The sequence below is a fragment of the Pleuronectes platessa genome, chromosome 24, assembly GCF_947347685.1.
Source record: "Pleuronectes platessa chromosome 24, fPlePla1.1, whole genome shotgun sequence".
Lineage (NCBI taxonomy): Eukaryota > Metazoa > Chordata > Actinopteri > Pleuronectiformes > Pleuronectidae > Pleuronectes > Pleuronectes platessa.
Window position 1 is genome coordinate 8,785,708 of NC_070649.1, and position 61,910 is coordinate 8,847,617.

The 61,910-nt window shown below is 41.5% G+C and overlaps 2 protein-coding genes across 2 annotated transcripts; one reads left to right on the forward strand and one right to left on the reverse strand.

Annotated features, from left to right (window-relative positions):
- Nucleotides 1–13,239: 13,239 nt before the first annotated feature.
- sts (steroid sulfatase (microsomal), isozyme S) lies at nucleotides 13,240–25,024 on the forward strand. The gene is made up of 10 exons (XM_053417449.1): nucleotides 13,240–13,364; nucleotides 15,074–15,255; nucleotides 16,742–16,863; nucleotides 17,384–17,506; nucleotides 18,239–18,650; nucleotides 18,855–18,991; nucleotides 20,273–20,392; nucleotides 22,727–22,886; nucleotides 23,320–23,441; nucleotides 24,447–25,024. The coding sequence occupies exons 2-10, from the start codon at nucleotides 15,092–15,094 to the stop codon at nucleotides 24,791–24,793; spliced, it is 1,707 nt and encodes a 568-aa protein (XP_053273424.1). The 5' UTR covers nucleotides 13,240–13,364; nucleotides 15,074–15,091; the 3' UTR covers nucleotides 24,794–25,024.
- Nucleotides 25,025–28,223: 3,199 nt separating this feature from the next.
- On the reverse strand, nucleotides 28,224–36,906 carry pnpla4 (patatin-like phospholipase domain containing 4). Its single transcript, XM_053417450.1, has 7 exons — nucleotides 36,708–36,906; nucleotides 34,332–34,520; nucleotides 34,112–34,206; nucleotides 33,178–33,313; nucleotides 32,746–32,811; nucleotides 29,823–29,975; nucleotides 28,224–28,620 (listed from the first exon to the last, which is right to left on the reverse strand). Exons 2-7 carry the CDS (start codon nucleotides 34,509–34,511, stop codon nucleotides 28,489–28,491), a joined length of 762 nt encoding a protein of 253 aa, XP_053273425.1. The 5' UTR covers nucleotides 34,512–34,520; nucleotides 36,708–36,906; the 3' UTR covers nucleotides 28,224–28,488.
- Between the last annotated feature and the right edge of the window lie 25,004 nt (nucleotides 36,907–61,910).

Here is a 61,910-nt window from a genome sequence, read left to right on the forward strand (position 1 = left end):
GCGCTAACAAACTAGCCCCTGTTTGTGAATAATTTACAGCACTTAGCATTCGAATTCTTCCCTTTCTCCGGGCAATGGATTGTCCATATTGTGGACCCGAATTTGTTGGACGTATTAGACGTTGTTGTGTCTCCTGTGGCAGGAGTGTCCATCTCTTTTAGGTGTCCTCTGGAAACACTTCCGTTGTCGTTTTCTGCATTGCCAGCTCGTTTCTGGAATGTGTTGTGCGCAAAGTGTTGTTTTGTGTTGTCATTTTGATGAAGATGTTTTCTTACTTTGATTGTGTTTTGTCCACTTGCATGTGTTTTCTTACGTTGCAGTGTGCTGGGCTCTCAGGGCCACCGTATAAAGTATTATGCAGACATGACGCATTTTTCGCTTCTGCAAATATTTCACCATAAAAATCTTTTTACAAAAAAATGAATGGATTCCGTCAATAGAAGCGCTTTGAGATGTGACCAGGAAATGTTGCAAATATTTATGTTGTTGACATTTATTCAATAGATAAACCTTGACATGATTGAAATATCATTTTCTCTGTCTATTCTGCTGAAAACCACTGGTGCGTGTAACAGAGTATGATGGTTGCTTACATGAAAGGGAGATCAATGGTGTTTGTGTAAGAGTGTACTGGGGTGTGTGGGTGTGAGATCATGATACTGTGTGTGAGAAGTATGAATCATATCTCATTGGGCCTGTCACAGTGTGAAGCAAGATGGCAGACTGCAGATGTTTGCACCTCTTCAGTAAAGTTTGTTGGGTTTCATAACAGTTTAAGGCCCCATCGGCCAAAAACGTGGAATTAATTTGATACATTTTCAGGATAGAAAGTGTAGCATGCTTGTATTGAAGCAAATTTGAAATATTGGCAAATTACTGCCTGTTTGATATTGATAGTCCAATTACTTACTATTGTATAGTGGGTTATATGTGTTGCATAAATGTCCTTGTTTGAGATTCAGTCAGTCAATCTGAGCACCCTGGATGCAATATGGAGTAAAGCTTTAACAGCAAGGATTGGTCGGCAGTGAGATCCTAGTCTCCCCCATTCTGCGGGCCGAAGTGCTCTTAGGCAATAGAGTGAAAGGGTGAATGGCAAAACTGTACGGGAAAGCATAAAGAGTGGTCATCAGGAACAGAAAAGTAAAACAGTTGGTAATTGCAGGCTAGGTAAACAGTCAAGCAGGGATGTGCACAGACATTTTGGGGGGAAGGGGCTCAAGTGATAAAAAGGGCACCTCTCATAATTATCAAAAGTGTTACACCCAAAAGTTTAATTATAATACCGTCACACTCACACAATTGTTAAATACTCAATAGTAGTATAATGAATAGTTATTAGATGAGGAGCCCACAATGAAAATTATGCAGTTTAAGGCTTTGTGTAATGGTGCATTTGGTGATTTTGGTCTGATTTTATTCCATGTTTTCTTTCCCTCTAACGGAAAGAAAACTTCCAAAAATACACATTTAGATGGTGGTTGTTTTACCCTCTCTCTGTTTGCTACAATCGCACAAGTTAAGTATATAAGCTTTATCACCACTCAGCTCCACACGAGAGAAGAAACATCAGTACAACCTGAACATGACCGTGACGACTGTGTGCACCTTCACTAGCCTCAAGATCCAAACACGATTCAGCAGTCAACGATTGGAATGCACAACAATGCATCTCGATACATTTCAACGTATCACATCCACATTTTCCAATATTACTGCACATGGCTGCCTTTTCATCCGTTAATAAAGAACCTTAATCACTTTGTGCCCGTACGTCTTGCCACTGGTGAAATACACAATAGAGTTCAAGTTGGTGAGAGATGAAGTCGGCGCCTCTCTGTCTGGGTTAGGTATGAAAGTCGCTAAGCGTAGACACCACGATGCACTGTTGGTCGGCCCTTTATCTATAACCTGACCTTGGGTACTGCTTGGAAAGAGACGGGAGTATCTGTGGAATTAGACAGGCCCTATTCTCCTGTACAGATATAGTGTAATATACAATACACACTATATATAGTGGCGTAGGGAGTAATGTGTGAGGATATTCAAAAATTCCTCAACATGGCAGGTTTCAAAAATGTGATTCTTGGGGGTGGGAAAAAAATATTTGAATGTCTAGAATTACAATAGGGTGTTAGCAGCTGTAAATGCTTGGTGCTAAAATATTAAAACGTATTTCTCCAAAGGAAAGAAAGACAAAAGATCCGGACATTTCCTCTCCATATGTGAGCGTTACAAGTAGTGAGCGCAGTTCTTAAAGAGAAAGTGTAAAATAGAAACGGCTCATATGAAGCCCAAGTTTAGTTATTGATTGGATTTGTAAGGAGAGCCTGGAGCTTTAGCTGTAGTGGAATGTAACGTCATATGGGCACGGAACAAAGGCAAGATGAGAATGTGTTCCAGGGCTAATAACGATACAAAAGCCCCGCTGTCTTCTTCTCCCAATTCAGAGATGGATTTTCAGCTTTATTTTTGGAGCACGGGATAAATATTTAATCAGCCTGAAAACCCACAGTGTGAGGATACAGCCTTGTAACCAGTTTAAAGGTTCGGCAGGAGACGCAATAATTCATGGCCGTCCCATTTGATGTTTGTAATTCTATCAGGAAAAGAAGGGGCATTCTGTGACTCCAACTTTTGGGTTTCTTATTTATAATTCTTAAAGTTTCACTTGATATTGTCACATCTTGTTTTGATCAAGACGGACACATGGTAATCCAGGTTGAATGTAATCTGTCCTATATGCAGATATGCAATTAGACATTAAAAAGTGGAGATAATGTCAATCATGACATTTCACTCAAATAACTAAGGGGTAGGACAAGACAAGCATGTTGCCTCTTCTGCTCTTTTAAATGAAATGTCAATCGATGTTAATTCATGTTACTAACACTTTTGTTTTTTCTTCTATTTATGTTGCTGATTGTCTATTTTGTGATTCTTTTCGACACATTTATTTTGCATTTATCTTTTGAAAACAATTTGAAATGAACTAATGTAAACAACAGGATTGTCATCTGTCAGTTTATATAAATAGTACATCTGGATCATACCTGTACTATCCCACGCTTCCTTCTGAAACTCCTTAACTCCATTTTGGGTTAAAACAGTCTTTGAGTGCATAAATGCATTGTGGGATATGGATTGAGGCGTGCTCCTCCTCATGGTCTGAGCAGCAGAGGGGCCGAATTGGAGCAGGATGGAGATCAGGCAAACTATCTGCACACTCATTACCTACATGCATCCATCTACACGGTCGGATGGAGAAATTTAAATCACACAGACGCTCATGCCTATGCAGACATAGTGTGATTTCAGCTGTAGGTACGTTCCTTGAAGTGTTGGTTCCCCCCTAAATTTAGGTTGAAGTGTCTTTCCCTGGATATAGAAAAAGCAGTATACACACACACCCACCACACACACACACACACACACACACACACACACACACACACACACACAGGCACACACACACACACACACACACACACACACACACACACACACACACACACACACACACACACACACACACACACACACACACACACACACACACACACACACACACACACACACACACACACACACACACACACACACACACACACACGCTTTAGAATTAGCAAGGGTTGGGAGAAAGGCGGTGGACTAGTGGCAGAAAGTTGGACTGTGGGCAGAGAATCCAACGGTGGTCTCTGGTTCGACTCCACGGAGTGACAACACAAAAAAAAAAAAACATACCTGGACGGACAACACCTGGATCTGTTCCCCACTGTCTAAGTGCCTACCCCAGCCCACTGTCTAAGTGCTCCTGAGCAAGGCACCTTGCTCCCCGGGTGCTGTGCATGGCTCCCCACTGCTCTGTGTGTCCTCCTGTGTTCACCAGATGGGAGAACAAATTTCCCCCCATTTGCCTGTGTGGGACCAGTAAATGTATCTTCTTCTTCTTGTTCAGAAAGTAGCCGACAGATGCCTTCAGCTTTTCAGATGACCCTCACGCGTTCTTTTTGTACGTTGTTATTCTGCCACCTCTGCCGCATTTGCATATTGCATATTGGATGTACCGGGTGAACACAATGTAAAGCATCTTAAGTCCCTCAGGGGAAGAGATGATGAAGGTCATAAGAAGGAATGCCATCCACACTGAGGCTTACAAACAAACCTGTGTAATGTTTTTCTTTGTCCCATGTCCACAGAGTAGAGGACTCAGAATGCCACTGGCCTCTCGTAGTTGGAGGTGAAGTTGTCCAATTACAGGAAGACCGAAAAACTTTTAGCTCCTTTTCTTTCAAGTAAACTTGTCCCATTGCAGAAAGCGATTGAGTTTCGACTGGGCCTAAATGTGATATGGAACACCGTTTTTTTTTTTCTCCTTCTTTCTTCCTCCGCGGCCTCAGCATCCGCTCCAAGAATCTCAATCACTGTTCTCCCTCCATCCTCCTCCTGGAGTGAAGGATATCCAATTTTTCCCTTCCTTAAATAGTTTGTCCTTCATTTTCCCGAGGAGACACAGTGAGATTTCAAAAAAGGGCGCGAGACGACGAGCTCCTGCTTATTCCTGCGATCGATGCAATTCAGGGGTTTTTTTTTCCCGCAGCCTCGGAATGTTTGCTGTCACTTTACCCTGAGCTCGGTCTGTGTACAGTAATTCAATCACGGCTGCGTGTTGTGTATTAGAGAAGGAAAGCAACTTCCTTTGTTGTTTTTGTCAGTAACTAAACTTTAATTAGTCTCACAGGATCCAGGCTTTGCCGTGAAATGCCTCCAACGCCGCGCCGACACAATCGTGAGTCATGTTCCTGCGAGGTGAGTAATCCTCTTGTCCTCACACTCTGCTATGCAGATCCGCGGCGATATGACAGGTACATGTTTGCCACGGTGTTGATGTGATTTGTCCTAATGGCCTTTCAGCAAGCCGTCACCTCTCCCCTTTGTCGTCTGTCACATCTGTTTCGTTTTTTCCTTCTCATCCTCACGCCCACGTTATCTTTTCCATCGCACCCGCAGCCTCGCTGCCGTGCTTTCCATTTCACTCGGATTTCTCCTTTCTCCTGCCTTGGCTCCACATTGAGGTCTCTCTCTTTTTTTTTTTTCCTCCGATCTACAGGAAGTGTTTAATCGTCGAACAGATTTACTTTATCCGTGCGACCTTGCAATGTCGTTTCCAGCGGCACGTCGATGGGTCTGTGGAGGGAGGGAGGGGGAGCAGGTTCGCTTTCTCCTCAATCTGCCCATAACATTCCTTTATCAGCTAGCCCGAGCCCTCAGAAGTGTAATTACCCCTCCCCCCACCCCCCGTTTACACACAAACATGGAAACATCAAGCCCACTCCTCGCAGTGGGTGTGACTCGGATAATGTTCCCGCCACCATTTTCCCCCGAAAGTCCCTCTTGATTGAGACGTTGCTCGGGATAATTAGTCTGATAGCAGAAATTGGACTTCTTCCTTTCTTTTGTCCATCTCTCTCTCTCTCTCGGTCTCTCTCTCTCTCTCTCATCGTGGGAATAATTAAATCCCAGCTCAGGTCCAAATGTTGACCCCTGCAGATAATTTCAATTCACTTTTATTTGTACCGCACCAGTTCAGAGCGTACACATAGCCTACAAAGCACTCTACACTGTATGGTGGAGACAGAGAGAGAGAGAGAGAAATGCTCAGTGCATCATGGGAGTTTCTGCAGCGGTATAGATCTATGGCAGCGCAACTTAGCTTCACTGATATTACTGTGGAATGGAATTCGTGCAGTAGTGAGACATTTGCTTAATATCACAGCATTACAAGGACTTGGAGTACTGACCTCACTTTGACTCCAACAACTCTTGTCAGTGATATTATTCCATGGACCAGTTCGCCCACATATGATCAGAGGAATGGGAATTTAACGATCACTGCCATTTCAAACCACGATTTAATTACTCCCACTCTACATGCTTTACATGGGCAGGGGTATTGTAATTGGTGGCATCTGTCTGTTGCCTCGAGAACTTAGTTCAGCTCTTATCCAAATTGGTTTCGGTTTGGTATTTTTGTTGGGGTTAGGACCTTTGCTATTTTTTTTTAATCCATCAATCGGTCAATATTGGTCCAGCTTTTAGTCTAATGCCAAGCATGGGAAAGATAAATACAACCCTGACCCTTATTCAATTGAAATCCTCTTCAATCAGTTTCAGATTGTTTTAATGAATATTTACACATGTTCTGTGATAATTGGCAACTATGGGGACAAAAATACACTGTGGTTTTGAGCACAGTTCATTTTGTTATATTTTAAGATAGTCATATTAATAATCATACTGCAAATATTTTCCAGCATCTTAAAATTATTTCTTAACAAACAAATCCATCCTTCTGGGGGAGGAGGGCCGTCTGTGGCTCAGGGAGAAGGTTGCGGGTTCGATCCTTTCCCCCTCTGTATGCCGGAGTGTCTTTGGGCAAGATGCTGAACTCCAAAATGCTGCGTGAGAATGGGTTAATGGAAAAGCCTGTACCAACACAAAAACAGGGAGAACATGCAAACTTCATAGAAAGAACCCTGGGTGAACTGGGATTTGAACCGAGATTCTTCCCACAAATCTAAAACCTCCTTTACACCAGAAGCAGCAGGTATACACGGCTTTTATTGTGCAGTTAAACTCACTAAGGTAAGGGGATTTGACTCCTTTCCCATTGCCAGAACAGGAGTTTGTCCTCTCCGTTTTTTTGATGTGTTGACATCATAAACACACCGACAGCTGAGCGGCTCTCTCACCTCGTTGTCTTGCCAATTCACGGAGTTCACTCAGGTGTCGCATTTCCATCACTGCCTATCGGAGCCGGAGCCGATTAAAATCCGAGGCTACGGTAGAGTCATTTGACCCGGGAGGGAATTCTGATTGAATCAGTCCCAGTGCAGACAAAAGCCAGATGTTAGTTGGTTTAAGTGGTTAGTGGCTTTTTTTTCAATATAATGAATGCACTGAGTGTGGCACAGTGGTCCAGGATTTAGTGGTTTTTATACTGTTAACTGTGGAGTTTGGTAACATATGCGTGATACAGTTAATAAAGTCCATTTGCAGAACCAAACCTCAATTGATCCCATCAACAAATATTGCATGTGTGTGTGTGTGTATCAAAACCTGATACTAACTTAGTCTCCATCACTGTCATTATTAATCATTAATAGACCAGTAGGAGCTGTGGCTCAGGAGGTAGAGCGGGTGATCCACTTACCAGAGGGTCGCTGGATCGATGCTTGATCCCTGGCTCCTCTGGTCAGCATGCAGAAGTGTCCTCGGGCCAGACACTGAACCCTCAAATTGTTCCATCAGTGTATGAATGATGTGTAATAGAAACACCAATGAGGGAATGTTACTTTGGGAGGAAGATAAGATAATATTTACAATTAACCCTGGGTGACATTTCCCCTGCTGGCCCACATAGTGTGGATTAACTTGCCATTGAAAATGCGTTTTTAAAACTACAGTAATTTGTAACTATTATATATATATCTTCAAAAAAATTTAACTACATATTTGCCATTATGTATTGCTGTTATGTTAATCTACCTACTAATTCCAAAGATGTCTATGTCTGTCTGCTAGCATGTGGAAACAGCTCATCTGTGGAGCTTCACATGTCTTCTTCTATGTCCTCACATTAATTACAGCAGTGTTCGGCAACAGGCGACAACAATATCTGAAACACTAAATCCTTTTGACAACTTGATTATTTAATTTTGACCATATTTTACTGACACAGACATTCACGGGAGTCGCAGGTGCTGATCTCTATCATGGCAACAACATTTATATAATCACTTCCTCTTAGCAATTTCTCTAAAGAGTAAAACAACATGTTAATAATGTTCATACAACATTTTTTATTGAGCTGAATTGTGAACTTGGGTCTGAATATTGTGTCGATCATTAATAGACCTCGGAAATATCAGTCAGGCCATGTGTGAAAGTGTCACCACCAGAAAATAAATCAAAGTTATATTTAAGACACATATGTGAAGAATAATAAACCTTATACAGATCCAGATCATGAATAATATCTATTTAAAAACAGAAAATGTTGTAGTTTTGGAAAAAAAGCTGCAGCCAGCATGACAGCCCATTCCAAACTATCAGCTTTACAATGGCCACTGAAGTCTCTTGATGCTGTGAAGGAATCAATATTCAGTCTTCGATGCAGTGTCTGTAGGAGATATAATGCAATAGGATTCAAATAATTGTGTTTGCAGCCGTTTCATTCTCACAGAGTTGTGTTGTGTTTGCTTTTTTTTTTCGAGCGGGGAAGCCTTTGAACTTCTGTTTCAGCATCAGGAGACACTATCATTCCCCCCCCAAAAACTCAGGCTAATGAATCCATTTTTAGACGAGTCAGCAGCTCCTGGAGGCTTAGTGAGACAGGTTTTATGAACTGTTAAATAATCTGCTCTCGCATCGTGCTGCTGGGTTTCTCTGCTCAGATAATATATCATATAAGTAATAACAACACTCTCGTCTGTCAGGGGCAGACTGGGACAATAATTTAGGCCGGGAATTCGACTCCTTTCCAGGCCACACTTCGACGCAAGGGACCAGATCTTTAATTTTGTAGGCTAATCCTATTTGGGTTATATCACAAGTGTCATATGTCATCTTTGCCAAGTGCCATAAGAGACTCCATTTCTGTTGCTACAAGCAAACAAGTCAAAATATGATACTTCCAAGTGCTTTTTTACTTTCAAAATTCCGATTGGCATGAGGCTGTGAAGTAAATTTCTGTTATTTTGTTGCTTGAATTAAGTTTTGATTCATTATTAAGTTTATTCGCACAGTTGTAATGAGAAATTCAAAAAGCTTTGTGTGACTTCTTTAAATTGAAACATTTATTTAGAAAAATATCACTTTGCATCGAGAACATTAAAGTCTAACAATCGGAAAACACACAGGACATTGTCTTTGTGATCCACAGGCTCATGGGTCAGGTACCTCGGAAGGAGACTCAGCAGTGCTCACCGAGAGAGGAGGAAGGGGAGGAGGAGGAAGAGGAAGAGGAAGACGATCCTCCCAGTCTCATCAAGACCGGGCTCGAAAAGCAAGGTGAGAGAGAGAGAGAGAGCAAAGGATGCCAGAAGCGATCAGTGTTTCTGACGGAGAGGAAGACGTCTGCCATCCGTCCCAGTGGAACGGGCAACAAGTGTTTTCTCACATCAACTCGCTGCCAGGTACTGATGTGGCTTCACCATTACTTTGTCACTGAGGATATTGAAAATGGCTGGTGGTTAAAAATGCTCTTGTGTTTTGTCTATTTTGCATGCACTTCATTCTACTGTGGTGCGTCAAGGTAAAATATAGGATCATATGAAATTTCAACTCTTTAAAACACTTGTAGTGGCTTTTTTCTTTGTGTGCATACCAAATTCCTTTATTAGTCCTTAGACCCACAATTTTCCATTTAACCCCTACATAGTGTTTTGTTTAGTGCTGTTAATCGATTAAAAAAATAAATCAAGTTAATCACGTCAACGGGCTGTGATTAATCATGATTAATCCCACAATTAAAATACTACTATTTACAAGTACAGTTTTTGAATAAAGAAATGTATAACAAACTGGCTAGGGCAAACTGTTAACAGCCTTCGATTGGTTCAAATATGAGCCTTTTGGACAGTAGTAAAAATACCCTGAATGTCATTATTTCCTAAAGTCACACCAAATACACAAAGAGCTTGTGTACGTGCGACAAAAAACTGCAGGAGGAGTAACGATGGTGTAAAAGTCACTGCACACCCGATTTTCAGCTCTAGTTGGGGGTCTGTCGTCCTCAACACGCAGGAATCACGATGTGAGTCATTCCAAACAGTAAAAACACTTCTGCTGCATCAGACCTGAAAGTCTAAACCATCTCTTTCAGTGAAAAGCTTTATCATCCCTCCATCATTTCAGCAGCATCCAAACACTCCCTCTGATGGGAGTTCAGCCCTTTTTTTGTTTTTTCTTCTCCACAGCACATAAGCCCCCTCCCAAATCCACTTTAGGCCATACATAATCATAAGCAACACCGAAGTATAGCGGGAAAAAAAATTGTGCTGACGTGCCAGGAAAGGAAATTCCGATGGCAGAGGGTCCATGGGAAATAAATGCTGACTGAAGTGGTAGCAGAGGAAGAATTGCCCTCCAGGGACACTGCTTTAGGCGAGAAAACAACAAAGTAGGGCTAATAATAAAAAGTGCACTGGTTTATTATTGGGGTTGTTACATGACAGGGCGATCAGACATCCTGTGGGAGGAGTTTCATTACAAGTTTTTGGGGTTGAAAACACTATTTATCCGGTTGGTCGGAGCAGGACGGACTGTTATTACTGCATCACACAGGAGAGATGTGTAATTAATTCCACACAGAGATGACCTTTCTCGTTGTTTTAGACACAGCTAGGGTTGTGAGGTGCGTGCGTTTTGTATCAAACAGATTGTGGGTCTTACCTTGTGCAAAACCTTCAACAGTAACACACAGTTAATTGGGCTCCTGTGTGTCTTTGTGGTCGTCTGGCAGCTGGTCGACTCGTCCCAACGCAGTGGCTGAATGAGCTCATAAAATGTGTGCGGTGATGAGACAATAGACGGCTGGTGGAGATATCGGCTGGGTGGGCTATACCAATGCTGAACCCCTCAATGATTCATGCTGCAGCAGAGGCAGCACCACCTCACTAGTAAACTTGAAAAGGCAAGAGCGCTACAACTAAGGAGTCCCCATGAGAATGGCCTGATTGAAAAAAAAAAAAATCTCTTTGTTTCTCACTTTTTACACACACATTGTTTTTTTTTGTCACTTGTTCACTGTTCCTAGAGGAAATCTGCATGTTTGAAATTGTGTGTTTGTTTGGCCTGTGTACAGTCTCCTTGGCATAAGAAATATAATTTGTAATAAGGGTGAAATAATACACTGAAAACTGATTTGGGGAAATAGTTCTCTCTGTAAACGTGTTGAAGCTTCCTCTCTTATAACAGGTACCTGTGATTTCACTGTTTTTTTGTGTAATTCCAGGAGAAGGAGCAGCAGTCCAAGCTCAAAGACCTCCAGAGAGAGCTGGGCCGTTTTATAGAGGAGGTGACTCGCTTGGAAAGAAAAATAGAAGACACCAGGGACAACGGAATCTGTGCGAATCCAAAATGTTCAGGCACTCAATGTACGGAAAGGATACGTGGATGTTGTTTATATACATTATTTATTTGCTCCTCAAGATGTCTTCATAACCATTCCATGTATATTCCTAATCATAGGCATTGATTCAGGAGCTGAGGACCCTAATAGAACTGCTGATGTAGCAGGTCAGTGGCGCAGGGAGTTGATATTTAACAACCTAGAAACGAGTGAAATGTCAAAATGGTCAAAATATTTCTCTCCAGGATCAAATGTGGGAATTCCTGGAATATAATTGAACTCTTTGTTGGCTATTATGTCTATCTAGAGTGACACTAATACACACAGGCTGTTCTCATCAAAATTGCAATACAACCACATATAAAGATAAATAAATATAACATTTAAACCTGAATCACATACTTTCTGGGGATTTTGGGCCTTCAGCTTGAGCATCACGTAATATTTTTCCTACACCTACATTTAGATTTGTTACTTAAAACCTAATCAAGGACAATCATTTATAAAGCACGAAACAAAATGCAGAAATGGGCTTACCCGCATACATGAGTGTTCATGTCATCCATCAGCCGTTGATTGACAGCTAAATAGAACTCGTTATCACAGGAACACAGAGGAAATACAATGTATGATTCCATGTCCGTTTAGGGCTTCTGTAGACTGAGCTTTAAGGTGAGATTTTATTATTTGGGTAAAAGAGCACTGCCGATAGATAGAGCTATACACTTTATTTATTTGTATCAATCAATCAATCACATTTTATCTTTGCAGCCCATTTTCATAAATCTCATTTTGTGCTATAGAGCTTAACAAGGTGCAACACCTTCAGTCCTTCACCCTCACTGTCAACAACTTTATTACTATAACTATAACGAATGTAAATCATGTTTGTGGCAGTGGTGCTTCTTAACATACTTTATTGATCCACCACACACATGTGAACAAACATAAACTTTACATAAAGTGACTAGCTTTGCAGCTTAGTCCGGCTTCTCTCCAGTGTCTGAGTCTCTAAATACACAATAAAAATCTATTTGAATTGTATTGTATATTGATAAAAGAAGTAAATAACAAACATACCTTTCCAAAAGTCGGTGTGAGATTTTTCTGCAAATTTAATTTGAATTATAATCCCCTTTGGATAAAAGTGTCTCAATGGAATTATTTTATTAGGCTAATATTATAACCCGAAATATTGTAAAGGTTGATGAAGTTGAAATGAAAGCGAATTTAATTCTGAACAAAGATATAGGCTGTTATCGTCTCAAAAAGCTGAAGCCATCTCCACTGCAAATCGCTTCACCATTTCTCCATCTGAAGAAATGAGAAACAACACAAGCAGCTGGAAGAGCAGACTCCTGTGTAGTTGTGGCACTGGTAAATTGGCTTTGTTGTCGGTGTGTCTTTCCAGTTACACTAAAAACATAGGTTTGCCTTCGAATTCTGTAAAAAAAAAAAAAAAAGAATCTGTTTCCCATCTTGACTGAAAGCTACGGTTCTCTTGGTCCAGTTTTTCGTTTTTGGGCCGTGCAACCTCTGTTGTGACCAGGCTCATTACAACTGGGATCTGGTTCAGATGTGGTAATGGCCTGCTTGCTTCCAACACCAGTGCAACCAACAATTTATTGGTAATTAGAGTGAGCACGGGGGTCGCGTGTTTTTACTGAGCTCCAGTTTTTTTCCTCTTGCAACTGCAACATGGAATAAAATACAGAACAATCTGAAGCTCGAATAAGTTGTATCTGCAATGTTAGGGAAACGATTTTACTCTAAACTAATTTCACCTCCATTTTTAGTTGATTAATTTTATTTTATTTTATTAATTTGCCTTGAATTAAATGTAAACCGGCTTTTATATTTGCTCTTGTCTTTATGTGTCTTTCTCTTGGTGTCTTGGAATTCTTTGTATATTTTCTATACCCAGTTACATTATAAATAAGGTATCACAATAAAGGTTGAGTGTTTATTCCCATTTAATATGCATACGCTTGAATTGTAATGCTTTAATTTATTTATTTTTGTATCTTTATTAATGCTGCTCCAACACTGGGAATTCGTCTTGTTCTCGTATTGTCACATGTTGTTAATAAAGTTTGTTTAAAAAAAGAAAAGAAGAAACGCTCATACATTAAGGTTCCTGGAGTGAACTTGACGTGCGTGTGTGTTTCTGAACTTGGGGGATGCATTCATCCACAACACTGTCCGCTCCAGCATTGACCACCGGGGTGACGTGAGTATACGTACTGTGCGCTTTTTTAATGGTTTGCATGCTTCCGGGAACAACACGGAAGTCAGAACCGTGGTTTTACTTCTCTTCCGTCAGAAACTGTCACATCGAATGGGACACTTGTTCTGCACTGTCAGTTTATTTGCAGGTCACGAGGCAAAGTCCAACGGGAGTTTACGCTTTAAATCCCGCTGAGACATGTTTAGTCTGGTCCGTGCAGGGGGGGGGGGGGACAACTCCTGGTATTCTGATAATTTACTAAATTGAATATTACTTTTAATATATAAGTACAAAAAAAATGATGCAGAGTATAGCTGTTATTTGGTATACTTTTCCGAAGTATTAAGTCGAAAAAGTTCAAATAAAAATGAAAGTATACTGAGAATTATAAATAAAAAGATACAGTGTACGAAAGTGTGTATTATGCTTACTGAATATAAGAGTGAGTAATATGAAATATTGGAGGTAATATGATGCAAGCATTTGTAGGTATTATGCACATGAAAAAACAGAGTAATATTATTGGTATTAATAATATACTTTAATATGTTTTATTTGTATGGATGTTTCATGCAAGACGTGCAGCTCAAAGTGTAATAAAAACATGTTAAAATGTAATTCACAATAAGAGAGCAGATGTTAAGATAAATATAAGAAAATGAAGTAAAATTAGATTTGCAAAGATGCATAAGCACAAATTTAAGAATGATATCCTCTACCCTTAAGGTATCCCTCAACAAATGTAAGAGAAAACAAATAGAAACCTCAGAGAGAGCCACATGGGAAGGATCCCTCTCAATAGATGCCGGGCGTAGCTGAACACATCACTGAACCAGCCTCTCTGATATCTAGCAGCAGCCTGTTCCACAACTTTGGAGCGTAATCCACAAAAGCTGCATCTCCGATTTTCTTTCGGGCTGAGAACCTCTAAGAGAAGTATCTGACTGTCCTCCCTGCAGAAGGGGGATGAGTTGAACGGTTTGATGGCCACAGGAAGAAAATCCATGCATGGGGTGAGAGGGATTGTCCAGACTACCGAGCAGTTCCCTCAGCGTCATCCTCTCTGTTACCTCCACCAGAGACTCAATAATATATCTCATACTGAAGACTGTTTTAATGCATTAATGTCTAAGCAACATTTGTTCCCACATATCATTTCCAATTGACTAAATAGCGAAAATTACTTAATAACAGAATTGCTATTGGATCTAATTATTAAAGAGAAATCTGACCTCTCCTGTCCAGTGTTGTTTTTTGACCAAGAGTTTTTCATACAGCAGGAACAACAACCGTCCATTGGTTAACTTCCTACTATAACATTTACCCGCCTTAATAAGCAGTTTATTTATAAGCCTGCATGGGGAATTTATTTTTTCACAGTGTTAAGTGCCACTCTCCATAACATTTGCACTTTCGTGTTAGAGGCCTATGAGCTGCATGTCAAAATACCAAATCAAACAAGTAATTCACACATAAACACTCAACTAACAATCCACTTTAATATAAAAACAAATTGTTGCGTAAATGAAATATGCATGAATTGAACAGCTTGTATTTTGAAATATCATGGAATACCACTGTGGTGTTGCTGGTAGTCGGAAGAAACAAAGAATCATGACGTGATATTGGCTGCCATAATTGAAGCAGTGGGTGTTTATTGTGTATAACAGTATATTACAACAGAATCAACATTTGGTGTGGTTTCCTTTCAGTGTTTGTGCTCCGATGACATGAAGTCCACATGCCTGCCAGCCTCTCTGCTGCTGCTGCTGCTGCTCTTCTTGGAGATGAGCTGTGTGTCTCCCCTGGAAAGCACCAAGCCCAACTTTGTCCTGATAATGGTGGACGACATGGGAATTGGAGACCTGGGCTGCTATGGCAATACAACACTGAGGTAAAAAGATTTAACTGGTTTCACTTGAACTCTTTCCCAGAGACCTGCACCATCAGCCCTCACTTAAATGACCCTCCACTGTTGCATCTCAGTCTTTCCCTGTTCCCAGATGGGCCAGTTGCGTCTTGCTACCAGTATACCCTATGCACAGAGCATATGCATATGGTATTCTGGAAACACTCTATATGCTCATATGCACTCTAGTTTGTCCCTACAAACTAGACGTTTAACTGTGCTTTGCACGGTGCCCTATTTTTTTTATTGAGTAGTAATAGAAAACGCAACAAGTGTGAGACACATTCAATGTGCGTCAACTAAAGCACCTTGTGGAGGCGACATCATGTGATAAGTTTAAACACACATTTATAAATATATATTCAAATTTGAAACTAGTTATTCATATGCTGCTGACCGGTCCTGTGTAAATATACTCTTCAGTATTCACCTTCACTGTTCATTATGTGTTTATATATTTAGCTTCTGCATATATATTTATTCATACGCGACCGTTTTTTTTCATCTGCTGCTACCCTGTCCTCTACATATATTCTTATTCACTTGAATATAAAACACTGGAGTGCTTTTACTTCGAAACTGGTTTGGGAGGTGTTGGAAATACATATTGACAAGGACAGTTAAACATTACGGTTCACAGCAGAATAAACAGAGGAGATTATCTTTCACCTGAGATGTAAGGTTTATGTCACAAACATAACTGGTTTCCACACTTTCTGTATATGCTCTTCAAAATAAAAGCACCCCAGCGTTTCTGTTGACCAAATGCATTCTTTTGTTTTAAAAAAAGGGGTGTTTATTGTGAAATATTTGCAGGAGAGGAAGATGCACGGCTTCATACTGTACAGGACTACTTTAATACAAGAAAATACTCACATTTTTGGCCATACACGTTGTCATAAATTGAAAGCAAAGAGGTGAATTGGAGTTGAAAAAAGGTTTTGCTTTTATAATTTTGAGGTAGAACATATAATAATGATAACGGCGGATCTAAGTTATTTTCTCAACGAACTTTGATTGAAATAGTTTCAGTAAAATGGCTCTGAAGAGTCAGCTCACCCAATAATGTTCACTTCAATTGTGTGTATCAGAGAATTCTGCCCCCTCACTTTTCGATGACTGTCGGTGGGATTCAAACGCTTTTGTTGACATCCTCTATTTAATGGGGAATATTTCTATCCATCCATTATTAGCCAGACCCAGAAGACATTGGGGGAGATTCGTGGGAAAACCCAGGATAAGCAGGTCACCACCATGGAAGTATTAAAACATGTATCTTTATTATTCCTCGGGGGAAGAATTTGAAAAAGCTATATTTCTTTCTTCCTTTTTCGCGTGGACACAAGTTTTTTTTATTAGACATTTTTCCTCAAATTTTGGGCCATCCATTGAAAAGCCTTTCAAGAAGTCCTGCGTTCATCTCTTATTGTTGGACCTGCATGCGACTGGTGATGGTATGTGTTTTTTCCAGGACCCCCAATATTGACCAGTTGGCACGGGAAGGCGTGAAGCTCACTCAGCACATCGCCGCAGCCAGCCTGTGCACGCCCAGCAGGGCGGCATTCCTCACCGGACGATACCCGATACGATCAGGCCAGTTCAAGGACGCTAACGCGGGGGGAAATCTTTACAGACTGACACGGTGCTTAATGCTCCCCCGCAGGCCAGGACCATGGGAAACACGACTGTTTAAACACTGTCACATAAAACAGATGTTTACACCACCTCCTGCAGGAAAGCCATTTATTCCATGGCTGAATTATTTAACACGGGATTGTCATGAAGTCAACCTGCCTACAAGTTGGAGAGAGAGATTGTGGCAGCCTCGAATTGCAGTGGCGTGTGGGGACTTTGGACGTTTCATCCAATGGTTTCAAAGAAATGAGTGCCCCACCCCCCCACCCCTACTTGACGACATTTTTCAGAAACAATAGATTCAGCCGACGGCAGACAAGCTAGCTCCCAAAAACCACAACCCACACCCTTTCCCCTTACGCATCATTCAATGGATCTCAGGCACTGTTTGACTTGCTTGCCCTAATGGGATGCCCCTGCTTAGATGTTGTGTTTTGTGGATTAAAATATGTTCATTTATTTTGTTTGTATTCAACAGGTGTAGCTGGTTTTGCAAGACCTGGGGTCTTTATATTTAATGCAGCATCCGGAGGTCTACCCAGCCACGAGATGACCTTTGCTAAGATTGCAAAACAACAAGGCTACGAGACGGCTCTAATAGGTACACTGCAGCCGTCTATTCTTTCACATTTGCCATGAGCCGCAATGTGAGGTTCCTGGTATGACTTCTCTATTTCCCTGAATAAAAAGGAGCATTTGTACTCAGCTAGATGCCAGAATTTACAGTTTGAAGCCGTGCCATCTCTCGGTGCTTTCAAATTGTTCACGATAAAAAACCTCGTTAAAACAATTGAATGGATCAACAGAAATGCAAGAGTGCATTTACTTTGAAACAGGAACAGGAAATATTGTGACAGTTTTTTCCTTATAATTTCCTGAATGTGCAAATATACATGGCAATAAAAAGAATTCTGATTCTGAGATTAACATTGAAAATGGGGTAGGAATATCATGCACACATACTGCTGACACATCCAGTGTGGCCCAGGGGCAACAGTCTTTACTCCACATCAGCTACACCATTAACAATGGTAACTGGTTTTTCATGTGTTGTCAAATTAGTGTATTCTTTAAGTGGTGTGGCCGAGGGGGTAGAGTGGGCGTTCTCCAACATGAAGGTTGCCGGTTCAAACCCCACTCTTCCCCATTTGCATGCCGAAGTGTCCTTGGCAAGATACTGAACCCCTAAAATGGCCCCTCATAAATGCTGAGTGTACTAAAAATGAAAAAACAAAAGCGTCAGCTAAATGACATGTAATAGAAAAGCAATTACTGATTATCATATTGAACTACTTCATCACTCCATTTTTTTTCTTTTTTGTCTTGGTCTCAGGAAAATGGCACCTCGGACTCAACTGTGAACAGAGAGACGATCACTGCCACCACCCCAGCGTCCATGGCTTCAACTACTTCTTCGGTATCCCGCTGACCAACCTGCGGGAGTGCCAGCCAGGACACGGCGCCGTGATCAACTTCTTTAGATATTTACCATACAAGACACTGGCCATCGTGTTGGTCACCGCAGCCGTACTCCACTACTGCAGCATCCTCACCATCCCCAGGTGGCTGATCTGGAGCCTGCTGTCTCTGTCCCTCGTGTTCACGGCTCTGTTGGGAGGATTCATGATGATGGTCCCGTACATGAACTGTGTTCTCATGAGGGACCATAGAATTGTGGAGCAGCAATTCACAGCTGAGAACCTGACACAGGCAATGACCAGAGAGGCCGTGGACTTCATTGAGAGGTAGAGTTCAGCTTTCCTGAACCACACGAATCAAAGAAGTCCGACATTTATGCTGGTGATAATATCACATTTGACATTTCATAGAAAAGACATAAAGCAGACATTTTCTTTCCACAATAGGTCAACGCTGCAATGAATTTAATCTTAGTCTCAGTTATTGCACTCCTGTGAACATTCATATGTAATTTTCTGTTTTTTTTGCAGCAACTCAGCGAAGCCTTTCCTGCTGTTTTTGTCTTTCATCCAAGTGCACACGTCCATGTTCGCTTCGCCAGCGTTCAGAGGAACAAGCCAACACGGCATCTATGGAGACGCCGTCCATGAGGTGGACTGGAGTGTAGGTGGGTCAGCACACACTACGCTATTTGCCATGAATATAAACAGTTAGGTCCATAAATATTTGGACATTGACAAAATTTTTGTCATTTTGGCTCTGTACACCACCACAATGGATTTTGAATGAAACAATCAAGATGTGCTTTAAGTGCAGACTTCCAGCTTTATATGTGGCTCCCCCCCCCTTTTTAAGGGACCAAAAGTTATTGGACAAACTAACAATCATAAATGTAATAGTCACTTTTAATACTTGCCCGGGTTTCGTCCGTGGTGATGCTCTGCCAGGCCTCTACTGCAACTGTCTTCAGTTCCTGCTTGTTCTTTGGGGCATTTTCCCTTCAGTTTTGTCTTCAGCAAGGGAAATGCATGCTCAACATATGAAATGTGTTGTAATTCCTACACCGTTCACCTGATTTGGATGTAAACACTCTCAGATTAAAGTCTTCACTTAAAGCACATCTTGATTGTTACATTCAAAATCCATTGTGGTGGTGTACAGAGCCAAAATGGTGACAATTGTGTCAATGTCCAAATATTTATGGACCTAACTGTATATGGCCTGACAGAAAATTGGGGGATGGAAGTGAGGCTAAGAACCTCTCCCTGTAAAACTACCGTCATGTTACTGGAAAAGGACTAATATGCTTCAACATTGTGTGTGGCCACTACGTGAAAACCTCCTCCCAGTTCCAGGAAGTGCGACCCCAACCCAGTGGTATTGTGGCAAAAGACAAACAGACTGCATTTTTAATCCTCACTTTGCAGTGGAGCAGCAACCGTTTAAATATTTACCACTCGTTGTATTCCACCAAGTATGACTACAGCAGCTAAATCCTCGAGTGTGGGGAATTGGAAAAATCCTGTACATATTTTCCCACTGTTATCAGATTTAGGCTCAGTTCTAGTGCATCAGACAGTCCTTCGTTAATATAACGTTTGGTTGAAATAGGCCATTTCTCTCCGCTCTAATTGCGGCTCAGTCTCAAGGACGGCCTCCATACAATATCGCCCCACAATGGACTGAATGCAGGGGACTGCTTTGTTAATGAACGTGTAATTACCACAATTATTTTAGCTTGAGGAGTATTGTGTCGGCACAAATGAGGGGGGGGCAATAATGGCTTAGTATTTCGCTTGCTGAATGCTACTTCCTTTTCTCCCTGCCTCTTGTCTTTGGCGAGGAGCTTTCAATTTGCACCCAGCGGCATGAATCCTTACAAGGCATTAGGATTATGTATGAAACAATAACACTGACCATTTACCCGAGGTTTAACGTCTGTTCTCAGGTCAGATGGTGAACGCTCTGGAGAGACTCAAACTGAGAGAAAACACGCTGGTTTACCTGACTTCAGACCAGGGGGCTCATCTGGAGGAAGCCCAACATGGATCCAATGGAATATATAAAGGTACACGAGAGAAGTGTGTCTTCTCAGACTCCTGCCAGGTTTTTACCATTTATGAAAATTATGAATTCTTTATATTGCCAGTGAGGCTTTGCTCAGGAACAATTTGATGCAACCTTGAGATGCAATGTCCCTGAGCTCACAACACCTCCCTGAGTCAGAGATACACATTTAATGAACATGAACACCCATTAAACACGTTAAGAATTCATGTCCAGCTGAAAGATAAACCAGGATGAGGACTGTGGAGGCGGCAGGAGATGAATGTGTGAGAGTAGGAGTGAGAACACAGAGCCCAGTATTCACAATGCATGAGTGCCAGAGGTGATGGACCACCTATATTGTGAGGACAAACATACAGTTATTGGAAGGTGTACTCATATCACACACACATGTAACTATAAAATGACTTCCATGCTTTCCAAACAAATACAAGGCTCCAATATCAGAAGATAACTCAATGCATATTTCTCCATCAGCCTCTATGCACCATAGTACAATTGAAAATCAACATTAACCTAATTCAAATTGTATATTTACATTAATGTATAACATAAAGCAAATACAAGCATTGGAGTACAGTGTAGCAATGAAAGACAATCTCCACCATCTTTGAACAATTACACCATAACACTTATATATTCCTTGGAAGAAACGTTGTATTCATCCCATATCCCTTTATCCACCTTTCCTGTGTTAGCTACAACAACACGTCTTTACAATTCAGATTACCAGTAATCTGAATTGTTATTGACAGATTAAAGGGATGCCGGTGTTGCTGCAACAGTTGAACGGCAATTCCCCTCAGGATAAATTGTAAAAAATGTCACTGTGGTTTCTGGGCGCTGTGTAAATTGCATGTTCCTGGTCCACAAGGGGATTCATGGTCACCATGTTGCCTCCATACATCCCTCCATCCATGAGTATCATCATTATATTTAACTGTAACTGTGTATTGTATTGAGCACAATCCCTTTCTCATTGCTTAATGATATTCTCTATGATTGCGTAGATCCCTCAAAGAAATTTCCCAGCAAATGAAACGCCTCTGAAAAATCCAAATGTCACAAAACTTTGTGTGGGATGAGTAGGGTTGCAAAATTCCGGGAATTTTCAAAGTTGGAAACTTTCCATGGGAATATACGGGAATTAACGGGAATTAACGGGAATAAACTGGAAATTGTGTGGGTAATTTATACTAACTGTGTTTACCTTGTCATATACAGACACAAATATGAACATTTTGTTTTGTCATAGGCTGATTTGAGCCCTGAGGAACCTTTGGGCACTTGACTATATGCTTCTGCATCTTTGTGTCATTCTTAACATAGGTCTTTGCACAGTATTGGCAAATGTACACAGCCTTTCCTTCTACATTGGCTAGGGTGAAATGTCTCCACACATGAGATAGTACATGTGGCATTGTTCTGTAGAATAAGATGAGAAAAAAGCTTTAAAAAACACTAATGCAATGCCAGAGATATAAATAGTTGGCCAAACAATTGGAATCGTCTTTAAAATATTTTACAATTGATGGATAAATGAATAGAAAGAGGCTAGATGAACAGATGAACAATCCTCAGTCAGCATGCTAATATATTTCCCCCAGTAATATCATCGAAATTTACCTGACTAGTCCTGCACACTACAGCAGGCCTCAATAGCCCTCCTGTAGTGTGAAGGATGCTGGGAATTATCTGTGCATGTGATGGAGAAATGCACAGTGGAGGGTTGAAATTCAACGTGCAGTGTGTGCTGCATTCAATACATCTTTAAAATAGAGTTTTGAATGATTATCTCATTGCTCAGCGTTTAATTTGCGTATTATTTTTTTTTTTGAATTCCCCAAATCCCCGAGCTTAATATTCCCATGGAAAGTTTCTGGAAAGTTTCCGGAAATTTACCGAAAATTGTCCGCCCCTTTGCAACCCTAGTGATGAGACTGGACATTTAGACAGTGCAAACCAAATATAATCAAAATAAGAACATTTGTTTTATTCACATCAGACGAGCGGTCTGTCCTTAGAGAGTCAGCAGCAGACTATTGTCTATGATTTAAGACAAGCTTCCCTGACAGAGGCTCACAGTGTGGACTCAGATTTTATGTCATCTTTCTGTTTGGACCCAGAAGACCGGATTCATTCTGCAGCGAAAGCTTTTGTTATGCAGCTAATGCCGGCACTGCTCTTTTATCTCTGCTAGTGGCCACTCTTAAGGAGCAAGTTGTTGCTTTAGTTACCAACCCAGCGCTGTATTTGAGACCAGACATGCTACGTGATGGTAGCTTGATGAGAAGTGCTTTCATGGATCTGTGTCCTTTTTCCTTCTCCTGAGCAGCAGGGAAAGCCACAAATTGGGAGGGGGGGATCCGGGTCCCCGGGATTCTTAGCTGGCCAGGCAAAATCCCCGCTGGCGTACAGATAGACGAGCCCACCAGCAACATGGACCTGTTTCCTACAGTGGTCCACCTGACTGGAGCTTCAGTCCCAGAGGACAGGTGAGACAGAACTCCCTCCACACGTCTGTCAAAACAAGCGCAGCCTGAAATCTGGGTCACATTTAGAAGTGAGTGAGTCATTGGGCCCACAGTGACTGAGATGCAGGCTCGGAGCAGAGCAAACATGTTTACTAATGAGGGGGTATTAAGGATAACTCGGAGGCTTTGATCTGAGGGTTTCAACAGCCACTGGGACTCACAATAATAATAATAATCATACGTGATGTATCAATTCCAGGAGAGAATGTCAATACTCTGCCTTAAAGAATGGTACAATCTGTGTCTAATCATCTAGTCACAGCCCATTCTCTCAGCAAATCAAAAAAGTCAACAACAAAGGATCAATAAAATGGATACCGTGCATATTTGGTATCCTGACAACACCCATTCACATGCTGAGCAGCTGAGTGTGTTTGTGTCCTCCGCTCTGCAGGGAGATCGATGGCCATGACCTCATGGATTTGCTCCAGAAGAGGGTTGAAAGGTCCAACCACGAGTTCCTGTTCCATTACTGCAGCGCCTACTTGAATGCAGTCAGATGGCACCCCCGAAACAGTAAGTCCAAACAATGACCCTGTTAGATGCTCCAGGAGATATCCAGATCATCAAATCAAATTAAAAAAACTATGAGGAGATAACAGATCGACCCACAGATACTCAGAATGAGGGAGACAAGAATGTAAAAAAGGCAATAGAATAAAAATAAGAAAATTAAATAAAAAAACAGATAATATGTACATAATATACACCTTTTAAAAGAAATATTGTATGTAGATAAATGTACATTGTGTACAAAGTGCAGTGGTAAAAGATGATTGAATGAGGATGTAAACTGCATTTGTGTTTTAAGTATTATATATTAAAATGGTCATAACCAAAGATGTGCTGTGATAGTATGGCAGGTGTGCTATCAAAATAAACATTTCATGTGATGTGTATACCATTGTATATTAGTATAGCACTATATTATATAGTATAACTATTTTAAGATGTGTATATATATACATTTTATTAATAATATATAAAGTACAATACAGTTCGAATAAAAATTGGCATGCAAGTATTTATAAATGTGCAAGAGGACACTAATGTGCTAAATTAAATCAATCAAATAAAAATAGAGCAAGCAAACAGTTTTATTATATTATCATTACTTCTATTACTCGTATTATTCTTACAAATGTTATTAATATCAGTAATATACAAACACAAATATCATGCAGTATTAATCTATATTTATGTATATACCCTACTACTTTTTACTGTGTTGGAAAGCTCAATAATCATCAATAGTCTGCAATCAGCCATATACTTTGCACAAGGATGATAGGCGTTAAAAGTAAACTTGAAATCAATATCTTTTGTATGCTTCAAACAACCTCTGGGGATAATGGGGGGGGGGGGGGGGGGGGGGGTTGCAATTCTGTGGCACAGTTATTTTGGGGGTCGGGGGCTGAAAAGTTTAGAAACCCCTGATCTACGTGACAGACTGTATGAAAACACACAGGCTGCCTCAAGGCAATAAGTCACATGGAGTTGTTCCATTTCGACTTTCTGCAGGTAGCTCGGTGTGGAAAGCCTTTTACTTCACACAAAACTTCGACTCAGAGAACGCGACGACGTGTGTCCACACACAGGTCTGCTTTTGCACGCCACAGTACATGACCTATCACAACCCTCCGCTCCTCTTTGACCTCTGGAAGGACCCGTCGGAGACCACGCCGCTCACGCCCGACACCGAGCCAGCCTTCGAGTCCATCGTGTCTGTGATGGCGGAGGCCGTGGAGAGGCACCGGAGATCGGTGAAGCCCGCCGAGAGCCAATTATCTGTATGGAATTTGGTGTGGAAGCCCTGGCTGCAGCCATGCTGCTCCACACTTGGACAGTTATGTCAGTGCCAGCATTAGCAGCATGAGCAGCAGGACCAATAGGACTTCGCTGTACCTCCAACAGAAGGTCATTGCAGTCACATTTGCGACCTCTTATCCATGGAAAATATCCTAGATACAAATCAAAATAAGATTCATTTGACATGTTATTCAGTAGCAGGTTTGATCTTTAGATAAGTTGGGCTTTTCAATTCAATTTTATTTGTATATGTTGTAGTGGAAATCTGAAAATAAAGGTGGCACAACAGACCCGTCCTTTTATATTTTATTATAAGAAGCTTCAAACCTTTGTAAAGGGGTCGATACAGAGACAGGGTTACAGAGACCGCCAGAGATTGACAGAGTCTTTTTTATGCTCTTGATGTTATCTGGTGGGAAGGAGGTGAAAACTAGACGTCCTAGGCATCGATGTCCTGAGAAATGATAAGGTCTGAGTAAAAAAAATCCCTCATTGAAACAAATCCAGGCTGATGTTTTACCTGTTTTGCAAAAGCTCTTGTATTATTGCATGTTTACACCTAAGATATTTGAGAGCTAAAACCTGTCTCATTCTGTCTCACTCAGAATATTTCAAATGATGCCCAGCCCTTATTTGACACCGAGCATCTGATGATGTGAAGCATCATATAACTACATAATTAACAACCCCCCTAAAAAAAACCCATGAAATAGCTTTAGTATGTAAATCAAGAAGAACACAGACACACATAGAGCGATGTACCCACTGTTTCCCCACTGGTATTATGTAAGCCTTCCTGTTGGTTCTCTTAATGAGTCTCAATTAAGGCTTCCCTTAAATTAAAGTTTCCACCCGGGGCTCGGCTTTTTATTTTTTAAACATTACATTTTCAGTTCTTCTTGTTGGAAAACTCACTCTCGGTAATGAAGCACTAAAGAGGCCCGCTGTCTGGAAGCAGGCGAAACGCCAAAAGAGAACGTTTGTTAGTGTAATTATTCAGCTGCTGACTGAAAGGAGCCGAGTGCACCTGCAATATGCTGCCGCCCTGATAAGTGTGTTCAAATCCACGGAAAAGCCCGAGCACGTCAGCTCACGGAGGAGAACATTTGCCAAGTGTGAGTCACTGCAGGGAGACCGTGTGAAGATGTGTACGCAAGTCACACACGTGTATGTTGTGCTGCTGCGACTGCGTAGCCATATTTCTACAGTAGACGTCCCCGCTGAGCCCCGGTGCTGCTGGGAGATTCCTCCGGCAGGTAGAGCTGATCAACAAGCTGATGCACAAAATCCCGCACTGCAAAAATAAACCTGAATCTCCCGAGGCTCTGAAGCAAAAAAACAATAACACAGGAGATTATTTTCAAATTGCAGATTGTGTGCACATTCTCTGAGCTTTGTGTGACACTCCAAATGTAATCTGGATGGATTTCAACCAGGAAGACTTTCTCTCATGTCCCCATTGTTTATTTAATTTTATGTCCCCTCCTCAGCGGATAGGATGTTCAGCTTACTCACATCAACCAGTCGGATTTTATTACGACCTGTGAGCTATTCACATTATGATGATGACTGCAGTTCTATGCCTCCGCAAACCAGTGCAGCTTCCGTCCAAGGTGGGCTAGAGACATAGGATTTCAGACGCCACCAAAATCGTATCAGTTATTCAGTAACTCCAAATAAAGAGAATGCCAAATCTGAAAGAATTCATTTGAGGTGTAGGTTTAGGTAATATAAGGCATAACTTGTTTTTGGTGAGATGACACAAAAATCTAATCAGGTCATCCATGAGTCCAAGTAACTTTGATCTTAATATATCCCAAGATTAAATAAACATACTTCATAAGGTCCACCGTGACCTTTGCCAAAATCAAATCCAAGTCCAAGAGAATGCTTGTGCCAAATGTGAAAGGATCCCCTCAAGGCGTTCCGTAGAAATCGCGTTCACTATGGAAAAGGTGTGCTTTGGGAGGTCAAAGTATCCTTGACCTTTGACCTCTGGAAATCAAATCATTTAATCCTTGAGTCCAAGCTGGGATCGGCTCCAGCTCTCCTCCATGACCCTCAAAGGACAAGTGGTAAAGGCTTAGATAATAATGTAGATGGATGGATGCTTGTTTCAAATCCTAATTTTACTTATTTCAAGTCTGCAAGGATTAAAAAAAGAGAGAAAAATCAATAAAGAAAACAATACATAGACGGACATGACAGAACTTGGGAAGTAATTTAAACAAATTAAAACTAAAAATACCCTTTCATGGCAACCATAGTGGGTTTACCAGGGGGATCAGTTGTGTGTTTTTGAAGTTGTTAAGTGTAGTTGAGCATCTCCCTTCAAAATAAAACGTATTATTATCATTAGAGGTAAAAGATCCACAGGGAGCCTTTAATATCTGTGCTTTGGAAAACTTTAAACATATTTTATTCTTTATTTCATTTGTGCACTTTAGTGGTAAGAACAATATGCAGCACACAGTCTTTATAATTCATGTTCCTGGGTGGAAGTTAGTTATGGAAAGTCAACTTGGATTCAGCTGCTGCTAGAGGAGCACATTTTTATGAATATGCCCGTCATTGCTGCTCTGCCATGTTATCATTTCTGTATCAGATCAATAGAAAGCACAGATATCGAGGTTAAAGATGTCCCACCAGATTTAAACATCATGGCTCATTCTACAGCAGCTGACATTTCGGTGACAGTAGTACAGCAGATCAAACTTCAATAATTCATGCAGCTTTTTTGTTCCTCCTGTAGATTCAGCAGCTTCTCAAGATGCTCTGAGCCCCCTTTGGTTGGTAGAAGTCGCTTTTGGATCTTTCGTCAGTTTAGTTGCGTTCAGTAACAAAGCTTTTGGGAAACGTCCTTAGCTGAGGAAGGTTTGTATGATGGATCCCGCCATCTTCTCAGTTGTAAGAGGCTTTAGGGAACTGCAAAAAAAAAGGACAGATCCGATGCATGATGATATCCTGCTATGCTGATGTTTTAGTAAATCAAATAAAAGGTTTTAATGTTTCAATCGGAGTCTCGTGAGCTCTGTCCTGACGGAGGAGCCGCTCTCACCACACCAGCTCAGATGGCTTAAAAAAGAAACTGACGGAGAACCTGCTCAAGTCTCCTGACGCTGGAAGAAATCAAATAAAATAACCCAGCGGCGGAGAAACCCCGTGGAATCGCCGGGCACTTCAAAGGACGACGCTCCCTCCTCCTCGCGTCCTAAGGGAGCTCCCAGGCAGCATTCATGACGGCACCATGGACTTCCTGTGAAGTGCTGCGAGATCCAATATGCCTTTTTTCCCTCCGCTGCTTCAAGCTGGGGGAAATTAAATGCCTCCTTGGAAAATTGATGAAGAGTACATGTTCTCATGAAGGCTTTTCATCATGCTCAGCTGCTGTCAGAGGGCAGATGGAGAGACCCAGTGTGTGTGTGTGTGTGTGTGTGTGTGTGTGTGTGTGATAACACTTATCTGATTCAAGCTCACAATGATACACACTCTCTTTCATGCTCTGCTTTATAAATATACACTGAGGCCATCACAGGCGATGTCCACAGATCGGTGTGCATGGAGCTGTTGAATCCATGTGCCGGTCGTTTCTCTCCAGCATCGCTCCGTGGAGACACTCTAAAACTAAAGTCACACTGGGAATAGAATACAGTCAAATCAATCAAATCTGTCGTCTCATTTCTGTGAGTGATATTTGTCTTCGTGCTCGTTCTCGAGAGCAATTTCTTTCCATGAGGTTCTTCTTTTCTTTCCGTCAGCTCATCCAGTCCTCTCTCTTCAGGAACCTCACGGCGTCATCGAAACCCTGCTCGCATAAGAAGTGCATGCCGCTGCTTGATGGAGGGAAGAGAGCCTGGTTCAGACGTTTGATGTTCTCCATGGAGAACTGAGGAGACCAAAGACAACAGCACAGGGAGAGAGAGAGTGTCCTGAAACTGCAGGCCATTGTTTCCACTTAAAAAGCAACAAACAGTATTTATTATTTAAGAAAATGGAAATAACTCCCAAATTTACATGAGCCGTGAATCCCCATGTGCTTAAGTTTTATTAGGGCGACCGCTACTTTATGTGCTAATGTCTGCTTCTCAGAGTCGGGTCTGCTAGATTTCAAATGACTCTTTTGAATAAAGTTGTGATTTTGTCGGCTTGTGTTTTGATGTATTTCTATCTTGAGATATTATCTTGAGTTTCTCAGCATGTTCCGGATTGACAGTAGGAAATAAACCACTGTGTGTGGCTCATCGATGCAAATTTATAGTTCTTGGATAACGATAGAGCTGTATGGCGCGGAGGAGGAAGATATATCAGGCTTTGGCGACATATAGAGGGATGAGGCATTTGGTGACAAGAAAATAAACAATTTCCCTTTCACACCCATCATTTGCCAGATTGCTAGGAAAACCCTGCAGCAACATATACAACTTCACTGGCTGATTTAAATAGTCCTCAACAAGGGGCTCGGAGCTGGGAGCCGCAGATGCAGTAGACAAGATGGGGCAAAATGTTTTGAGCCATTAGATCCCACACGGAGTCTAAAGCCCTTTTGATGAGGGAAGATGCGTCAAGACTCTTTTGTTTTAATGGTTCCATGCGTTTCAGCACTATGATCTAATGCATGTTCCCCAGTGAAGCGTTTGAAATGATTAACCAACTAATGACTTTCGATTAGGCATTGCTAAATGTGTTTTATCCTTGATGGGGTTTGCTGAATGCACCCCTCAGCCAGGGAAACGACACCACGGCCCGGGTGGGGCTTATTAAAATGTGTCCGGTGTCACGTATTCAGCTGGATGTGTTTTCAGGCCCACTCCCGCACAATAAGGATCACTGCCGGAATGTCTCTCTGATCCCAAACTAAAGAACTCCCCCATCGACTATTGTTTTGTTTTTTCCCCATCGGGGTCATCAAGGTGTCACAAACGTCATGCTTTCACAATAGCTTGTATCGAATGGTGCCACATCTTTAGAAAACACTTTGGGAATCTTTAGGCAAAAGGATGTTTTCAAAAATACACCCAGAACCCTTGTTTATGTCAGACCCCCCCACCCCCCTCTCAGACCAATTTGATTCAACGATCCAGTACTCACCATAACATTCATGTTGGCCAGCCTGAGATGAGTGTTGAAGCGCCCACTGTGGACAGGACACACATCCTGCAGTCCGGCAAAGGGAGACACGGTGATGGTTCGCCCCACGGGCAGAATCGGCAGGCTGTCAGTGAACCCTCCGTCGATCCATTTCTAACAAAACAAAACCAGAGTCCGTGGAAAACTGCCGGTCGGACGGATCATAAAAAAAAATACCAACGGTACTGTTGGCTTTCTCTCTATTACTGTCAGGTCTTACTCTCTGTTAAGAGACAATGTAGGTATGATCTGATGCTTTATAAATACACTGGACAGGAAATGTACTGCATTCTTTTTTTTTTGCAACAATGTGTGGTATTTTTTTTCCACACACATTCTCTCATAAGATCGGATATGCCATCCTGTTACTTTTAATCAAGGTACTGAACTAAGGTTCTAGATGACATTGCTCCTGTTAAAATCAAAGCGCTGCTAATAAAACTAGTAGTCCTTGGGTAGTTGGTGAATTGATAGGGAGGAGGAAAAGGGACTGAAGCAGGGCTGAGAGCAAATGGCGTAAAACCAAACTTTTAGAGCATCGCGACAGCTTTAATTATTTATGCCTCAGAAATTAAAAAAGCAAGGCAAGCACATTTTGAAAAGATAATAAACAAAAGTACAAAGCTATCTCTACCATAGATCAACTTTTAAATAACTCTGAAGAACAAATACAAATACAATGGTAGTGTTTCTATACTAAAGGATTTGAGTGCGGCATTCAACACAATCGATTATAATATTTTAATGAAAATATTATCATTATATTATCATACCCTAAGAGGTTGTGATTTTAACATTCGTCTTGGGAATTGTAGCGCCCCAAAAAAGTTTTATCTCATGTGGTGTACCCCAAGGATCTATTTTAGGCACTTTAGGTCCTTAATTGGGAGTTTTATGTTGGCATGTTTCTAGATTGACACAGTATAATGGTTTTCCTCAGTACCAATTAGTCACAGACAAACCATTATGTTTTTGGGGAAAATCAAACTTCACAACAAAGCCATTTGTTGGGACTTTTACTTTGGAATTTATCCAACTGGAAATGGTAAAAATGTCTTATTATGTGTGTTTTGAACTAAAGTTGCTAAAGGGAAATGTCAGTCAGTATGACAACCCCCCCCCCCCCCCCGATGATGTAATAGAAACTGTTAGAACCAATTCATTTTGAAAGAGCAAAGGCCAATGGGAAAAGTAACTACCTGATGTAGCCTCAATCTTGTTGCTGAGCCAAAAATCTTAAATAATAGATAAAGAGCAACCCAGTGCAGACACACACACACAAACACACACAGAGAGGAACATTTTGTCGGGCATCTGCATGTTTGTGTGTGTACGCGTGTGGAGCAGTAAGCAATGGAGGAAGGCAGACAGCCAAAGAGAAGGAGTTAATGCAGGAGGCTCAACAATTACCTTTCCTCGTCAACACAGGGCCGATTGGACCGACCGTGATTTGTAGAGATGCAAGTATCAAGATAGAGCACCGGCACAAAGATGGAGGAGTGGACAGAGGCACGGTAACAAAGACAGATGTTTCAACTGGAGCCCACAATCACCCTGCCTTCCTCCTTTCTTTCTCTTCTCTCCCTCTGTCTTTAACCTTCTCCCTCTCTTCTCCCGTTTGCAGTCCATCTTTCACAGCTACTGCATTTTAGTGGTTACACAGTCAACTCTTTCATAAAAAGTCATAGCCTAGTCGATTATTCATGGCGATGTGTTGAACGAATGTATGAATATTGTAGGTTTGAAGATTTTGGTGAAACATTTCACCTATACTTCAAATAAAACTTTGAAAAAGTACAAAACCCTCATGTGTTCAAGATTATTGACGTAACTTATATATCCTAATTGTAAGTGTAAAGAGTGGGCACACCGCAGACCACATAGAACTACCGAATTTGCATTTGATTATCGAGTATTAGTCTAGTAGTTTGAGCCAACCCAAGCAAACATGTACCTAAACAAATGGACACCTTATTGTGTTGATGTGGAATGTGTGTGTCTCTTAGAAAGATCTTGGCAGATGACTACATTGGTTAATGTATAGGCTTCATACTAGGGATGGGGGAAACAATCTATTCAGTTATGTATCGCGATTCTTGTGAATGACGATTTTAAATCACCATGCTGCCTCCCAAATCGATTTTATTTTTTTTATTTTAATTTTTTTTAATATATTATTGGTTTTATATGGGGGGGGATATATGGGGGGGAGGAGTAACCTCACCCCAGAGCATGTTGACCAGCTTTTGTTTTTGCACAAGAATCTAAACATAACCAAGCACTAGCTTTGCATAGCCTACATGCAAACAACAGTGCATTTAATTTAGCCTAAGTGGTATACATTTCTTAATCTTTCAGTTTGAGTGCAGTTGACAGGGACTATACAATAGGGCACATTTGTATTCATATTCTCTATTGGCTGCCCGGCAGTCATTAAGTTAATGTTAATATTTGAAATAAAACTTGTAAAGCTCTAAGTGAATTTGACTGTGTTGTATTTGAAGGTATGATTCAACGGTTTTCCATAGTCCAGTGTTTAAAAAAATAGGATAACCAAAAGAAATCGTAATATTAAATCGCAATACTTACAGAAACGCAATACATATCGTATCGCCAGCTAGGTATCGTGATAGTATCGTATCGGGAGGTCCCTGCCCATTCCCGTCCCTACTTCATACGCGATAGTAAAGGGTTTCTACTTTTCAATTCAAGTTTGAAGAGGTACTTCCTATACTTGGTACAGGTACTTTGCATTCCAAAGACTAGTCACTGCAATTCGTAAGAGGAGCAATGTATTGGAGGAGAACCACAAATCCTGCACTAGAAGCCCAATTTGAAGAACTATGAGACTTTTCTCTGGAAAAACAGTGAATGAGCATATTACCTGTCCCCTGAATTCCACTGGTTTGAGTCCAGCATAAACAGGAACAAAGCTGCTGGCCAGTAGAGCCTGGAGAAGTTACAAGGGGAAATACATTAAACCAGTCGATACTCACCAGAGGGAATGATTCTTCAGCAGGCGGCGGCTGTACATTGAATGTTTTGGTCAACATCTAACATGAGCGACTTTGTGTAAATGCACCATAAAGTAGATTCAAAGATCCCAGTTAGTGTCTCAAATGCTATTATTGTCATTGCTGATGATATTACACAACTTCATCACGCAGGTATCGACTTTGTTAGTGTCACTTTCTGGTCAAAGCAGTAAAAAGTAAACACTAAGAGTGAAGAGTGGACGCAGACGAGGACGTAAAACAATCATAAACATTTATGACAGCGTTTCAAAGTGAAAGGATCAGCGAGCGGGGGTGCGCACCTTTATGAGCTCCTCCCTGGAGGTGAACCTCGACACAATGTGGTTCCGGCCACTTCTGGAGTGTGTTATTGAGACGTGGAGGCGGTCCGTGGCCAGACTGTGAGCGTCACCGGGTAGAATCTCCTCGATCCCCTCCCTGGAGAGCAACAACACACTGATGCTCATTTGTCAGGTTTTTTACCAATGTCCCCACAGGGCCTCGTAAACACAGTTTCACGTAATTAAAACTACAGACTCACCAAAGCATATTAAAGAAGGATGTAACGACAGGGTCAGCTCATTTGATTTTAATTCACAACACTGAGATCACAGTTTAATTCACAGTTTTGTCTATGTTTTCATTAAAAATGATGTGTTTAGACATATTTGTGTAAACCTTGATATTATTGGATACAGCTCAGTAAGATGAAACAGATGCTTTGTAGTTCTACTAAAAAAAAAAAAGGTAAATTTGATTTTATTTCCACAGAGAGGACGATTTTGCTCAAAACATTGTTGCACTCTGCTAATAAATGCTCGGATTGGTCGGATGAGGATCTTGGACTCATGATTGGACACTGTTCCTCAATGGTAGCCAATTGTAAATCAGACTCATGTTGCAGATGCCAACTGTTGATGGTTAAATCAATAACTTCATTCCACTCTGTAAATATCCAATTACTGTTTATGTTTTGTGGTGCGTGACATCAAACACTTGCAGAAAGGTGTTTCCCTACAAAGCTAATCAAATGATGTACATGCCCTTTTATAAATTAAAAAAGAAAATTGGTATACTAAATGATTTCCAAAATTTAAAAAATGTATCCTCAGGTTGTGGGTACCCAATTTTTCTTTTGTGGGAACAACTGTGTTTCTCCACCTTCCAATGTAAAATGCCTGTGTAGTGTATGGTTTTAGTTGGTGTTATATAAATAAAATAGAATGGAGTAAATACCGTAGTGTCAGCATGAAGTTGTAGCCTGGTGTCATGGCTCCGAGCTGCTGGGCTCTCACATTCTGAGCAAACCTGTAAGTGAAGTCCTTACACTCCTGGAAGACGGGGAAACAAAGATCCTATCTCACTTCCTGACACATGGTTTAACAAAGTCGTATTTAATGACTTTAGGCCGAATGCACGAGCTAATCTGTTCCGGGACAGAAAACACATATCTAACCTCCAGCTTGTCGGGGGCTGTGATCATTACAGCAGCCACCAGGGCCCCGGCCGAGGCCCCTGCACAGGCCCCGAGGGAGCCCAGCAGCTGGTTCCCGTGGCGGAGGAAGGCCCCCACGGCACCCAAGTGGTAGATCCCCAAGAATCCACAGGCGGCAAAGGACAGATTCAGGACTGTCATCGTCAGCACCTACACACACATGACCGCACCACCTCAGTCAAATAGGAAGGAGTTGACTTTCTTTTTTGTTGCATCCAATAACTACAATACAATAATAAAATGGTTTCGTTGATCACAAAATATTAAAGTGTTTCTCCCTGAAAATTCTAAAAAGGTCTTTAGATTGCAGTGCTAAGAGGCCGGGCTGAGACACACATGTCCTCCCATCCCCCCCACACACACATACATCATAAACACACACGCATACAACATACTAAGTAGCTTACTTAAATAGCCTAAGTCCTCTAGGCAATCAATCAAATGTTATTTATTTGTATATCCCTGTTAGGACCCTGAGGTGCTTGTATCTACTGTGCCTGTTGATCTCTCTCTCTCTCTCTCTCTCTCTCTCTCTCTCTCTCTCTCTCTCTCTCTCTCTCTCTCTCTCTCTCTCTCTCCCCCTCTCTCCCCCTCTCTCTCTCTCTCTCTCTCTCCTTTGGTGCTCGTGTGTGATGTGTTTCAGGTGTGTCCGGCTCCACGACTGACTGAGTGGATGATTGACTAAGAGTGTGTCGGTTCGCTTCCAGGGAGCTGATTGGTTCCAGCCTCCAAGCTTGCAGGTTAAGAGGACCCCCCCCCCCCCCCCCCATTTAACAGGGGAAAAGAACGTAGAAACCTCAGAGAGAGCCACACCTGAGGGATCCCACAGAGATGCTTAAGAAGCCACGTGCTGTCGTGTGAAGAAGTGTTTCCCAGCATTAATTTATTTTAGGGTGACCATACGTCCGTATTTCCCGGGACATGTCCGTATTTCACGACCTGTCCCGGGTGTCCCGGGTTATTTTTAGAAAGTGAGGAAATGTCCTGGTTTTTAAAATGACCTTCTTTGGACCATTACATTTACATGCACTTGCACTAGGGCACTGCCCACGGCGCTGCGTGCGACGTAGCCTAATCCCCGCCCCTATGCTGTCAGCCCTATTAATCAGAACGTAGACAACGTGACTGTCAGTCATACGCAAGCAACATGCCGAAGCGCAAGTGCTCGTTTACCGACGAATTACTAAAGAGTTTCCCGGCTTTCAGACCGGGTCGAGACAAATGGGAAGCCTTGTGCACAGTGTGCAAAGCAGGCACATATGTCTCGGTGTCCAATGGAGGTGCAAGAGATCTGAAAATCCACCTGGACACCGAGAAGCACAAAACAGCTGTCCGAGGCGAGGGTAGTGCTAGCTCGATCACACAGTACTTTCTCAGACCAGGGAACGAGGATGCAGTGAATGCAGCGGAGGCTGCATGGTCATTTCACACAGTGAAACACCACAACAGTTACAGATCCATGGACTGCACTAGTGCATTGCTCAAAAAGACCCTCCCCGATTCAGTCATTATTGGAGTTATTGTTATTGACTTTTACTGAAAAGCATTTTTAATAAACCAACTGTAAATATCTTGTTCTATCTATATAATATAATATACCGGTATAATTGAATAATAATAAAATACTATTAAAGCAGCAGCATCCTCCACATGACCGCCCACCCCCCAGCCCCCCCCCGCCCCGCCCCACCTTCAACCCCCCCCCCTCCCCCCCCCCCCCCCCCCCCCTCCCCCGACAAGGTGTCCTGGTTTTCCCAAATGAAAATATGGTCACCCTAATTTATTTCATCTATTCATTTATTTAAATCCGTCATATAATTTATATAACAGCTGTAACCCACTTAGCAAAATCTCTTTCATAATGTGCAAATGAATCGCCACTAGGACGACTGTATACTATTATTATCAGAATTATTATTATCGTAAACTGACAGAGTTTAAATATGAGCGTTACACAACTGCCCCCCCCCCCCCCCCATTATGTATGTTGTACACAGGCCTCAGCTGTAAATACGCATGGGGGGGGGATTGACACTGTTCATTCATTTCTTGTGCACAGGTCCTTTCATACATAGAAGCCACAGAGTCGGCACCTCTGTGCGTCTGTGGGAGAGAAAGCACAGGAAGACGTAGATTACAGCTCCATTGAAAACATCCCATAATGCACTGATAACGCCACACAGCTTCTCTTCCAGATATATACATCACAGAGGCTGTGGTGACACCGCTGCACGTGATCGACCGTGTATAGACATGATATAACCTTCCGCCACATCTGGGTCTACAATGAGTGCACAGGCTAAATGCGCTAAAGGCTGCGGATAGGAGAGGACGTACCGTGAATACGGTTCCGAAACCCTCCGCTGTTAACTCCCGTTGACGGATCTGATTGGCTGCTCGGCTATCGCATTCGTTACCGGTGGATGAAACAACATGACAGAAAGAACTTCTGTTGATAGAAAGTCCAGGATTCACTTTAGCGGCGCCCCGCGGAACGTACGCGTCCGCCGAGCCTGTTCCGCTCCTGTTTACAAAATAAAACCACGTTTCAAAATAAAACTACGGTGGCCGAGAGAACTCAACGAGCTGCAAATTGAGTTCATCCATTGGTCGACACTCGTGCGAAAAGTCGCCACACATGGAGATGCAGAAAAATCATGAAACAAAATCCAAATCATATATTTCTCCCGAGTGCTTTCTTCACAAATGTGTAAAATAGCATTTCATATAAGCAGGTGCATAATATAATAAATGCTTGCATTCCTCTAATAGGAATATGAATTAAACTAGCAAAACTTAACCAACTTCACTCTCATTTCAAGGCGTATGTGACTCCTCTGGGAGGTTTACGGAGTCATAGATGGTCATTACATGATACAAGGATATTAAGAAACAGCCATGTTTCCCCTTTCGTACAATCATTACAGGGGAGTTTACAGCAGCGCTTTATTTAAGAGCAGAGAGGGAATTGTTAGGAATCAAATTGCTGCAGGTTAGCTCTAAAATTTTTGATCAGGAGTTCCCCGAGCATGTGCATCCCTCCATAATGTGCATAATATTTCCATTCAACTTATTATATAGTAGTAAATATATAAATACTACTGCCTTCAGTTTTTGTGACAGATCCAGATGTTTTTTTTTGATAATCAAATGACATTTTTACACACGCTATCACCATGCTACAAATCCCAATTGAAAGGGAACACTGCATTGAGGCTCACGGTTAATGTCAGAAAGCTTTGAACTGAGGAATCTTTTGATTTTTGGAAACCGGATGTGATAGATAACCGTTCCTATTTGAAAACAAATCAAAAGAATCCGATCCATAGAGTTGATAAGTATACTTATATAATATAATATATAATATTCAAACAACATTTTTTGAAGGCTACATTCACAGATACTAGCATGAAATTCCTGATTGTACTCCATCTGTCCCTTCTCCTGCCTTCCTGTGTACTCCTCTAGGTTCTCTACAACCTCACTTTTATTATTTCCTCGTCTTCCAGACAGCTGGCTTGGGGTAATGAATCCTGATGAGGGGTCGACTCCTGTGGCAATTGTGCTCCGAGGCCCGATGGAGTCCTTGACTACCCTCCGCCCCTAATCCAATTGGAAGTGATATCAGATTACAACTCAAATGTTCAGAAGAAACACAAGGTTAAGTTAACCAACGTGAAACATTTTATAAATCAGACTGACAAGAGGTGGAGCCAGAATATTCAGATTAGACTCACAATCAGTGTAAAGGGCACCCACATGAAGCCTACATGGGATCTAGTGGCCCTTTTATCAGATATTACCAGATAAAAAATGGGCTCGCTCTATGGTTTGTGCTTTATACTATGTTTGCTTAGTCAGTGGCTTGAATGTGTCTTTTAGGACCAAAGTGTTTGGAAATAAGCAAACTATGGGGGGGGTCGCCAAAATAGGTAAAGTTAGAGGACGACATGAACCAGAGCAGTAACGGAGGTGAGCCATTATTCATCACAAGTCCTCGGCCGTGGTGGAAAAAGAAAGTAGAATTCTCTTTTTTGTAAACACTTTTCTCGACCTTGATGGAATACGTCATGAGGCTTGAGAAAGATGTGAAAGGGAATTCATAAGCCTTTCAGATAAAGAAATCCGTGGTTCTCAGAAAATCAGACTGCACATAGGCTTTGAATTAGAACCAGCTTTATCTGTAACACATGGAAGAAACGCACAGTGACTGACTCCATGCTGGAGTGCAACAATTCGGGGGAAGGTTGCTGTCCAAAACAAAATCACACATTTTAAGAGGGTTTTCACTCTAATGTTTTTATAACTTTGTTGTGCAATAGTGCTTAAAAAGTGTTACCATAGAATGGTGTGCCTTTAGGCACTCAATAAATTTGGTTATCAAAATAAAATGTAAAACATTAATATTTAAAATATTAATATTAAATCATAACTTTAATTGGTTAAAGTTCTCGCGGGGCACCACCCTTCATAGAAGGGAAAAGATAGCCAATTTATTGATTAAGATCAGTCTCATTTAGATCTAGTTCAATTAGAAATCTCAATATTTTACCATTAAAGATTATATAATGAACAATGAAGGTTTATGGAGTTCTTAACAGTGTAACAGTTGGCAAGATTCACTTATGCAATATTAATGACAGAACATTTGTGAAAGAAGAACATTTATTATGAACATAATAAAGTATAAAAACACAAATTACTAAACAATCAAACTAACTAACAAGGAGGTGTGTGTGTGTGTGTGTGAATGTAAATTAGCATGCTTTAAAAATGGTCCCTAAGATAAGAGCCCCCCCCCCCTTTCTTCTGAGGTTGCTTTATGGGGGTAGGTTTAATTAGGTGGAGACTATGCGTGTGTCTGTGTAGATGTTAATCAGATAATGCAAGAGTCAGAGAGACCTACAAAGGAGGCCTATGAAGGGCCTAACTAACAATTACTTTCAAATAACTTGTTGCCACAATATCACAACACATATCAAACTTATAAACACACACCGATCAAATAAACAGTCTTGCTTAGCGTAGTATAATTATTAAGCCCAGATTATGTTACCAGTCCGAGGGAAAGGGGAAAAGAAGTTGCAGTCCAGTTGCAGTTCTGTGACGTCTCCTGGGTTGGTGGTCGTAGAGTTCTGCATTCGCGATTCTGTCGAGCCGTGTGCTCAGATGCTGGTTGAAGTTTTCCTGCAGGACATCGCGTCGCTACGAGGAGTTTTGTAGAGCTTGAAGGGCGAGGAGATTTCCTTGAGAGGGGTGAGCTGGGAGCTGCACCTCTGACCTCCGGTAGTTGGTGGGAAGAGAAAATTAGGCTGGAAAGCCCTGCTGTCCTCGGTGGGATGGGAGAAAGAGAGAGACAGCCTTCCTCCCTCGGCGGGATGGAAGAAGAGAGAGATTTTAGGCAGACCTCTCCTTATATTGGCCCCGGTGACCTCACAGGTCTTGGACCAGAGTGACCAATAGGAGTGACCCCCCAGGTTCTTGACACCTTTGTGTGATATTGCCCAGTTCCCAGGACATGCAGCATCCTGTTAAATCCTCTGGGAGACTGAGTTCCTTGACTGTCTTAAGACAAAGGGAACATGTGGCACTCTGGGAGACTGAGTTCACTCCAGAACATGCGGCTCCCTTGTTTCAAGTTTGACTGAAGGGAGGCCTGTGGTTTGCACAAAAACCATGTCCCAACAACTTAAACCATCAATTGCTCAATGACCTACAGAATAGATATAGTTCAAACTAGCCAAATGCATAATATATATATCTATAACCTGTGAATAATAATCGGGATTTATATTGTGACATGGTGGGGTCATGATGCAACTTGACAGTAAATATCTTATGAATGAATATGTGGCAGCCAAGGGGACTAATGGGACGTTATTATCTCCTTTACTTTGATGAAGGATGCTTCAGTGTATCCTATGCTAAAGGAGATGATAAGGAGCACCTACATCCTTCTTCTTTTTGGTTATTTCGCTTAGTAAGGAACATTTAGTCTATTTATTTGCTGAATGTGGACATGTATGCAATATTTGCTATTATCATTATTTTAACAGTTGAGATGAAGTTAGTGATTTTGGAAGCTAGCTGTGTTTAACACCAATCTGACAGTTAACAGCACAGTTTAGTTAGTTATTTGTGTAGGCGGGTCTGCTTAGTGTTTTTCTCTCATTCTTGTTTTTCATTTTCTCTATAATTAAACCACAGATCATCAAATGGGTTTTAAATACGAGAAAATGTCACTGCTCTTTCTCACTCCATCAGGCACAGATGGGGACGGCCTTTGGCCACATCCATACTATCACGTTTTCAAACTTAAATGATTATCCATCCTTATTATTTATCCCCGCTCATACTAACACCTGAAAATGCATATCATGTTCCCATTCACCTACACTGGATAATTGCTCCTATACGCATGTAGATGGATTGTTATAAAAGGCAGAATCTAACATCACACAACCGCTGTAATCAAAGGAAACAGGGTCAGCAACTCTTGTAATTGGATATCCGGGCTGCGTTCTACACAGGTAGCCGAGACCGATTGTTTTCAACCAGAAGGGGGTCATGTGATAGGAGCGTGACGAATCAGCATATTGTGGCTGAAAAGACCCAATCAGCATTCTTCTTTAAAAGAACCACACTACATTGTTTTTGCAATTGTAGTGTGGTTGTAGCCTTTATTTCTGGTGTGCTTTACCCCATGTGAGCCTGAGGGCAGCCAATGTGGTGCTGAGAGCCACAGCAGTCCTCTCAAATGTACTAAACATGTAGTACAGTATAATAAACTATTAATTACAAGTATTGATACAACATTGTTTGTTATAATTTCCCTAATTGTATTCCCATACATGTCATGTCATCTTTTTCTCTTCTTTCTGCACATCGGGTTTCGGAGGCTTTGCCGAATGTTTCAGCTGCTGCAGCCTCTCACCTCACCTTGCTGAGTCATGCACAGAGTCACACACAGCCTCAACCCGATTTCGCGTGTCCTTGTCATCCGCATCTCTGTTTGAATCCTTTTGAGGATTTTTTTTTTTTTTTTTTCACCCCTGCACCTGATGCCTGACGGTGAATGTGGGAAGCGATCGGAAGGGTGGAGAAATACTGGCACCTGTTGTCTGTGTCCCACATTGCACAATCTCAACGTTTCAGCTTGTAACGGCTTGCAAATCCCCCCCCCCCCCCATTCCACATCCACGCAATCCACCCTATTTGCATCTCAACCCTTGCTATAACGATGCAGGACATTTGCCCGGATCTGAGTGTGGGCATTCAGATAGAACCAATATGCACAATATTTGTCATATTACTAAACGTTGTTGCTCACAAATGAAGAAGAAGAGTTTAAATTTAATTTTTGCTGCAGTGTTGAAGCCTCTGTGCTGCAAAACACTGACCCGTGCACCTCGGCTGGCGGTCGCCCATACATGCTGTCGAGTCTTTTTGCAATGCAACGTGCATCTGCAGCCAATACGTGTGTGCGCCTGTTTTTTAAAATGAGTGCACTGTGGTGAGGCCGACCACTTGACAGCTTGCAGGGGCAAATAATGGACCGTCCGTACTCGACAACACCACTATCCATCTGCCACAGAGCCAATCGTTAGGCGACGCCATGAGCAGTCAAGTCACATCTTTGCAGGTTTCTGCAGCCCCCCCCCCCCCCCCATACATGGCTCTAAAGAACACTGCTCTCTTGCTTCGGCTATATGACACATTAAAGCCGTTTTCTTCTTCCAAGGCAACTTCAAATTGCTGTGAGAACACAGCACACACACACACACCTCCTGCAGGACGGGTCGCTGGAACAGTTGAAGCACTTGAGAGAAGACTCAGGCACCGAGCACATACTAATACAAGCCATTTGTTGTGAAGCACTGTGATGTAAAACACAGCTGCAGGCGTGTTGAACTTGAAACAACTGCAACTGAATTGGAGGTGAAGATGTCATAATTGCAGTTATTAGTTGGAATATGATCTGCCATCCAGTTATTACATTTTTTTTAATGTATTAAATTCTCTCAAGGGGAGACAATCTTTTTACAATAAAAAACTGTTCAGAAGAGGTCTTGGAATTTCTCCGTTAACGGCAATGAATATGATAATAACCCATATGGGTTGTAATGTTTACCATGTCAGAAACAGATGGAGATGTTAAAGGTCGGAAAGCCATTCCCTTGAACCAATTTCTCATATCTGGATGAAATTTGTTAGAAACTGGCCTTAAAAAATGAAAAATCCTGCCACGGGGTAAACCTTGGCCTCGGGGGAAATGTGGTCATTTGATCTGATTTTAAAAATGCTTTATCCATTCTGAACAGGGTCTCCATTCGATAAATGTGTAGCCCTCGAATATAGTCATAAAAAACATGGATCCTCCAGTTATTAGAGGATTTAGGCTGTTATGCTACATAATAAAGAAGAAAGATACAATGAGGTGTATAATTTAACCGCCTCCATCTTCCTAGTCCCTGTGGGAGAGGCGGTTGTTTAGCTGGGGTGTTTTTTATAACAAAGGTTTTAAGTGCTGTCTCATTTCCTTTAGGTAATTTGATTTGATTTAGAGTCCCATGCTTTCTAATTTCAGGCCCTGCTCCTTTACTGTGTATTTTAGTTTATAGATCTCCAAGGTTTAATCATTTTATTACAGAATTTTAACAGAACTGTTATCTATCGTTTTATCCAAGTGCGACAAAGGGCTTATTCTGGTTGTTTTTTATATTCACGTCTGCTGCCAGTCACACCCCATGTCTTGCAAATTCCTCTATCTCGCTGAATCATTCAATCTAAAATCAGTTAAAGATCTTACACAAGCGAAAGGTCATATACCCGTGATACTTTCCTCGGGTCTCTGCCCAGAGAGTGTTGAACTAACAGATGTCTTACCACATAGCTGGTCATTTTTAAAGCTCCTCTTCTCTTTTAAAAGCTCGCACCATGACTTACTCCCACATTCTTCTCTGCTGACTCTGCAGCAAAATTCATCAATAGTGTTTTCCCTACTTCTACACTTCTCCAAAATCCACATGAATTCTTAACGTCTTTATCGGTCGCTGTCTTTCAATCCTCGATCACATTGCTCCAATCAAAATGAGGATGCAAAAAGGAAACGCCCCCTCCTCTGGCTTAATGACCACACCCGATCCCCAAAAAACTTCAACACAAATGGAAAAAGTCCAGATGAACTGTTAGTCCTTTTATTTTATTGATTGTTTTGAAATCACAATTATTCAACCGCTACTGAAAACAGCTTAATCTGGACCCTGTACCTCTCCACAGTTACACAGCTATCTCTAAATTATCGTTTTTATGTAATGTGGTAGAGAAAATAATCTCTCTCATCTCTTTTATATCTAGTAATAACATTAATGATAATAACAACTCTACTGTTTTTTCTTCAGATCTTGGCCTATGACTGAAGGTGACCAGACTTTTGCTGTTTGACCCCCCAGACTGTGGAACACTCTATTCAAATCAGGCAGGCAACATCATCAGTATAATTGAAATCTCTTCTTAAAACTTTCCTTTATCGCAAAGCATTTATGAATACTTAAAACGATGCCGGATTTTATCTTCCCACCCTTGACATTTGACTAGTTCTACTTTATCTCACCTCCCAGTGTTTTTATGTTGTTGAACCTTCTGTTGTGTGTATTATGGTTTTCTGTTATGGTCCTTTTGGTTCTCCTTCTCTGTAAAGCACTTTGTAACCGTGTCAAGTGAAGTGCTACACAAATCAAGTTCATTATTATCATAATTTGATATCATCTGCATAAAGGGGAATATACAGGTAAACACTTCTGATTCAGCAACAAACAAACAATTGTAGTCAAAGGCAGCCTTTAGGTCAACTCTTTGTTTTAAGCTCACCCAAATGTTTCTTCCCACTGTGCAGCTCTCAGTTTAGCATCAGACAGGGACCCGGGGCATCCTAGTGGGACCTTCGGGAGCCTGGGGGGGGGCACATTCTTAACAGGTGCTTAAATCCTGAGATATAGTGTCAATGCAGAGGAGCGGCAGTTGAACAGTGAGGTGCTCACGGATCACTGGGCTCCACCGACTCCGCTGGTCTCTGCTCAGTGACTGTGACCACCCGAGGCAAAAGCGCTGAGAGGAAATCAAGTGGCAAATAGTGAGCTTTGCCTGGTGGGTTCCCGGAAGATGTAATGTTGTTGAGTCCAGCTTTCACCGGCCGGAGAACTTAGCGAATGGGACTCGGGAAGGACATCTCCGTCTCCAGTAGACATGTATTTGTGCATCGGGTGACCCGTGCAAATGGGAATTAAGTTCTGTCGGCTTTAAGTTTCCTCGAATTTCTCTCAAGGAGCTGTTGTTGCGATTAACAAGTTGCTTTCTGCCAGACGAGTGGAGGTTCCTCGGGTCACTGCACAAAGTGGACCAACGTGATAACAAAGTAAAGAGAACAAAGAAGAGAGACAGAGAGCTACTGGTGACCAGCCCAGTTAAGATCGATGCCCGGCCCATATCTCCTCATTTCCATTTTGCTGTCTCCCCGAAAAGCCAAACACAATTATTGCCCGATACCATTTCAGATGAAGCACTGGACCCCACGTTTGCAGGAATTACAAAGCAAACATTTATTTTAACGTGCTTAACAGAGGCTTTCCATATGCTTCAAAATAGCTGGCGCTGCTGGAGAGAGCTGCAGCCGCTCTGCAGGCAACAGCCAGAGGAGAGGAGCAGAGCAGCCGTGGATCCAAGGTCGCCGCTCCCAGTCAACCCAACGTTTCACGGCTGAAATATGAGGCAGAGCGCCGCAGGAATGAGATATCAAAGGATATCGTAAAAAAATTGACGGTGATAACTACACCGTGTCCATACAGAGGCGTTCGGTGAAGGAAGAAACGTCAGTAAAATGATTTATATGAGAGCTGTGCTGTTCAGATGGAATGCTAATCTTACACTAATACTCGTGGTTCATATAGTGTGGCATCAGAAAAACAAGAATATCTTTAAAATATAAATACAACTTGTATTGAGCTTATAATCTTGATGACCACTCTAAGCGCTTTACAGTCCAGTTGATTGCCATTCATCCATTCACACACACACAATCATAACAGTGCACCTATGGGCCGCACTCTTTTTCTATGAGGGGTGATTCAGGGTTCAGCGTCTTGCCCAAGGACACTTTGGCATTCAGACGTGGAAGACTGGAGATGGAGCCGAAGACCTTCTGGTTGGAGGACAGCCGCTCTTTCTATTGCTGGTAATTTTTTCCACAAGTAGCCTAAACTCACTTTTCTCCTTATTCCGTGGTTCTGACTTTGGATATCATTTTTAGGGATAGTAGTTTTAATGGTTGGTGTATGGTAGAACATTTTAATCCTCCTCTTTGGTTTTTGAATGCTTCTTTTTCTTCCCCAGCAGTTCCAGCCACTGGGATTTTTATTATTTTGAATTATTTCAATAATACATGTGTTTTTCCTGAGAAATAATACGTCTCTGCCTCTTCTAAGTACGAGCTTGTGCAATTTATTGGTGTCCGGAGAAGGACCTTGAAACAGGTTTGTTGTTCAAATCTCATCTTCATCTGTTTATGGCCCCCGCCACACAACCCATTCCAAATAGGCAGCTTCAGAACAACCACTGCACTAATTGTGTTAGTACAAAGCATAATCCAATCGCAGTCACTTTTCCTATCTATGTCAGAACTAATTGAGATGCCTTGTGGGTAATGTAGGCACTTTTGACAAGGAAGATAAAACTGCAAACTTTTTAAAATTATTAATTGTGTTAGAATCAGGATAAGATCAACTGTCTCAACACAGTTGAAGACGTTTTAACTGTGCAAGACTTTGAACTGAGCTGGGGGTGGGGGGGGGGACAAAAGCACCTGGGTGATAAGATTATCTTCCCGCCCGGTTCATCAGCCCCGTCTGTGGTCGCTGCTGCAAACAGACAGGAGTCACAGAACTCCGAAGGTCAAAGCATGCTATAAATGATATATTTGACCAGATTTTAATTGACTTTGCTGACTGTGTATTATGGTTTTTATATTAATCTTCACTTCAATACTTTTCCCATCTAGATTTGGAGCGTAAACAATTTTTTCCCCCCCTTAGAAATCAAGAGATGTAATGACATTTCCTTATCGAGATAAAATATCTGACTCGACAAAATGCAGTTGCAGATGTATGAAACTGGAAATTGGAAAAGTGAAGGAGACATACCTTGAATTTTTGATTTTTAAAAGTATAGTTCGTAATATCAAAATCGCAAAGTTATGGATTGTCCTTATCTCACACTTTCTAGGAAAAGGTCAGAAAGAAAATAAAAAGTTTGAGAACTCTGAAGTTATTCTTGGCCTGATGTCTGATAATTCACCCAAAGGACATGAGAAATATGAGCATTACATTACCTTAAAATGAACCCTTTATACCTTCATAAACTGGGTGTAAATCTGAGGGTGGGTTGTTCAATTGTCCCCATCAATATATTATCCCATTTAAATTAATCAAAATGATTTATCAATATTATTTATGTGTGTGTGACGTTGTGTATCTCTGCCTCAATCTGTGTATGCGTCACTGATTTTTAAATGTGTTAAAATAATCTATAATGAGAAAAGGCCCCCCCAGAGCGCATTAAGAAATCAGGACCTTTATAAAGCACTGCACTGTAAGTAACCGCTGAGCTCAGCTAATGAGAATCTTCTCCGATCAATCCAAACATGCATCCTCTTTGAAATTAGTGAGAAAATATTACGTATTTAATGCCTCCCTCCCTGTTTCAATGAGCGGATCAGGAGCTGAGTTCTCGCGGCATGTGGGTCATTAAACAGCCCCGTATCATTTACACATGAGCATTACTTTATGAAGTAAATTAGCCGAAGCACGTCCAACCGATTATGTGAGGCACCATTTTATTCTGTAAAATCCTGTCAGCAGCAGTCTGCAACCCACATTTCAGGAGCTGAATGAAAAAAAATACAGATACATACATTTTTTCATGTAATTTAAAGAAACAGATCATGGCTGTTATTGTCATGTAACATTTTCTTTACAATCATATCAATATTATTATTAGTTTTAAAGGGGTGAAACAGAGTTATACAGAGTGCACCCTGCCACATTTTAAGTAACAGTAACTCTTATAAGGGCAAAGTCTAGGTTCAAAGGGTTAAATACACTGAACAGTGACAAACAAAGTCAGATGAACTCCACACACAGTTTTTTCTGAGGAGAGGCAGCTTGCTCCCACGGCCAGAAAAATGGAACTTGGATGTATCAGAATGTGAAATCAGGAGCAGTCAGCGATTGGAAACTGCTTTTTGAAGATTGGAAGGAATGGAAGCTGGGTTTTGGGGATAAGGTCCTGAACCTCTGCATATAGAATGGCTTAAAATGCTGAGGCTTAAGGTTTGAGGTAGCGTGCCCATTTATCTAATTACAAAAATATCAACTATAATACATACTTATGTTTTTTTTTTTTTTTTAAAGAAAATGACATTTAGAAAAACATATGACACCAATGTAATCCTCTTCATCCCTCTTAGAGCAGGAAACAGCTTAAATGTTAAAGTAATTTTATTTTGACGTCTTAATTTGTATAATTCTGACTGATTGTACTGTTTTGCTCCCTTTTACATTAAAGTAAAAGATTTTGAATGCTATATTTATTGGAGCATTAACGCATTTTTTCCAAAGACAATTACATAATGATACATTTGCAACATATAATTTCCATACTTTGTTTATATGAGTTTTTAGATAGAACATAATGAAGGGGGGGGGGGGGGTTAAATAGGAGGGTGCTGTGGTGCAACCAGTAGGGAGCAGTGTTGTAAAGCAATCCCAAAGGGCATTTGGAGCATCACTCAGGAGGTCAAGATGAGAAAAGTGTAAAGTTGCACTGCAAGAGCAGATGAAAACGATACTTGTATAAAGAAAGCTGCTGCTCAGTGTGTAAGGCAGAATTCTTTTACAATATAAAGTTCTCCTTTTTCACTTTTCCCTAATTTGTTCAGCCTGAAACAACTCATGTTGTGCACCCCAGTGTTCTTAAGACCCACAGAACCTATATTTAAAATATATATGCCACTTACAGAGGAAATATCTGAGATTTTGAGAATAAAGATGAAGAAGTCACAATTTGATGAGAAAAAAGTCGGAACATTTTGAGAAGAAGAGTTTCACTCACTCTGGAATCCGAAATACTGAACCAATCTCGATGTTTCTCAAGAAACTACAGAATCCATTCAATAGAACACAGATATAACCAATAAAGTCGACCACTACCAAAGTGCGGTTCTTACTTCAAACACAATTTCTTGCACAATCCATTCAAAAATCCGAATACTTAATAATATAATGGAAATTTACAACTTCATAATCAAAATCAAAAAAAATAATATTCAAAAGTATAGGGTCCAGGGCCGGTGTAAAGCCCACTTTGTAGAGCTGCCTCAACCCGCAGAGGCCCTGGTTCGATTCCCACCTGCGGCCATTTATGCATGTCCTTCCCCAGTCTCTCTCTGTCCCCCCCTCACAGCCATTAAAGGCAATAAATAAAGCCCCAAAAATATATCTAAGAAAAAATAAATAAAGTTCCCAGTGGTTTATACAATATCACCAGGGCTGGGGAAATGTTATCCTATCAGGTCAATACATTTTTAATAACATCCTTCACAGGCCAAACTAAATTATTGAACATGTCTAATGCAATGGATGCACATCGCTTTTCTTTGGCAAGATGACGTCAGATGGTAGTCATGATGATGATCCTACCAACAGCTGGTTTTAGCCTTTCTCATAAAGATGTACAAGACCAAAGAAAAACTAAAGGAACCGTCCAGTGGTGTCCTTCTGTGAGTGTTTCTTTTTTTCCACATCTTGTTATCAAGGACCCGCTCTGTGACGATTTCTTCAACACAAACCGACACTTCTGAACAACTTTGCCTTTGTCTGGTTCCAGCAGTTTCACAGCGGTTGAGAGGCCCCGTCACAAACTCTTCTTCTGAGGGAGGCTTCAGCTTCTTAGCCATCTTGAAACTTGACGGCAGCAACTTTGTCTCTGTCGGAATCTGATCTAGTGAAAGCCGCTTGTTGGGAACCAATCTCCACGACAGCCGGAGCCTGTTCAGTCATTCTGTCTTGCCGTCTATAGCCAGTGTTTTATGCCTTACACTGACAGTGCTTGGTGGCTCAGTGCTTTGAAAGTTGTCAGCAAACATTCTGTCATATGGAAGAAGGTTTGTAGCAACACTGATAACATTTATACAGAGCCGGCGCTAAGGCTGAGACACGGCTGCACCGCGAGAGAACTTCTGTTCAAAGGCAGCGCCGAGTACAAGTGTTGTTTCTCTTCAACACTGACATCTCTCTTTCCATATAGGAGTAGCAGGCATTGTCCTTAATCTATGGCTGACATCTTCCTTCAACCTTAATCGATAATTACAACTTAAACCCTCTTTTTAAAGTTCATCGAACGATTGTCTGACCAAAAAGCTGATCTCCATCAATAGCCATTTAACGTATTTGCTTTATATGATTACCCCTTTATGCACATGGTGAATTATCTGTATTTATGTAGTCCTTTCTATCTTCACCCATTTCTGCACACATTCATACAATGCATTATGTGAAGCACTTTCTCTGTCACACCTCGATCACACACTGTCATAGCCATCAGGGGCATTTCTGGCTTCATTATCTTGCCCAAGGACACGTTTGCAATTCCTGCTCTGGAATGAAACTGCCCTCACGTGAACCAGGTACTAACAGAAAAGGAGGCAGACTGTAATCCACTGTTTTCATGGTTATGGTAACTTGAGCGTGTTTGTCTGCAGAGTAAACAGATACACCAGCTGCTCTTGGATTATTTTCTAACAAAGAAGCTGCTCTAGGAGGATATAAGCTCCCTTTCTAATGTTTATAATATATATTTTTTTATCAAATCGCTTCCTATTTCTATATCTTTTATATTCTATGCTTCCACAAACGCACCACAGCAAATCCCTTGTAAACCATGTGTGATGCCCATTCTCCTACAACAGGGTCAGGTGGAGTATGGATCATGAGCATGTGCTTTTTCTAGAGCTCAGAAATTACTTTGCAGGCACAATGTTATTATTATTTATATAGAAGGACTAAACTAATAAAGTGAGGCCAACGCTGTATGAAAAAGCAATTATTCTTTAACTAAGTAATAAATCTCTGAATTATTATAGCTCAAACTAATATTCCACGCCTTTCACGCTAAAACAATATTATGAAAATGTTCTTTCGGGATCATTCACCTTCATGGTCAAACACCTGCTGTGTAAGAAAATGAAGCCCTGCTGATGCCATTAGAGTAGTTATGTCGGGGATGAATGTCAGGGAACACATCTGTTCCCTGTGCATTGTGATTGACTGATGGCCAAGCACAGCTGGGTAAGAAAACCAACCAATATAATAATAATAATAATAATAATAATAATAAATAGCTGTTTAACTTAAGTAACCATGAATTGGCATCAACAAACCTCCACACTGATTACCAAATAGTGTATAAGACTTAAAAAATAATCATAGACACTTGTACAAAGAATAAATAGACAACAGACTGTAGGTTGTCGTTATATAAGCTGCATATAAAGATGGAGGACGTGTCACTTCCTCCCAGTTTCCAAAAATCTGCAGAGTCTGCACAGTAGAGGATGAAGGGATGGAGCCGATACCCTGTTTTTAAGCCTGAATAACTTTTGGCCTGTTTCCGATCCACTAGCATGGGGTAGGCAGTGTTCATGAACTACATTGCATGCAGCCACAAGGGGGCGATCAAGACACTTCACTGGCTTCACTTTTGGGGGAGCTGTCATGTTCGTTATGTTGAAAACCATCTCCCTTGTTAACCCTTTGGTGGGTCTCAAACTGGGTGGAGGGGGCCCCCTGGGGGAAGCATAGAGCCAATGCAGGGGGGTGCTTGGATGATCAGGGGAAATTAAGACGAAGTAAGACGAATTTGAATGAATGTGATTTATGCAAGGAAGTTAAATAAACAAGAGTTTGGAGAGTTTCTATTTCATTAAAATTCAACTTGGATCCTCTTCTAATTAGTGGCTTCCCCTGTCATTGTTTATGTTTGTTTTTTAAAGTAGGGCGGGGGAGGCAAACCTCTTCGGGCTTCTGAAGGGAACGGGGCCACGCCAGAAGAAGTTGGAGAGCCACTCTCTAACCAGAGCAAAAGGCTACAAATGTGAGGCATGAATTTGTTGTTCTTTGCTCTGCAGTTGTGTCTGAACCACAGCAGATGGCTGACGGCTTTGATTTTCCCCACAGCTATATCAAACACTCAATAAAACTGAGAGCGCTCTCGTAAACACACACACACACACATACACACATGCACGCACACACTCTAGGTCAGAGCCATGAAAGGCATCCTCAGCCTGCGGCAGTTCGGGGGGGAGCCTGCGTTTACCCTGCTCCGGCAGCAGAATTAGGGCAGAGCGCGCATGTGACAGCGGGGTGCACGTGAGTCAGTGCAGCGCTGCGGTAACACACAAACAAAACAAAAAATCAACAAAACAGACGTGATCAAAACTCCCGGGCCTCTGGGTTTTCAGTCATGCAGAGAGAAACTGTTTAAATTCTGTCTTACGGAAACCAAAACTTCACTGCGAAGCAAAGATCTCATAGGATTGAAAATATCTTTCTTTTGACTCAGATATAAAGTAAATCGTAATCGTTTGTTTTTTGTGATTGTGATTATGGCGTGCCTATTTGCATTTCAGTTTTGTGTAGCGTGTATTTGATGATTGCACCGATCACAGGAGACAGCCGGAATCATAGTAATTAGATGGCTATTCTGTATTTTGAGTGGCTCCTCATGTTGATTTCATTTGGCCATGGGAAGGTCTGGAGCGCTCATTTAGACTCGACTCACCGGCCAGCACTGATGGAGTTCAGTGTCTGCAATCGATTTCCACCATCTAACCCCGGGCTTTACAGCCTGAGTGGTGATCCTGCAACACATCACTTCCTGTGCGGCCGGGGGCCACTTGAAACTGTGAGGTGAGCCAAGGGAAAGTTTATGAGTGGCACCGCAGATGTTATGTTTGGTTTTGGAAAGAGGTGACATCACTGTAGCTGTTCACCACCGACTGTTTATTGAAGAAATGAAAAAGACGCAAGTAGCAAAGCAAGGAATCCGTGCCCGTCCTGAATCCTGTGTGAGGTTTACGCCATAAAAACACTGATAGCAGATTCCCTTCAGTTTTGAGGATGGCCTTCTATTAAACTTGTGTATCTATGCAGTAGAAAGGGGACAACAACATCTAAATGTGCGCAATATGACTGGAAAAAACAGAGAAAAGAGAGTTTGTATTACCTATTTCCCCACTTCAAGTCCCAGAAAGCACTGGGTTCCCAGGCCTCTCTCCTATTGGATGCTTTGGATGATCTGCTAATTAAACCAACAGGTACTACAGCGTATAGTGGTACGGAGTGCATGACCATACTTTCACTTGTGCTTATTTTCACCCATATACTTCAAGTACAGGTAGTAAGGTTATAACTTTAGGCAAAACCACCAATAGCACCAACGGACAACTAATACCCATACCCAAGCTATGTATAGTACTAAAAAAACGTGTATATTTTCACAATTATCCATTTGACTTTTGAAATTGTTTTGATATTGTCTTGTAGTCGTTGTTCTAACTGGTTGATTTCGAGCTGGAGGTTTTACCCGTTCCCGATCTGAGTGTAGCGGTGCATCTTGTAGTTCCAGCTCACAGCCACAGAGCTGGATAAAAAAAACACCTAGCAGGCTTTTAGCATCGGAAGATCAACGATATCTCCGGTGGGATATAAAACATTCTCCATTTAAATATACTATTGATACTTTGACAATTCAAAGCAGGCTGGAAATCAGCAAAGTTCCCATTTAAGTTACGGTGGACTAGAACCGAGGTTTTCATCCGGTGCACTACCTTTCCCAAACCTTTACTAAGTGCCGCGAGTTCCTTAACAGAAACACATCAAACGTTATCCAGGTTTTAGTTGCTACAGGCAGACGTCTTGTGGAAACAAATGAAAAGCATTATAAGGAAAACATTTTCATCTTGGCAGTAAGAGAATAATCATTACAGAGCAACTGTACAGGAACATATGCCCCCTTCACGATTAATCGCTTTTTCCCTCTAAAGACGGAGGCTTGAAGTGATGGATATTTAGGCTGTGCTGAGCACTTATTCTATCATGGGAGCAGATGTTTTGCTTTTGGCCTGGGCTGACAGGTCGGAATGGCTGCGTCCTACACGGCTGACAGTTCCAGACACTATTTAAAACTTGAGAACTTTGATTCATGACGGGTGAGAATGTCAAAACACATGCTACGAGTGTTCTACTATTCAAGTGATTTTTATAGTGTGGATTCAGGGGTGTATAAATGACTTTCTGGCAGGTGCAATTTCTCTAAGAGGATATTAATAATCAAATCGGACGAGCTGTAACAGTGAATGGTGCAAAGAACCACGACACGTGCGGTAAGAAAGAGAACATTATACTTTTTTTCGCCTTTAAAGCATTTTCATATAACCTAAAATAAAGGTATTCAAATTCACAGCAAAAATTAATATGTATTATGTGGCTGCCCAACCAAGCAATACATTTTAATTCACTACAGCAGGCGGCCATTGGGATTGGTTCATTAAAATCGAGCTACATGAGGTGTAAAAGACTTGGGCCGAGGATGACCTTCCTTTTTATGAATCCCACTTGATTTGAATGTATTAGGTGCGGTGGCCTCATAGTCAGAATTCTTCTCAGGCAATGACCACAAAAGATATTGTGGGTTGGTGTAATGTTTGGAATTAAATGTTTCTGGTAGCTGACGTGGTGAAAGTAATTCTTCATAAACAGTTGTCAGAATAGGTGCCAAATATCTCAATGTATTTCTTATAATGACCTGATGGATCAATGAAATATCATATTTGACATCTTCTATTTTTACAAGACTCTTTAAATGATCTTTCTGATCCACGGATATTTCTCCCAGTGTGAAATACTCTGAATTAACATCTGATTTGTAAAGGTGGTTGTAGTACAATTGCGATACCTAATACCTGGTGTACAATTACTTTCCTTTTGGTGTAGCTGCCTAGCAAACCTGTTCCCTGTTTTTCTCCACTGTAATATAAAAAGGACGTCCTCACTTAAAATAAAGTACAGCTACTGTATTTGATGTGAGATCTTTCACTGTTTGGGTTTTCTCTTTTTTTTTTCTTCCAACACTGGAGTAGATTTCTTTTGCTCATCTACCACCAGACTGACTGCAATGGTAGATTGCTCTCTCCAGGTTGGGGGAGAGTTGTCGCCTCGAGTTTAAGTATCTTGGGGTCTTGTTCTCGTCTGAAGAGACAATGACAATCACTTTTGGTCACAAGCTCTGGGTAGTGACCGAGAGAACAAGGTCGAGTTTACAGGCGGACAAAATGGATTTTCTCTTGAGGAGTGGGTTGAGCAGTTCAGACATCCGGAGGGAGCTTGTAGTCGAACCGGTGCTCCTTCATGTCGAAAGGGGACAGTTGAGGTGGTTCAGGTTCCTTTGGAGGTTTACAGGGCACACCCAATGGGAGGGAACCCCAGGGTGGACCCAGAACTTGCTAGAGGGATTACATATCCCATCTGCCTTCCTCGGGATCCCCCAGGAAGAGCTGGACAGCATGGCACAGGAGAGGGACTTCGAAAGGTACCCTACTTGACAAGCCACCTCCACGACCCAAGCCCGGGTAAGTAGAAGAACAGAATGGATGGATGGATACTGTCTCAATGGCCTCCCAGACTAAACCACCCTCACTTGTGGACCTGTTACTTTCAGTCTCAACTAATATAGATCATATTATTCAGAGAAAGACACTGCCCTGTAAGTCCCTGGAGATCAAAATAAAATAAAATATGATTGATCAAACCTTTATTAGTAGTTTAATTGCCATTTTGTATTGTATAAGAATGTGTTTTTTTTCTTGTGAACCTCTACTGCAGTCTCTCCCCAACAATTAAATACGGAACCCAATCCAGCCACCACATAGTACAGTATTAATGCATATATATCATCTGCATTTAAACAAAATGCAATAAATGTAATTTATACAGACTTTCAAAGCCTCTTGCATGTCATATCGGTCCCTCAAGAGTTTTGCAGGGTGAACTCTTCTTCAGTTTTCCAGACGTTCTTTGCAGACAACCATGTCTTTTCAGATTCTGCAGTGCTCCAGCCTTTAATGAATGTAAAATATATCTCACACCTCACTGATCAGCTATTTTCCAGAATTAGCCTGAAGCTCTTTAGAAGACAGAGAAAATGAGGTGGGTGCTGTGGTTCTCAGCGTTCACTTGCCCACTGGTTGCCCTGTGTGCACAGACATGCAACGTCTGTATATCTGTGTGTGAGAGTGTGACTAAAGCACAGCCTGAGGAGAGGATCAGAACATATTAACACCTAATGGTGGGGAAAGAAAACACATTCCTCATTTCACTTGAGCGGCGGGGGTGTGAATTGATGGCTGTTGAAGTTACCACGTGGATCTGCTTTGATTAAATAATTCATGTTGCCCATCATCATTATTTTGAAACCATTGATTGTATCTTGAAACAAGGACTTTTTCATTTTTCATTTTGCCAGCGTGCCATTAAGCTTTCAGCAGCCGAGACAGGTGATCCGACAGGAGTCTGTGAATGGATTCACGATGCTTTAAAATGTAATGATATGAGGTGTCTGCACAAACATCCCTACTGTAAACTGTGTACAGTGTGTGTGTGTGTGTGTGTGTGTGTGTGTGAACAGTGGCTGTTGAGTAAACAGCCCTGCCCAACTGTGCACATAAATTTACACACACTCAGGTTCATCTCTGCATGGCTGTTTACCAAGTGAGGGGGTGTTAAATCAAAAGAATGGAAGGAAAGGAAAAATGTCCTCAGATATTTAAAGATGAGTAAGGCCATGTACACTCAACCTCTGGAAGCGGCCTGTGACACGTGGGAGAGGTGGGTTAAAGCACTGAATTTATATCAGTCAATCGATAATAAAATGTTATTTATATAGCCCATATTCACAAATCACAATTTGTCTCATGGGACTAACAAGGTGTGATATCATCTGTTCTTAACCCTCAACAGGAGACAGGCAAAAACCACTAACAAAACACATCTGAACATATCAACCAATGTGTTTCCACCAGGAATTGTTGAATATGTGAGTAGTCAACCATGATCGATGCTGCCCCCTACAGGCATCATGTTCCCCTGATGTTTCAGATTATAACACCAATCATCTGATTTCAGATTCAAATTTGTCCAATACTAAAAAAAGACATATACTTTTGAAAAAAACAATTATTGCAATCCCAAAGACTCTCTCAGCTGAAATGTCTGTTTAATGAGCATGGAGGTTAGCATGCTAAGAGCCTGAAATAATATGATTCGCATAGCTTCACCTGCAAAACATCAATATTGTATGATTTACCATTGCGAGTGTGTAAGCATGCAGACATTAGCGTTTAGCACTGCTCAGAATACAGTCTCACTGGGCCAATAGCATGGCTTTAGACTCTTGACACAAAGCGATCAATGCATTTGATGGGTTACCGTTGAACGCTGAATATGTCTCGGTTGATCCGGGAATTCTGTTTAATTGAGACCATCAGTTTAAATACTGCGAGTCGGGAAGTGAATTAGGGTTTTGCCAATAATTTCTGCAGCCGATCATCAAGCACGGTCATATATAAATAAATGCCACTCCTGCAAGCATAGCTGATGCATGGTGTTAGCAGCGTGTCAGAAATATCAATAACTCCTAATCATCCTCCATCTTCGGCGTGCCGAGGAGCCAAAGGGCTTTTAATCAGCGGCGGAGAGACAACAGTAACATGGCTTGGCATGTTTTTGCGCTTTAGATTTGATGGTAATTATATTAGTCAGGATGCGAGCTGATGAAATCTCTACCGCTGTGTGGGGAGCCGGCATCGACATCCCACCAACACGGCCTGAGTAGGGCTAAATGAAGTGAACAGTTTGTAATCCACAGACCTACGGGAGAGCGGGGCATTAGCATTTTGCGAGAGAGAACCTGGGAAACGAGGGCAGCTGTCTCTCCCGCCCCCCCCCTGACAGTGAACCAACCCAGGATTCTCTTTGTATTATCAGTGAGCAGACCTGTTTTTCCAACACATACAAATGCAGAAGTCAGCAGTGAGATAGTATAGCAGGCCACTGCTTTATCTGCATGAATGGAGTCAATATATCAAAGAATGCCGGTTGTGTATTTTATCTAACTATTAATTCCGCAAATGTCTGTCCATTGGTGGAACGCACAACTTGCAAACCGTTTCTATTATTGGCTTCCCACCTGGCCTGTGCATTGCTAATACCCTGAGGTAGTGCAGTTTTGAGTAAACCAGCAAAGCAAAGCAATCAGTATAGGGAAAAGGTGCCTAAAGGGATAGTTCGCCCAATAATGACAATTCACTCATTATCTACTCACCACTGTGCTGATGGAGAGGAGGGCGACGTGTTTGAGTCCACAAAACCCTTTTGGAGCTTCAGGGGTAAAAAGCATTGTAGTTAAATCCAATACAATTGAAGTAAGTGGCGATCAAATGGCGACCAACAGATAAATAAATAAAACGCCTCCATTCTGCTCCTGTGGTATCACTCAAGTGTCTGTAAGCTGTAACATTTAAATATGTCTCGAAACAAATTCCTTTACTTAATGTTTTTAGCCTAATGTCCTCCTCTTTTGCAATTGGTCTACAAAGTCTAAGCACAGTGTTTGTTTTGTTGCCGCGATGCTTGATATCGAGTTGAATTAAAGAGCTTTTATTTTGAAGAGCTGGGAACTTTTGTTCCAGATTGTAGATTGTGTGGGTTGCTCAACTGACTTCTGAAAGAGCCTGCTTGCAATGTATGAACAAATAAGTTCCGCAAATCTTCAAATATTACAAGAACAATAACAACGGAGGAATGCAAGGTTTTTTAACTCTACCCTGCACCATAGACTGTTTTTAAAAAGCTCTGCAAAGCATACAAACAATAAAAAAGTGACAGTGTATTGTTAAGCGGTTCACGGACGACTATTGAAGGAGCAGCCATTCTTAAACATCCTATTCACAGTTCAGTTTCAGAAATAAAGCTGCAACCGGCCTTACCTCAGGCCGAGACATCAGGCCATCATAAACAGACATGTTTAGAACGGGCTCTGCAATAGTTCAATTTGTTTTCCCCACTTTGGCTCATCACTTTGTTAAGTCACTTAGTTGAATTCAAAGAATTCCATGACTTAAGCCGACGTGAAAAACACAACTCAGGGAAAACAACATGCAGTGGATTAGATGGGATTATGTGACGTGATTTCCTGTTAGAGTTGTAAAGCTGCCGGGTGTGACAAGAAAGAATGTGTTGACTCTGCTGTCACTTTAATTTAGTCGGTAATTCATCCATCTGTCCATTTCCTGCACCACCCTTCTGTAACTGGTTCATTGCTGCAGGAGCCTATCCCAGCATGCAATGGACCAACAGCAGCATGGACCAGGGTAGACGTGACAGTCTGCAGCCGATAGGGAAAGTCTTTGTCTTTACATTTAACCCCTTAATGCCTGAATTTATTTCCAATTATATAAAAAATATATTATTTGTGTTTTGGGCTGTCATACAGATGCTAAATTAATTGGAGATTGTTAATTCCAATATAGCATATACAGTAGATATAAAATTAAGGTTTGAGGCAAATTAGCGACATTAGGCATAATTGGGCATAACCTTAATTTAACAAATTTTCCAGTCTCTGGTATGTAGATTGATGCTGCTTTTGCTTGAAATTGAATAAACAACATATGTTTCTGTACAATCATTGCTGTTCCATCATCACAGTATTTCTTATACAGCTTAATACCTCAAAATAACTTTGCTGCACAGTCCCAAGGGGCTAGTATGTATTTTCCACTCCGACCACTAGATGGCGGCAGAGTGCTTCCAATACCTTCCTTGGTATGTGTAGTATTTGCAACATCAGGCACAATCGTCACCTCGGCGGCATTAAGACCGGAATGGGGTTTGAGGCAAAATCGCAACATTCGTCCACAAGGGGTTAATATTTATATTAGATTTTTTGTTTGATTGTTAAACACTTGAGAATCTATAGGGGAATTAGATTTAACGTCCTCCAATGGAAGAGTGTCTTCTCTAAAATGTGGAGGGCCCCTGAAGACAAGTGTTGGGCACAGACAAGGCAAAAATAATCATTTTGTCTTGATTCACCTGGTCAGTGTGTTTCATGAAATAGAACAATGGGCTTGCTCTTTCAGTAACAGCGTCGCACTTCGCATCAGTTTCAAAGTGAAGTGACTGCAGCTGAAATCGGCCTGAGAAGGATCGATTTCAGTGGGACTCTCCTCTGCGAGGCCTCCTCCCTCATTCTCCGAGCTGTCTAGTGATTTTCCCGAGGATCCCGGAGGACCTGAAACCGTGTTGGATCATCCATGGAACACAAATCAGCATTACGGGGAAAAAAAAACTACAGACAGCACTTCTTCAAAGATCCCATCGCTTGGATCTGTGGGGATTATTGCATGCAATTGTGGTGGATTTTGTTTTTTACTGTGTGCGAACACACACATGTGAGTCCAGTCCTCTTTGTGTGTGCTCCACACACTCCTAGTTATTTTTCGCAGCCCATCTGCTCAACACTCCTCACTTAACGCCATGTGTGGAGGAAACAGCCAACGAGGAGGATGGGTAATGAAAAAATTTGTGTCGCCATTTACTGTATTTAAGCTTGGGTCCCCTCAGAGCTTTACATTTCTACGAGGACAGAGAGAGAGAGATAGCATAGGCGTTAAACTTTCATTTTTTTCATGCAATACTTCGGATAAAATCACCCAATTTGTATAATTAAGTAAAAACTGCTGACTAAAATGTATTTATTAATTTATTTGCTGGCATCAAGGAAAATCACCCAGTAATGCGATGGAATCAACAATGAGTATAGGCCACAAAAACCCTGCCCTGCATTATTTGAGGCCGAAGACACATATCAATGGATTCAAGGTTGTTATCAGCACTGTGGCTCACTCTGCTGGCCAAGGACTCAGAGTGTGCACGTAGCAAAGCATGCACGGCCCTTTTGTGAGCACTGTTCCAGCTCTGGACAAAAAGCAGCTCCAGCTCCGTGTCACCTGGAGGACATGCAAACAATTAGGAGAGGGTCGGTCCCCCCACAGCCACTCCGCTCTCTGTGGGTCCCCCGCAGCAGTGATGTATTGATGGGAGGTGAACGCAGCCTGACAGAGGTCGTGGTTAATTCCCTGCGTTACCTCGAGTCCAACCACTGTCGCCGCCAATGATCGCTGGTTTCCATTAAACATCAGCGAACGCCTCATTATCAAGCTGGTTTTGTGTGCGTTGAAAGGGGGAGGAGTCATTTCAATATCCGACTTCTGATCTCGGACCATTTTCACCACTGACAGCTGAGTCAATCATCTCTGAGAATGTGTTTCACAATAATAGGTGGGGACAGGCTGGAAGTTTTAATTTTACTCTTTACTGTCATTTGTTGATTTGTATTGGAACACCCAGAAAGTAAGAAATGTACCATCAGAGACATGCACGTCCGCCCTGTAAATCACACACACACACACATATATATATATTTAATTATGTTTCTATGATTTAGTTTCACCCACAGAGAATTATGCTTTAGTTCTGATAATCTTGCGAGGACATCCAGCGGTAACAGATGAATATCCAATATTCACTCCCTATTTTATGTGTCACACTATTGACCTTTTTAGCTGCTAAAAGCTGCACTGTGATCACGAGCTGAACACTAAATATGTCTTATATCTGAATATCTGAGCAGGTATACATTCACAGGGGGGGTTCTGGTTAGCTATATGCTGCAATACTTATTTCCGGGGCAAGTTGTTCCCAATGCTGCTGAGCTGCTGTAACTGTACAATGTAAAATTGCATCTGTGTCAGTTAGTCTCACAAGACCCATCAAAGGGCAGATTTCTAATGTCGCACGAGAAAATGTAAAATACACTGAAGGAAGAAATGTCCTGTTTACTCTCTGGACATGTCAGGTAACCAATCAAGCAGTCTTTTCTGTGCATGGGATCAGATTTGTTGTAAAGAAAGAGGACGAGCCCTGCATGGCACCAAAGGTCAGCATTTGATCATCATCATCATCCCATTCACAACCATCTGAAATTGGATGCCTTGCCAAAGAGAAGCAGTTCTGCCATTGCATTAGAGGCCTTAGTTTGATATACAGTGGGCTCCAAGAGTCTGAGACTTTCCCATGGGAAAGTGTCAGACTGTATGTTCAATAATTTAGTATGGCCTGTGAAGGATGTCATAAAAACTGAAATGGTCCTTGACAGGGAAAAAGGTTTCCCACCCCTTGTTTCGGCAACACTAATGGCTCTGTGTGCGTGTGTGAGGCTTTGATCTAAATGCTAATATCTGCATGCTAACTTGTCACATGAACTTATTTTAAGAGAGAGACGGCATCATGATACCCAGGCCCCAAAGTT

Coding starts and splice junctions, on each gene's coding strand:
- pnpla4 (XM_053417450.1), bottom strand. CDS start 34,511: ATGACAGTCCTGAATCTGTCCTTTGCCGCCTGTGGATTCTTGGGGATC. Junction 33,314..34,111: donor AACTTCATGCTGACACTACG/GTATTTACTCCA, acceptor GTTGCTCTCCAG/GGAGGGGATCGAGGAGATTC. Junction 28,621..29,822: donor TGGCCAACATGAATGTTATG/GTGAGTACTGGA, acceptor TGGTCTCCTCAG/TTCTCCATGGAGAACATCAA.
- sts (XM_053417449.1), top strand. CDS start 15,092: ATGAAGTCCACATGCCTGCCAGCCTCTCTGCTGCTGCTGCTGCTGCTC. Junction 20,393..22,726: donor ATCCAATGGAATATATAAAG/GTACACGAGAGA, acceptor TCTCCTGAGCAG/CAGGGAAAGCCACAAATTGG. Junction 22,887..23,319: donor GCTTCAGTCCCAGAGGACAG/GTGAGACAGAAC, acceptor TCCGCTCTGCAG/GGAGATCGATGGCCATGACC.